The following is a 72,089-nucleotide window of genomic DNA, read 5'->3' as shown; positions in this document are numbered from 1 at the left end:
GGTCAAACCTAGCCGAGTCAATTATGTTGTCTGCATAATGACTCTTTAAGATAGCCTTGTCCAAAGTCCACTGGGTTTCCCCAAAACCCAAACGGACACTACCACGTTCTGTGCATTAATTTGGAGAACTAAATGTTTTTATGCCAATTGGTGATATTAAATAGTCGAGTCTGGTAGGGGGAAGGTCTTAACCCTTTTATTTTGCAGAAAATGAAGAACGAGGTCCCCAACTTCGGTATGGTTAGCATACCCTCACTCTTGATTAAACTGGTGGAGGAGTCTTCCATCAAATGACCAAATCAATGAGTGGAAAGAGAGGGCCGCCAAAGCTAGCGAAAAGTTTGAATATCTGGAATACAGTCTGCTGGAATTGGAAGGAAAAGTGAGGAAGAGAGTCACTGACTACCAGAACGCTGAAGGAAATGAAGGCGAACACATGGCAAAGGCATTTCTACTGGTGAACCTACGCGAACTGGAGGATTTGATCAACGAGAACATTCAACCTGAGGAAGGTCCTTCTGGGACCAAGTAGATAGGAGTTTGCCCTTTTCGCTTTATGGATGTAATAAGGCCAATAGCCATTAGTGACTTTTATTTCTTGTTTATTTAGTGTCATTTTGGGATTCGTCTATTTTTATCAATAAAATGTGGCATTTAGCATTCTAAGTTCTCCAAATCAATTTGTCGCTAGGTCTACCTCGGGCACAAAGAGGTTCCCAAATTAGGACACGCTTTACATTCCCGCACTATGTGTTTAAATATTGTAATACTTTTTATAATCCTTACTGACTTGATCACCTTTTTGTTTTTATTTTTGTTTTTGTTTTATTATTCCCCTCTCCAAAGGTTACTTCGTGCACTCTGGCAATATTATCTTATTCCACGAGATCCAGGGGCCCTCCACCCACTCCTCCTTTTAGTCCTGTTAAAAACAAGAACAAAGGGAAGATGGAAGATTTGAACAACGCCAAAAAGGAGAACTCAACTGAACAGGTAGAGGTCACTCATGGTCATGGTACTTTGGTTCCTAAAGAAAATGCATCACAGCTCAAACAAAAACTGCTAAAATTCCAAGAAGAACTTGATCAGGTTCGGAACCTGGCAAACCTATCATTTTCCCTCACCACTATCAATGTCAATTTCCCAAATGCTCAGAACCCCACACCTCCACAAAATATCCCAAAGCCATAGAACCATCCTGCTCCTCACCACCACTACAACACCTGCCATACTTCAAACAATACTTCGCTGCTCATCCTAGAACCCCAAAACTCCACAAATGACCACTTCCATACCCATTATAACACTTTCATCTACGTAGAGACTATGCCACACTCCACCCAACCCATTTCAAGTACACCTGAGTCTGATGATAAAGACTCGCTCATCAGGAATCTGGCTGAAGAACTTAAGAAATTGACTAGCCGGATTCAAGCCGTTAAAGGAAGTAAGGGAATTAAAGGGCTGAATTACGAAGATCGTTGCATACAACCCGATGTCGAACTGCCCGAGGGGTACAAACCTCCGAAGTTCGAAATGTTTGATGGTATAGGGGATCCGAGAGTCCATTTGAGAGCGTACTGTGACAAGCTGATTGGAGTAGGGAAAGACGAGAGAATCCGCATGAAGCTGTTCATGAGGAGTCTGAAAGGAGATGATCTATCTTGGTACATTAGCCAAGATCCGAAGAAATGGTCAAATTGGATAGGTATGGCATCCGACTTTATGGACAGGTTCAGGTTCAATACAGAGAATGTGCTGGATGTGTTCTACATTAAGAATCTAAAGAAGAAACCCACAGAAACATTTCCCGAGTATGCTACTCGCTGGAGGTCCGAAGCTGCTAAGGTCAGACCTACCTTAGAGGAAGAACAAATGAATAAATTCTTCGTCTGGGCTCAGGACCCGCAGTATTACGAGCAGCTAATGTTGATCGAGAGCCACAAATTTTTCGACATTATCAAGCTGGGTGAAAGGATTGAAGAGGGCATCAAAAGCGGTATGGTTACGAACTTTGAGGCCTTGCAAGCTACAATCAAGGCCTTACAGTCTGGTGGTGCGTCCAAGAAAAGGGACGTAGGGGCTGTAATGGTTGCACAGAGAACGAAATCTCCCATCAAATACCAAACCTATCCGATGCCTCCACTCACATATCAGCCTACACCAAATTACCAAGCACCCTCACCCTCTTACCAAACTCCATCACCCACTTATCAATCACCTCCGCCTCCCACATATCAACCCACTTCACCCAGATATTCCCAACTCGCACCTGTTTACCAAGACTACAATGCTCAAACATCCCACTATCAATCACCCCCTATACGCCAAAACTTCCCTAGACCTCGACCAAATTTTGACCGCAGACCTCCTAAACAGTATACAACCATTGCCGAACCCATTGACCAGTTATACGTGAGACTCAAAGTCGCTGGTTATGTCACCCCTATGCCTGCCATAACCCCTGAGAACCCTTCTCAATGGGTCAATCCAAACAAATCCTATGCATACCATTCCAGCATGAAGGGACACACCATCGACGAATGTCATTCTCTGAAAGACAAGATCCAGGCTCTGATTGACAACAAAATTATTGTGAAAAAGGAACCTGCTCCAAATGTCCGTCATAATCCTCTGCCAGAACATAAGGGTGGAGGCGTTGACATGATCGAAATAGATGATGATTGGGATCCCGAGGGGTCGATTGGGTTGATCACAGAAGGTGATGACCCAAAGAAACCAATAGTTACTTTTAATCCAATCATAGTATAGATTCAGCCATCTAGGGATGCTGAGGTAAACATGTCTGTGCCACTTGAGTTCGAAGCAACTGCAAAGACACCAACACCAATTGAGGTCGAATTCATGACTCCAGCAAATGCACCTCCACCATTTGAAGTTGCAATTTTACCTCCCAAAGCACATGTTCCGTTCGAAGTGAAGATGTCCACACCGATCCCAGTGGCGATGTCCACCATGACGCCATTCTATACCAAGGCTATACCATGGGACTATACAGCCGAGGCAAGAAGAAAAGGCAAGGTAGGACCGAGGAAACTGTTTCCGCACAGGGTATGACAAGAACTGGTAGAGTTTATACCCCTGAACATCTAGCCGAGTCAAGCAAGCAGGCTTCCAATCGGCCGCCCATCATTGAAACGCGTCCAGATGATCTTTGGAGAAAGATACAGGCCAAGGAATACTCGGTCATTGACCAGTTGAACAAAACACCAGCGCGGATATCCATACTTGCTTTGCTACAAAATTTGGGGCACACAAGAATGCTCTATTGAAGGGGTTAAGCGAAGCATACGTGCCAAACAACATTACTAGTAGGAAAATGGCCAACATGGTCGGACAGGTATTGGAAAGTCACAAAATTACTTTTCATGAGGATGAGCTACTGCTGGAAAGGTTAGGTCACAACAAAGCACTACACATCACTGTGCAATGTGAAGACTACTTTATCACCAGGATCCTGATTGATGAGGGTTCCAGCCTCAACATTTGTCCACTGGTAACACTCAAGAAATTGGGCAAAGGATTGCATGAGATAAAGGACGGATCTATCAACGTGAAAACCTTCAACGGCTCCCAAAGATCCACCATTGGGGAAATTATTCTGTGTTTGCAAATGGGGCCAACATGGTTCGATGTTGACTTCCAAGTGATAGACATACCAGCATCTTACAATCTGCTGCTGGGACAACCATGGATTCATGCTGCTGGGGTTGTGGCATCGACACTACATTAGGCGGTGAAATTCGAATGGAACCTTCAAGAGGTAATTATTCACGGCGACAGAAGCAATCCTATATACAGTCGCCAGACCATTCCATCAATGAAGGAAGAAGGAAGCTAGGAGGAGAAACTTACCATCACATCGAAAGGGTGAATGCTGTTGACAAAGACAAATGGTGGGATAACAAGATCGAGACTATACTGAATTGGTGTGGGTACGAACCTGGCAAAGGGCTCGGTAAAAACCTCCAAGGAATCGCTAAGCCCATAAAACTCAAAAAACATGGCACCACCTTCGGTCTGGGATATGAGTGTACCTGGGAGGAATTCAACAGCTGGTCGCCACCATGGCGCGGTCCTTATTATCTGCTGGAGCAGCCGATACCGCATTTGGAGCAGACTTTCCAACCGGCCGATGTTATCTACGGATCAGAAGAAGAGGAAGAACTGGCAGCTGTAAGGAACTTGTTCTTAGAGGACAATGACATGGATTGTTGTGTTGTTCTCGAGGAGGAGGGGAGGAAGGCCCTTCCATACAAGCCGTAAGTAGAGGGGCACGCCTCAATAACTGGACCATCAAGACAACCAGAGCCCGACGAGCCTCGAGGTAGCAAGGCTAATACAAAGCATCATGCAGTATTTTTATTTACTAAATGATTTCCCTTTAGCATTTTAATTCCCGCAATAAAATCTCTAATGTTCAAAATGATTATGCAATTTATCGAAGCATTTTTGACTTTCCTTATGAATCAACACTTATTACTATTAATTTCTCTCATTAATTTGATTATACAACATTACTATTGCTGATCTTGATGAACCGATAACTGTGACATGCAATGAGATAACGCAACAAACGGATACAGATTCAGAGGAAGATGAAATACTAGAAGAGGTTGTTAATAAAGTTGAGAATTTGGAGAATAGACCTAAGTCCAACCTAGACGAGACCGAGATTGTTAACCTAGGAGATGCAGAGAACATCAAAGAAACGAGAATCAATGTCCACTTATCGCCATCAGAAAAGAAGGAATACACAGAATTTCTAAGGGAATATGAGGACATATTCGCCTGGTCATAAGACGACATGAATGGTCTGAGTACATCTATTGTGGCTCACAAACTGCCAACCGATCCAACATGTCCACCAGTAAAGCGAAAGCTCAGAAATTTCAAGCCTGATATGAGTCTAAAAATCAAGGAAGAAGTCACTAAGCAGGTCAAAGCTAAAGTTCTCAGGGTAGTAGAATATCCAATATGGTTAACCAATATCGTGCCAATACCAAAGAAGGACAGGAAGGTCAGAGTCTGTGTCGACTACCAGGATCTTAACTGGGCCAGTTCGAAAGATAACTCCCCTTAGCTGAATATACACATCCTAATCGATAATTGCGCCAAACATGAGCTGCAGTCATTTGTAGATTGTTTTGCTAGGTATCATCAGATCTGGATGGATGAAGAAGATGCTGAGAAAACGACTTTCATTACACCGTGGAGAATGTACTGTTACAAGATGATGTTGTTCGTCCTGAAGAATGCAGGGGCCACCTACATGAGGTTCATGACTACCATCTTCTACGATATGATACACAAGGAGATAGAGGTGTACGTAGATGATGTTATTATCAAGTCCAAGAAAGCCACTGACCACATGGAAGATTTGAGGAAGTTCTTCAATAACTACTTGGGTTTATTGTGAGTCGTCGAGGAATAGAACTGGATCCATAAAAGGTCAAAGCTATTCAAGAATTGCCACCGCCAAAGAACAAGAAGGACGTGATGAGTTTCTTGGGGAGAGTTAACTACATCATTCGGTTCATAGCACAATCTACAGTTATCTGTGAGCCGATCTTTAAGATGCTGAAGAAGGATGCCGCTACCAAATGGGCTGATGATTGCCAAAGAGCTTTCGACAGAATCAAGGAATACCTGTCAACACCACTAGTCTTAGTTCCACCTGAGCCAGGTAGGCCCTTATTACTCTACCTTGCAGTATTGGAAGGAGCATTCGGTTGTGTTTTGGGGCAACATGATGAAACGGGAAGAAATGAGCATGCCATTTATTACCTCAGTAATATGTTCACCCTGTACGAGGGCCGGTATTCTCTGTTAGAGCGCACCTACTGTACTTTGACTTGGGTAGCTCAGAAGCTAAGTCACTACTTCTATGCCTATACTACATACCTCATATCGAGGATGGATCCTTTGAAGTACATCTTTTAGAAGACCATGCCCACTGGCAAGCAAGCCAAGTGGCAAATCTTGTTAAGTGAGTTCAACATTGTCTACGTGACTCAGAAAGCAATCAAGGGTCAGGCATTGGCAGATCACCTTGCTGAAAATCCCGTAGATAGAGAATATGAGCCCCTGATAACATATTTTCCTGATGAAGAGGTATCGTTCATAGGAGAGGACATTGCAGAATCCTATGATGGTTGGAGAATGTTTTTCAATGGAGCAGCAATTTTCAAAGGAGTTGGCATAGGAGCAGTCCTAGTGTTAGAAACTGGTCAACATTATCCGGTGTCTACCAAACTTAGGTTCCCGTGTACCAACAACATGGCCGAGTATGAAGCCTGCATCTTAGGGATCGAGATGGCCATTGACATGAACATTCAAGAGTTGCTAGTGATCGGAGATTCAGACCTACTTATACATCAGTTCTGAGAAGTATGGGCAATAAAAACTCCAAGATACTCCCGTATCTGCATCATGTACAGGAATTAAGAAAGAGGTTCACAAAGACAGAATTCCAACATGTTCCCAGAATCTAGAATGAGTTCGCCGATGCATTTGGCTACCCTATCTTCCATGATACAACATCTAGACAAGAACTTCATTGACCCCATTCCGGTAAAGATCCATGATCAGCCAGCTTATTGTGCTCATGTTGAGGAAGAAGTAGACAAAAAACCTTGGTTTCATGATATCATGGAATATTTGACAAAAGGAGAATACCTGAAGCTCGCAAATCCTACTCAGAAATGCACACTTCGGAGGTTATCCAACAATGTTTTTCACAACGGAGGAATCCTGTATATGAGGACTCCTGATTTGGGATTGCTAAGGTGTGTCGACGCAAAAGAAGCATCCAGGCTACTCGAGGAAATTCATGTTGGGACCTGTAGTCCACACATGAACGGTTTTGTCTTAGCAAAGAATATACTCCGTGCTGGTTACTTTTGGATGACTATGGAGACGAACTGCATCCAGTATGTCCAGAAATGCCACTGTTGCCAGATACATGTCGAGATGATAAAGGTACCTCCAAGCGAGCTTAATGCAACAAACTCACATGGTCGTTCACCGCTTGGGGAATGGATGTTATTGAACCAATCAAGCCCGCTGCCTCCAAAGGGCACATGTTTATCCTAGTAGCAATTGACTATTTCACCAAATGGGTTGAAGCAACATCTTATAGAGCAGTGACCAAGAAAGTCATGGCAAACTTTGTCCGCGACAACATTGTTTGTCGATTCGGGACTCCAGAATCAATCATTACCGATAACGGCTCCAACCTCAACAGTGACTTGATGAAAGCCATGTGTGACACTTTCAGAATCAGACACAAGAATTCTACAGCCTACAGACCCCAGATGAATGGAGCAGTAGAAGCTGCCAATAAGAATAGCAAGAAGATATTGAGGAAAATGATAGAGAAGCATAAACAGTGGCACAAGAAGTTATCATTTGCTCTTTTGGGGTACGCACATCAACTGGGGCAACCCCCTATATGCTGGTTTATGGTACAGAAGCAGTCCTTCCCGCGGAGGTAGAAATTCCCTCCTTAAGGATCATACAGGAAGTTGAGCTCGACAACGCAGAGTGGCTGAAAAATCGTTATGAGCAACTAGCCCTCATAGACGGAAAGAGGATGAATTCAGTTTGCCATGGTCAACTTTATCAGAACAGAATGTCCAGAGCCTTCAACAAAAGAGTCAATCTGAGACAGTTCACACCGGGGCAGCTGGTGTTAAAGAAAATATTTTCGCATCAAGATAAAGCCAAGGGGAAATTCTCTCCCACTAGCAGGGTCCGTACATGGTTCATCGGGTTCTAATGGGAGGAGCCCTTATACTTGCAGAAATGGACGGAGAAGTCTGGCCGAAGCCGATCAATTTAGATGCAGTCAAACGTTGCTATATGTAACCTTTATGCTTCCCTCATATGATGTAAATTGAACTACGCCTGACCTGATTCCTGTTTAAGAGGGGATACGTAGGCAGCCCTATAGGTTCGGTCACAATTCAATAAAATTTTCATTTCTCCCTACAATTGGAAACTGGGGCAGAATTTTGAGGAGGACCCTCAAAATTCCAAAGTCGATTTTAGCCAATTATCGCTAGCAGCAGTCAGAAGCAGCAACCCAGTAAACTGCGGCAGAATTTTGAGGAGGACCCTCAAAATTCTGTAACAAGGAAGGTTGCAATGTCTGGGACCACGTCGCGTTCGTCAGTTCATCTAAAGAAAACTATTCTTAATTATGTATTTATTGTTACATTTTCTTCACTAAATCATGCATGTTTATTTCTGAAATTGCTCTGTTTAGCAACGCTACCCCCAACAATACGTACAACGTCACCAGATCAAAGCTGAGCAGGTCAAGCAGAGCCAGCGGGGATACGAACTAACCTCCCCCCTTTTACAAAACTCACGATTTTTCTTTGGATGCAGGAACTTGAGTTGCAAAATCATCAAATGTACTATATACTCATGAGACTCACATTGCTCAGAAATACAACTCTCAGAACCGTTACACTTACTCACAGATGCTATCCGCACGCAGTGTCCTCAGCGGACACAGTATCCCCAGCAATCACAATATCACAATCCGCTATCAGCTAAGAAAATATTATTATCATTTTGCCCTTTTACTTCTTGCATAAGGCTACCATTCTACCTTCCAAGACTAAGCTCTATCTCCTTCTGCATTCTTGCATTGCATAAGGCTACCATTCTGCCTTTTGAGGTTAAACTTTACCTCCATATGCTTTCTTGCATTGAATAAGGCTACCATTCTTCCTTCCAAGACTAAGCTTTGTCTCTATATGCATTCTGCATTGCATAAGGCTACCATTCTGCCTTCCGAGGTTAAGCTTTACCTCTATCTGCATTCTTACATTGCATAAGGCTACTATTCTGCCTTCCGAGACTAAGCTTTGTCTCCATCTACATTCTGCATTGCATAAGGCTACCATTCTGCCTTCCGAGACTAAGCTCTGTCTCCATCTGCATTGTTGCATTGCATAAGGCTACCATTCTGCCTTCCGAGACTAAGCTCTGTCTCCATCTGCATTTTTCTGTATTGCATAAGGCTACTATTCTGCCTTCCGAGGTTAAGCTCTACCTCCACTTGCATGGCTGAAAGATCGCCACCTCATTTACACTTGCATGACTAAAAGATCGCCCCTTTATTGACACTGGCATGGCTGAAAGATCGCAGCTTTATTTCCACTTGCATGGATGAAAGATCACCGCTTTATTGACACTTGCATGGCTGAACGATCGCCGCTTTATTTCCACTTGCATGGCTGAAAAACCGCCTCTTTATTTACATTTGCACGGTTGAAGATCGCCACCTTATTTACATTAGCACGGTTGAAAGATCGCCACCTTCTGCATTTGCATAGGCTGAAAGATCACCGACACTACATCTCATGGGCTGAAAGATCGCCAGATTATCCAAAGGCGTCATTGTTCGGAGGCACCATTTTCATAGCCCGAGAACGCCATGCCATGGCCTGAAGACCCCTTTTATCTTTTGCATATCATTATTCAAAGGCATCATAGTTCGGAGGCATCATTCTCATAGCCCGAGAGCATCATTTCATGGCTTGCAAATCCTTTATTATGCGCTTCATGGCCCAAGACGTCATGGTCTAAGGACGTCATCCTAATCGTCCAAAGACTGCATTCATGGTCCGACGGGAACTTGCATCATGTTTAATTTTTACGCACAATATATGCTTGTATTGCTTATTTGCAGGTAGACCGACGAGCATTGACCATATCAACAGGAGCGATCCCGCTCCAGTTCCCACAGCCATATCAGATTTCAAGCATCCATCCCAACCTAAGAATTGCATCCGTTCTTGAGAAATCTCCATCGGCATATTCCGCCGACGGATCCCGAACTACATAAGACCTGATTCCTGTAGAAACAGGGATATGTAGGCAGCTCAGAATCTAGAGTACAACCTAAGTCTCCTCGAACCATTTCGTTCGGTCAAAATTGGCCTTCATATCTTTACCCGACAACTCTTTCATCCTTCCCGGGTAAAGAGGGGCAGCTGTTGATACCCAATTTTTCCATGTATATTTTTTATATGCAAAATACTTTAAAAATAGCATGTATATTCATATGTTAGTATGTCCCAAGGTTTTAATATTTTTCTCTTAATTATTTAAGGATTTTTAGATCAATTTATTGCCCTACTTTAGCAAGAAAAACCCAATAATTATTTCCAAAATTATCATTTTGGTGATTTATTTATTGAATTCTCATATTTATACTAAAATATATCTAACATAATTTTTATATATTTTTACAAATTTATTTTGGCATTTTTAAATCTAAATTACATATAATTGCAATATTGGCCTCTTTTAAGATTTAATTGTATTTATATTTATGAAATTAACTTCAGAATTTTTAATTTGATAATTATGTATTATTAATAATTTTAGTGCTTTTAATTTATTTCTAAAAATCATTTTACTATTTTTTATAAAATAAATAAGGGAAAATGGCTATTTAAATGATAGCCCATTTGTATTTCAATTTTGGCTAGATTTGAACCCCTAATTAAACCCAATCTCAAACCCAATTAGCTAGCCCAAATCCTAAATCTACCACCCGTTTGAATAACCCGCCCGGATCCCCATTTAATCCAAGTCGTTGATCAAAATGATCAACGACCACCATTTAACCTTTCCTAAATTAATCCCGACCTACCCCCAAACCCTAGTCATTTGCACCTGTAGCTGCCTTCAAACTCCATCCTCTCTCAGTTCTCTCTCAACTCCCGTCTTAAACCCTAGCCGTCTCCCTCCACTTCCACTCTAAAACCACCGGAATCCATGGCTTCCAAGGCCATTGAATCCCTATACCGGCATCCTATAACTCCTACACGCCTGGTCACTATAGTTTCAAGGCCTGACCATGAAGAAGCTTGGTCCAGACCTCGGATGTTTTCAGTGCTATGGCTATCTTCGGCCATTTTCGACCTTGTTCCGTCCAGCTATGGTTATTCGAGCTTGATCTCGACCTCTCCTGCTTAGATCGATGATTTCCAAGCCTTTCTCACCCTCTGGGTTTCTTCTGAAACCCTAACCTTCGAGGTTTTTCTGATTCTTCTAGATCCGTTGTAGATTTGTGCTTACCCTAAGCTTTCAAATGTTTTCTCAAAGATTCTTTCAAAACTCTGCTTTCAAAACTTTTATCTTTTCCGATCTAGGGTTTTGTTGAGTTATTTAGAAGTTTCTCTGATCTTTAGCATGTTCTATTGTGTTTCTTATGTTGGTTTTTCTACTGTGTTTCTTATGTTCTTCTAGGTTTCTTATACTGTGTTTCTTATGTTGATTCTTCTACCATGCTTCTTATGTTGCTTCTCTATTGTGTTTCTTATGTTCTTCTACTGGAATATGCATACTAAGAGTCTTAGTTCCCTTTTTGGGATTTCTGAACTTATTTCATTAGTATTGCTGCCTGATTTACTCGTCCTTTCATCTCTATGCTCGAGTGATGGTAAAACCCTAAAATTTAGGGATTCATTCGAGTTTTGAGACCATTGTCTGTGTGATTTGCTTGTTCTTCATCTCTGAACTTGTTCGATTTCAAAACCATAAACGTCTTTGGACCTAGTCGAGTTTTTGAAGTTGTTTCATCTATTGCTCATTTGAGCTTCGAATTCTTTGTTTCGACCTTTGTTTCTTTATATGATTCTGGTTCCCTGCTAAACTTTTCTAAGGTCTTTCTACTGGACCCTCTGCATGTTATTTGATACTCTCTCTCTCTTGCTGAGTTACTATGTGACTACCATGCTCTTATAGTTCACTGATTTTGCAATTGCATGACACCTTTCTTTGTCCTAAATTCAGCCTCGCATGTCTAATACTTGTGTACTCTTTATATGTACTAAACTTCCCCTCTAAAATAACTTTCAATTTTTGATTGATTTCGGACTTTCTTTTGTGGAAGTCTGATTGATTTCTTTCCTTATTTTGCTAATTTCCCTGATACTTGGTTTGAGTCGAAAACTTTCCTTAGCCTTTCTGACTTGGTTTATTCACGGACCAGTAATTTCAAATCTCTGACTCCTTGATTTACTTCTACCGATTGATTCTTAACTTATCTGTGTAACCGTGTATTTCAAAATTTCTTTCCTTAATTAAACTCCTATGTATTTACCCCTAATTGCCTACTTTACACAAAGATGATTACTTGATCTCTTTCCTTAAATAATTTTTGCTCATTACCGTTTAAGTTTGAACTGTTTAATTAAAGGAAGTCTACTACTGATTGATCTTAATTGGTACATGATTATTTTCTTACCTTATTTTCTGCCCGTTTTCACACTATAAATATCTGCTCTTTCATTGACAAAAGAGACGAACACTCATAGTCTTTCTGAATTTATACCCATACTCAAAAGTATTTTCTCTTGTTACTTGTATTGTGGCCTGTTTGCAAGTCCTGCTGCCTGCTCTTCTCTATTCGCTTCTTTGAAACTGGTATGTCCTGATTTAAGGTTTTCAGCACAACAACAATGTGTTTATTTACTACCTTTGTATGCATGTTTGCCTACTGCTTCTTTATAGTTCAACATTTACTCTAGCATGCTGAAATTTCTTTCTGCCTGTTCTGTTATGAATCCCAAACCCTTACCCTTATGTGTTCATGCTATGGTTTGAGACACGACAATACTGCAAATTATTGTCCATGAATCAAACTTGATCCCTTGGGATCCTAGCCTCTAATAATGTGTGTTCTAGCAGGCTTATAGGTATGCTAGCATTCTCCATTGCTGGGCATGCCTAAAGCCTGCCCCTGCCTAAGAAATATATTCTTTACAATTTCCATATTCCCATGGACCCCTTAGGGGTACTTATTTGTAGCTATTTCCCTGTCATTTCCCCCTTTTAGCATTCTGTTCTTCACTTGCACACTTTCTTAGTCTTTAAGTTCTGCCCCCCTTTTGTGAGCCTTGCCTTGGGACCCTTTGAGCTCCCTCTGAACTTGGATACTTGAGGCCTGGCACTTCCACACCGCACTTATCCCTGTCCTAATAATACATGTGGGTGTGAGCATTTCCCGGAGTCCCATTGAGTCTCTTAGGGAACTTTGACACACTCAAATGGGAGAAAGGCTTTGGATCATGATCTCTTGGAGTTGGTTTACCTCATAACTCAGTGAGAAAGTCAGAATCAGGCTTCCTCTAGTTGTACTTTTATTTATATTTTTTTGATGTATTCTTATTTTATTATGGGCTGTAATAATTTGTAATATACTATTGGGGATGGTTAGTGAAAAAGGGTGGGTGACTATGTATGCAAAGGGTAGATACCATGCATATAGGTATTTTGAATTCAGCATATTCAAATACATGTAGAAGTCATCCCTACAGGATTGTTCAATTCTGCGTATTCAATTACACCTAGATACCATGCGCATAGGCCTTAAGCAAAATTCTGCAAACCAGCACGGGCCCAACATTATTTAATTTTGTATGATTTCTAACTGCAAATCTAATGAAAAATAAATGGGCCCAACATTATTTAATGTTGTATGATTTTTAGTTGCAGGTCTAATGGAAATTGATGTTGTAAGTATGAAAGCAAGTAGACAATATTGCATGCTAATTGGTAGATGACTATTTACATACATTTTGATCAAAATATATATTTATATTCATGAGAGCATCATATGAAGGGATGCTTAAAGTGTCATAGTAGTTACAACAGGTATGCCATAACTATTTACATATTAGCAAAAAGAAATGCGTTGTGTATGCGATGTTTGGTCTTCTTTCTGGTCTTCTTTTTAGTAGTTCTTGACCAAAAATACCTGCAAAAAAATAAATATGTTATATTTCATAGTCAAAAGAAGCCAACATACGTTCAAGGCAAATAATGTGTTGCTAAGTTAGTAATAAATAGCCAATCCGTGAAGATAGGAAATTATATCAGAAAGACTATGGTAGTATCACAAATACATAGTAGAGTAGAGACTAAAAATAGATAAATCAAATATACAATCCCTTAGAAAAAATTTACTAAAGATATCTACGCCTTTCTTCTTATGTGAGTGCTTCACACACAAGCCCATACTTGGCGAGCTCTTCTGTCACGACCCAAATCGAAGGGCCGCGACGGGCACCCGGTGCCTTACTCAACCGAGTACCAACGTAACATATCTTTCTTATCATGTTATCATGAGTAAATGAGCCAGAAAACCCGTCATGAGATAACAAGAATAAAACATAAGGGAATACTCAACATATGAAGACCCAACATGATATACAAACTAATATATGTGACATACGGGCCTATAAGGCCGACATGACCATTAGTAAACTCGAAACATAGGCCGACAAGGCCATACAATTATCCATACACCTGACATCTGTCTACAAGCCTCTAAGAGTACATCAAATCATAAAGGTCGGGACAGGGTCCCGCCATACCAATCAATACATATCCAAAGTATACTGACCAAATAGGCAACTCCGGAGCAAGTGGAGTGCACCAACACCTTCGCTGAGCTGATAGCCTACTAGGAGGACTATCAACCTATCAATCGGGACCTGCGGGCATGAAAGGCAGCGTCCCCAGGCAAAAGGGACGTCAGTACGAATAAAGTACTGAGTATGTTAGGCAGGAAAGCATACATAAGAACAATAATGTAAAGAGAGAGATAGAGGAGATACAACCTGTAACATTTGAGTGCCTCTAGGGGCTATGATATGAATTGCATAATACATATATATACATAAAAAATTTAAAAACATTTGCCTCTGTGGGCATCATCATCATCATATCGTACCCGGCCTCAAAGAGGACTCGGTAAAAGTGTACCCGACCATCATAAGGTTCGGTAGAATCGTGCCCGGCCACGTGGAGCTCGGTAAACCCAACTGATCAGTGGTTGCACAATAGGTGCCATACCCGGCCGACTATAGCGCGGCTCGGTAGAGTAAAATAGATACATATACATAATGCATGTTCGACTCATGGAATCACATTCTAAACTTTTTGGAGTGACTTAAGAACATTATGGACATCCCTACCATCAATATGAACCTTAGTAGGATTTAAGTATCATACACACTTGTTTAGAATAATTTTATAAGGAAAGAACAACATGGACAACCTTAGTTGCTAGGAGTAGAGTCATTACGAAATAGCGTATCATTTATGTTCATTTCATTTTAGATCATGCCAAAAGAAAGAAGAAAGTACCTTAACATACCTTAAACCCATTGAGTCCTTAATCACTTCCAAGCAACTCTTCAAACAAGTCAACTCAATCTATCATAGTATAAGGAGATTCAAAATCAGTGCTTAGCAAAGGCTAAGTCTATAACTTAAGCTAGTAGCTCGTTTACGTAAATTTTGGCAGCATATCCCTTGTAACAAGGGCCTCCTCTAATACCATATACAAACAACAATGACCAGAGCAATCCATCAATACATAATTATCAATATCAAGACACCATATAACAACAACAAGTCACAACTACATTACGACGAGCGGCAAGCTCCGATTGGAATCCGTATACCCCTTATCAATCCTTATAGACTTCTTACTTCAACATAAAAGTATCATTAACTTGATAATGAAGTCACTAATCAATGATTCCAGCCTTATACCATATATTTATAACAACGAAAATAATCCACAACTTCAACTATCCCCAACTAGCAACTTCATTCACTAGTTCATGTCTAGCCCATCCATTTAACTTAATCAATATCAAGATAACCTTAGGAACAAGAAAGAACACAATATACATACCTCCTACAGTAACTTCAAGTCAAAATCCAAGTTATATTCATTTTACAATAACCCTTAATAGCAATACAACACCATAGAAGTGACTTAAGCTAATCCAAGTATTATCTTGTAGTTTATCATCCTAACAACTTAACCAACATACACGCAAGCTTAAGCACAATTAGTAGGCTGTTATACTCACCTTAGAAAGCAGCAACAACTTGGAATTTCATCCAAATACAGCCCACAACAATCCTCAATGACAACACAACCTTAAAGAGGTGTTGTTCTTCACTAGAACTAAGTTTTGATGTTGAAATATGGTGTAATCACTTTGGAATCACTTCAAGCCCTTGTGGTATATGTTTAGGAGAAGTTTAGAGACGAATATTAGTTGAAAAATGAGCAAAAACAGGCGTCCAAATCGTTTATAAATTGAAGTAGGTCAACCACCGCCTAAGTGGGTCCCATTGGGAGCTGCTTGCGCGGTCTCGCGAAAACACGAATATCTCTCTACTCCGATGTCGTATTGACGAACGGTTTAGTGAGTTAGAAACTAGACTCGTAGATATTCAATTTGGTAGGTAGAACACCCCATGATTCCAAGTATATTTGGAGAAATTCTCAGATATATTTGACCTAAAGTTCAGCAAATTTATGAATGTAACTTGTGATGACCTTTGCCAACTCTTGTTCCACGACTTGCTTTCCTTCAAAATGTAGAAAATGAATATCATACGACTAAAATAACTCATAGAATAACCTCCTTATCATGTTAAGAACCCTAGCATCACCCCAAAGTACATGTTATAACATTCCAAACTTATCGACTTTTGACGAAACTTATTTTCTTCAATTGGTTTAGCTTCTAAGATTTCCAACTCTCTTGGTACTCGTTATTCATGATCTTAAATATTTGTAACCTACAAGGTAACATGATTAACTTACTTTATTTTCTTCCAAATATAATCTCATTTCCGAGCTTACATCAATGACTTACGACGTACTCTCACGTCTGAAAACTTGGGGTGTAACATCTTAGAAGATTATTACGTGAGTAATTCACACATCACACGTCACAGGGATTTCAGTTTCAAAGTATTTGAAGTACACTATAAGAATCCTTTGTATCAATTCTATTCTATTCAGCTCATTTCACTTCATTTCCAAATCATGCTCAAATGCATATGACAATTCCAAAATCAACTTTAAAATGTCTTAAAACACTAATACAAAAAAATTTAAAAGCAAAAAATAAATAACGAACCAGTAGAGTAACCAGTTGTGCTTCAATTAATACAACAGAATACAGAAACTTTAAGCAGCTTAGTCAGTGTCCATGTGTTGGTAGTTTCTGTTAGTAGATTACTGAGAATATGGAATTGTACACAAGGCTTCTATACTCTTAGTTTTAATTAATTTTTGTTTCCATAACCAATTAGAAGAAATACATTGATGGTTCATTAAATTGTTGGTCTAAATTGAGAAGCCTATCTTAAGACAATAAGACAAAATCAAATCATCCTAGGACCTAACTGAGTTTGACAGCGTGGGAGTGTGATAGAGAGTAAATGTCGGATACACTTTCATTATTTTCTTCTGGACAACTTTGTGAATTTTTTTGGAAGTATTTGCTAATTTGTTCTGCACATGAGTAGGCATTTTATTTTATTTTTCATAATATACGGTTTTGCTTTTTGTAATTCAATAAACTACTTTGTGGCTACTTTCTTGAATTTTAGGAGTTGGCTAGGTCAAGTGATAATAGGTGAATTGGACTATAATTAGGCCCTAAAGAACCACCTTCTTGTATAGTTTTTATGGTAAAAAGTGATAACAAAATGTTTTGATTAGTGTTTTTCATGCTTTGCAGGTTATATACAATAAAAGAAGTCTATGGAGTACTTTTGGGATCAATTACGGAAAAGAGGCCAATCTTACAATATTCGCTAAGTGCACCACGCGAAGGCAGCAAAAACCAGAACTGGAAATGGACTGTCGCGGTCCCGGCGTAACCGCGGTCGGACCGCGGCAGAAGGCTGTTGCGGATTCTGAGAGGCTAGTTGGCCGCGGTCCTGGCGTAACCGCGGTAGAACCGCGGCAGGAAGCAGAAAATTGAGGGACTGAAGTGCAAAACACGGGATTTTTAGCCCCAAACCATATATTAAACAATAGAACTCGTCCAAGGGAGACATACAATGTTTTAGAAAGTACTTTGGCAAGAAAAACAAGTGTGAGAGATCACTCAAAACATCATATTTTCTTCTTCTTTTTATTTTTTCTTGCAATTTTGATCATGAATATTTTTATAGTTTATTTACCCATTGTCCTGAGTAGTTAAATCCTTTGTCTAGGGTTTTGATGGAACCTATTGAAGGATGAACTTCTTGATTATGTTAATATAGTTTGCCAGTTTAATCTCTATTTGTTCAACTACGTTTTTGTTGTAGTTAATTGACATGATCCTCAATTAGCTGTGCCTATTTAGTATGCATAACTTGGGAGAGAGTGCATATATAGGTAATTGTTGAACAACATCACTCCCAAAGTATAAGAGGGATCTATAACTGCGGGTTTAAAGGCGGGATTACGAAGTCTTGAGTGAAATCTAAAGTGAACTGTAATAAACAAAGCCAGCTAGCATATCTCGGGAGAGTGCGTCTAGTAAATTGTCGTGAGTGAGCACCTAAGTTTTGACAATATTTAATTTTTTTGTCACTTCTTCTATGTAAATATTTTAGGGGGTTTTAACATACAAATTTTTAGCTTTGTTATACTTTTTATTATAGGTTAAAAATACAAAATTTTAGAAGGTGAATTATTACTATTAATATTATTTTATTTTTATTCTTATTTTTAAATAATACTAAAAAATCCGAAAAATATTAATTTCTATTTTAAATTTTCGGGAGAGATTTAAAAAAATAAGAAAAAGGGAAGTATGGAATTAAAAAAAAAGAAGGTAAAAGTAGGTGGAATTCTCTTTTAAAAAAGTAAAAGAAAGTGAAACATTAAAAAAATAAAAGTAAAGTTTTGTGGAAATTTTTAAAAATAAAAAGTAAAAGAAAGTTGAAATTAAAAAATAATATAAAGGTAGCTGAAAATTTTAAAAAAATTTAAATTAAAATAAAGTAGAATTTTTTAAAGAAAAGTAAAAGAAAGTGGATTGTTTTTTTAAGAAAAGTAAAATAAGTGGAATTCTCTTTTAAAAAAGTAAAAAAAGTGGGATTTTAAATAAGATAAAAGTAATTAAAGTTGAAATTTAAAAAATAAAAGTAAAGAAAGGTGGTAATTCTTTTTATAAAAAAAGAAAAGCAAAATGTAAGTGGGATTCATTACCTTGTTTAAAAAAAAATACCTCAAAAACAGGAGCTAAATCACACCAAAAATCAAATCCAAAAACTTCAAACTCAATTTAAAAGATAGCCCAAAATACTAGCCTGATTGTGGTTCATTTGCACATTAAATTTGATGGTTGTTTGCTCCATATGTATTGAATAAGATCTTCATCTATAAAAGGTTCATTCTTTTCTTAACCAATGTTTCCATTATTTTTCTTTCACCGTATTTCCTTTTGATTTGTATATTATATTTTGGTTATCTACCAACTTGAAAGATATGAACAAAAAAATGAAGGAAGAAGCATCAAGAAATAGAATTCGTGAAAGACAAAATGAGTTTCTTCAATGAGATTGTAGTTCATAGGGAAAGATAGGAAAATGTATTCAAAATGGAGAGAGAACGATGTAATAGCTTGGATCCAAATTAAAGGATGTTAAGTCAATAGCAAATTTGATACCGACATGGGTGATTAGGTCCATAATAACTCAAATCATATATTTCTTCAATAATAATTCCATATTCATAAATCATGACCTTGCAATAATCTCAAAGTAGTTTTAGGAAGAAACATAATCATGAATATTTGTAGTTTGCTTTAAATTGAATACAATCCTTTTAGAATAATCGAGGCGCGCCATGCCAAATAAAATCTCAAAACTCATGGCCCTCATTTAATTAATTTTAATCCTTAGAAATCGAGGCGTGCCCTTTAGTTGAATTTTCCATGGCCCTCGCAAACTTGAAACTGCGTAGTTGCTTTAGGCGGGCTATTTTTTTTAAAAAAATATTAATTTCCTAAACTCGGGTGTGCATTTTATGTGACCCAAATCTAAATCTCAACAACGTTAGATAAAATGTGTCGTGGACCGCGGGTGCATTTCATGTGACGTGGTTCAATACGTGTTTTATATGACGTTGAATTTTTCCAAAAACAAATTTTAATTAAAAGCGGCTAATAAGTTAAAAAAATACCATAAGTTCAAACATGTTTTAAAAATCATATAATAGGCCAATTGTAATAGTTTAAGCGACCGTGCTAGAACCACGGAATCCGAGAATGCCTAACACCTTCTCCCGGGTTAACAGAATTCCCTACTCAAAATTTCTGGTTCGCAGACTTCAAAAGGAAAGTCGAAATTTCCTCGATTTGGGATTTAAAATAAATCGGTGATTTGGGACACCAAATAAACTATCCCAAGTGGCGACTCTGAATTGAATAATTAATCCCATTTCGAATAATGTCACTTAAATTGAAAAAACTCCCTTATATACCTTCGGGTGTGTAAAAAGGAGGTGTGACAGCTCTGACGACTCTGCTGGAGATCCAACCCAGAACTTTGGTTCAGGGTTCAAGAATTCGAGCTTAGAATAACTGTTATAGTTGGCTTGTTTTATCTGATTTTTTCATGTTGAGCCTAATGTGCTAAATGCCGCTTTTACCGCTTTGATATTGTTTAGACTGTATATAAATTGATACGAAACCCTCCTCTCTCTGAGTCTTCTAAATCATCTGGGAAGTGTGCATTTCGTGTGACTTCTTTTCTGTTAGAGTCTTATCCCAATTTTAGAACGAGGTTTGGACAAGTTGCAAATCCGGTGAAGCTTCTGTATTTCCGGTACGCTGCCCCCCCTCGGCTCGAGTTGTCCGCTCGGGTCCAGGTCTAGAACAATAAACCCAAGTTTTTAAACCTAGTATAACAAGCCTCATGCCGGATCCCTAGTAGGAACGTTTGTTTGCATCATGTGCATTTGACCTTGGAGACTCAACACAGGGGTTGGGTCTGTCTAGGACAGGTGTACCCAAATGAAAAAGACCATCCTGATGCATCTTACGTGCTACTTGCGCATCTGTTTGTTTCGGCTTGCATGTTGACCGGCTTCTAGAACAGAGGAAGAAAATAAAAAATCAAAAATCAAAAAATCAAAAAAAAAATAATATAGGAGTGAGAGGTAGGTATTTAGAAAATTCTGAAACTTTGCCGAAATTCTGGAAAAAAAAAAGTCATCTCCAAATGAGCCAAAGTTTTCAACTGCCATGTTCTATCAAAACTGGCGAACTACGCGGGTCTGATTCTCACCGGATGTGAGATACGTAGGCAAACCTCATCGGTTCCGGCCCATAATTTTCAAAAAAAAAATCCAAAAATATTTTCTTTTACTTCCTCTTTAGAAAAGTCTTTTTTTTAAACCCCAATTTTCAAAAAATCCAAAAAAAAAAATATTTTCCATTACTTTCTTCTTTAGAAACTAATTGTTTTTAAAAAAATATATATATATATACAAAAATATTTTCTTTTACTGCTTCTTTAGACCCTAATTGTTTTTAAAAATATATATATATACAAAAATATTTTCTTTTAATTTCTTCCAAAAATCCAAAAATATTTTCATTCTTCTTTCAAAATTGAAAAGAAAAATCAAAATTCAAAAATATTTCATTTTTTAGAAGCATTTATTTCATAAATTCAAAATAAAATTCCAAAAACATTTTTCTTTCTTCTTTAGAAGTTTTTTTTTCTACCAAAATTCCAAAAAAATAAATAAATTGAAATCAAAAATATTTTCTTTCTTCTTTATAAGTCTTTCTTGCGGAAATTAAAATATTCCAAAAAAAAAAAAGTTAGTTTATTTACTTTATTTTTGGTCTTCCCGAACTACGCTAGTTTGATTCTCACCGGATGTGGGATACGTAGGCAACCCCCATCGGGTCCAACTTCATTTTTGTAAAAATAGCCCAAAAAGAACAAAAACTTTTGTTTTGATTGTAAATAAGAAGGTGATGTCATTCTTGTCTAAAATAGTTAAATGTCCCCAAAAGGGCGCCAGAAGGCCGTTTTTGCAAGAACAACCACCTTTAGTAGTTTTTTTAAGGTTTTGGTCGTTTAGCAAACACAGCCTTAAAATCTTCTTCCCCGAAGTGCTGAAAGGCCGTATTTGCAAAGCCGGATTTTTTATGAAAATTTTAAAAAAAATAGTGATAACCTTTTCTTGAGTCAAAATGAGTCATAACCTTTTAAATTAAATCACCCTAATAAATGTGCAGGATGAGCACAGATGAAAACGAACCCTTCGCAGCTCTTGAAGAGATCCCCTTACAGCTCCACATGTGGTGGAATGACCTAGGAAAAGGTATCCGAGGAACTGTGATAAAAGTTTTGGGTGGTCTTGTCGGACTTTTTAACATCAAGCCAAGATTGGACGTGATTGAAGCCTTGATACCTTTTTGGGATCCGACTCGTAATGTGTTTTGCTTTTCTGATTTTGAGCTCACACCCACGCTAGAGGAAATTGCGGGTTACGCCGGCCTTAGCGGAAACCTTAGAAGTCGGTACCCGGTGTCACTGAGACCAGTATCTCCTCACAAGTTTCTGGATATGTTGAGTATTAACCGGGATATTCAGGATGGAAATTTATCTAGAGGGTTTTGCACTTTCCAGTTCCTGTACCAACGCTATGGCAATCCCCAAGGTTTCGAAGCACTGAATACTGGTTTGACCCATGCCGGAAATAAAAATAAATGGGAGGCAAGGCGGGGTTTGGTTTTTATAGTAGCATTCTGGGGTGTTATAATATGTCCGCGAAAAGACGGCAACATAGAATTGGGTCTCATGGGAATGGTTGATGTCGCAATCAAGAAAGCTAATGGCACATTAGTTCCCCAGATCTTATCTGAGATTTACTAAGCTTTGACCATCTGTCGAGAAGGGGAAAATTTTTTCCAAGGCTGCAACTTACTACTACAATTGTGGATACTGGAACATCTCTGCCACCGTGTCGGGTATATGAACTACGGCATGACCGGTTTGGATTGCATCGAAGAATTTGAAAGTCGAGTGGCGGGGGTTGAATTTCCAGAGGGTACCGAAGCTTGGTTTGCCCACTTGAGTTCTTTAACTTCGGATAAAATTGAGTGGACGTTCGGATGGCTCCCTGCCACCGAAGTCATATACATGTCAGCTAAAGTGTGCTACTTTCTCCTAATGGGCATCCGGAGCATCCAGCCATATACTCCTCACAGGGTTTTGTGCCAACTAGGAAGATTTCAAACCGTCCCCCATGACGAAGATTTGAGTGTACATGTCGTCGAATTGGGCCCAAAGGCTGTATTTCCAGAAGGAAGAGTTCGCCAAGTTTGGAATGAGTGCAGATTTCTCGAACCCAAAACTATGGTGCGGGATCTAGCTAGAGGTGAGGTGGACCCCAATTATATGGTTTGGTTTGGCAAAAGATTTCAAATTCCTCGAGAGCCCGAGAGACCTGCTAAGAGACCTCATGTCCAACAATTCACTAACGACTCGCAGGAGCAGTGGGGCTGGTTGGCAAAAGAAGAAAGCTATAGGGCTAAGATAAGTAAATTAGAGGGACAAATCAGGGACCTCAAATTTGACCACAGTATCCAAGCTGCCGCAGATGAAGGGGAAAAAAAAAGCTAACTCAGGAAAACGAAGCTCTCAAAGCTCAAATCCATAAAATGAGAATAGCTGCTAGAAACCCGGAAAGAAGCCGGGCAGATGAAAGGCTTACAGGCAGTCTGAGAAAGAAAGTACTTGAGTGTCAAGATGACCTAGAAAAATCTGAGGCTAGTCTAGCAAAAGTCCGAGCACAATTGGTAGAGAATGCAGAAGGGTGGGCAGCGTTTGTGCGACAAATGAAAAGAAAATATGAGGGGACAATCGCCAATTTAAAGAGAAAGCAAATCACCCTTGAAAATGAGGCGGACAAACAGGCCAGGAATTTTAAAGCCGATAGGGAACATTGTTATGCTTTGATGGCCCAAATGGACGAAGATATGCAACAATTGCGGAATCAAAATCATTATGACACTCAAGTGTTGGAAGCCCGGAATCAGCAAATCGGGCGTTTACTTCAGGAAAAGGGTATTGTCCGAGAGAGGGTTAGAGCCATTGCCGACTACATCGTCATGAAATGCCACGCATGTGAGGATATGACTCAGACCACTTTCTTCGCTGCTGTAATGACATTTGTCCGCCAGATAATGAGTGATTTGGAGCGGCTTCAAGGGGATCTCGCACGTAGGCCCGTGAGACAAAATGATGTCCCACGGGCCCCAAGAGTCGAAGCATTGATGTATTCATGATTTTTCACTTATTGAGTCTGTATTTTGGAAATTATTTTTAGTCTGTTGGTAGTTTTAAAATTCCAAGAAAATGAGTAGTTTGAAGTCTTTTGTAACAGAAAGTTTAGGAGTTTTATTAATGAAAATTTGAAAATTCCCAAAAAATTGTTTCTTTATTTTTCGCAGTTGTTTTTCTTGAACTACGTAATGATCTGATTCACGCAGCGTCGTGATACATAGGCAATACTCATCGGATTCGGTCATGATTTTTGTAAATAACTTAAATAAGAGAGGGATGTGAAAAAGAGAGCCAAAGAAAAACCAAAAGAAAAACGAAAAAAAAGTGCAAGGAAAGAGAGGAAAGAAAAGAGTGGAAAATGGGAATAAGAGGAGAAGTACAAAAGCCAAAAGTGGAAAGAAAAAGAAAATTGGGAAAATAAGAAGAGTCGGGATGAAACATGCAGCCGTTGCGAAACATGTAGAAACACATTTAACTGTATAGGTGCATCACACCCCAACATGCGATTTCCTATGTGTTAATTGCTTCAAACTAACTAGTTTGTTTTCTACTATTGTAAAGGTTCTATAGTAAGGTGGTTGGTTTTGTGGTAGTCTGGCTTCACATTCATACTTCATAAGGTCAAAAGGAAGCGTTGAAATGTCTTCGGAAATTCCTCTGCCAACAGTTCCTATTCCAGAGGATAGTCCGATCTCGGCCATCCCAACTTCTGAGTCAGCAACGGCTGAGGAAAATAGAATTTTGCGTCTCCACATGATGGAAATGTGGGACGCCTGGGCCAATGGAAAAGAACCGCCAAGTGCGATCCCTGGATTTCCTGAGCTTTTTCCAGGGCAAGTGGGACCTCCAACATCCCCATAAGTTATCCAAATACCCCACTGGGATATCCTACCATTTCAGCCCACTTTGCTAGAACACCTTCTGAGGCCCGACCCCCAGGTGTTAGCTTCAAGTGCGGCTTCAAACATATTCACCGCGCCACCTTGTTCAGCTACGACACAACATGCTTTACCCAGGCCTAACTTTGATTCATCTTCCTTCACATTTCAAGCACCATCTTTCCCAGTGGAACCTCCTCAGTTTCCTACTTATACTTACCCTCAACCACCCCAATTTGAGTTCACTGCGGGGCAAGAAAAGACCATCAAAACTCCTGATCAAGAATAGATTATGAGGAAGATGAGGAGTATGGAACAGAGTCTCAAAAGCATACAAGGCTTGAGTGGACAGAAAAGTGTATCCTATGCCGACTTATGCATGTTCCCTCATGTGCACCTACCATTGGGATTCAAAACCCCAAAATTTGAGAAGTACGATGGGCATGGTGATCCTATTGCTCATCTCAAGAGATATTGCAATCAGTTGCAAGGAGCCGGTGGAAAGGAAGAACTACTCATGGCCTATTTCGGAGAGAGTCTGGTTGGCATCGCATCTGAGTGGTACATGGACCAGGATATATCCCGCTGGTACATCTGGGATGATCTTGCTAGAGATTTCGTCAGGCAGTTCCAGTACAACATTGATATTGCTCCAGATAGGAACTCATTGACAAACTTGAAAAAGAAATCCTCAAAAAGCTTTCGAGAGTACGCAGTTAAATGGCGTGAGAAGGCATCCAGGGTAAAGCCTCCGATGGATGAGGTTGAAATGGTCACAGTTTTCCTTCAAGCTCAGGAAGCTGACTACTTCCAAAATATGATGTTCGCAATGGGTAAACCGTTCACTGAAGCTATCAAGATTGGCGAAATGGTTGAAAATGGGCTGAAAACGGGTCGAATTCTAAGCCAATCCGCTATCAGAGCTACCTCCCAAGCCATTCAGGGTGGGTCTAGAGGAATAGCAAAGGGAAAGAAAAAGGAAGAAACATCCATGGCAGTGTCGGGTGCAAGGAGAAACTGTACTCCCAGATCCCTTTTCTCATAAAGGACCCCACAACACTATTACCCTCACCAAGACTTGGACTATACTCCTCAGCCATACTCGGTCATGAATGCTCAGCCTTATGTCCGGCCACAACAACAAGCCAACAGAAATCAAGCTCCATTTCCTAGAAACCAACCTCCTTACCAAACCCACTAAAACCCCCGTCCTCCACAAAATAATTTCCACCCTCATGAACCGCCCAAGAGGCCAAATTTCACACCAATTGGCGAAACCTACTCCAACCTGTTACCAAAGCTTGTTCAAATGGGTCTGCTACAGCCTGTTCCTCAAACCAGGCAAAACCCAGTATCACCCGCTTACAGAGCCGGTACCCGATGCGCCTATCACTCAGGGGCAGAAGGGCATGACACGGATGATTGCTGCACTCTGAAGAGAACCGTGGAGAACTTGATAGAACAAAGGAAGATAGTGCTGAGGGATGAAGATGTTCCCAATGTGACCAACAACCCACTGCCAGCCCACAACAACGGGCCGGTAATTGGAATGATTTGTGAGGATAAGGAATTTGACCCAGCATTAAAGGCCATCATTGCCATTGCTGACGAAGAAAAGAAACCAAAAGCTGCCCCGAAGCAAGATAAAGGGGAGAAAAAGAAAGAAACCACCCCTCCAAAGTCAGAGAAGAAAATTGAAGTTGAGACTGGGGGAACGCCTCCCAAAGATGGTGTTCTCTACGTCCCTCAAGGCCGTAAAGAAAAGCAGATGACATTGAGTCCTCCCAGGAGATTCGAGCTGAACAAAACAACCCAGAAGTATGTGCCCAAGGGGGCTTATGTGATGCGGGGGCCAATTAAGCCATCGAAGCTGAATGAACCCGTGGTTATTGGACGCGCGCCACAGAAGCCCATGAAAGATCCTACTGCTGTTCCCTGGAACTACAACAAAACGGTGGTGACATATAAGGGAAAAGAAATCCTAGGAGAAGTTCAAGAAAATAACCCTGTTGAAAAGTATTCCAATTTGGAAGAGGTGAACAACGCTACTAGAAAGCGCTTCCCACTTAAGAAACTCGTGAGTGCCGAAGAAGCGGAGGCTTTCTTTCAAAACATGAAAATGGCAGATTATGAGGTGATTGACCAACTTCGAAAATTTCCCGAACAAGTCTCCTTGTTGGCTTTGTTGATGAACTCTGCTGAACATCAGAAAGTATTGATCAAGACCCTTAACGAAGCATATGTGCCTGTTGACACTTCTGTAGAGCAGTTGGAGAGAATGGCAGAAAGATTTTTCGCAATCAACCAGATCACTTTCAGCAAAAATGATTTGCCCTCAGAAGGGGCCGCACATAACAAAGCCCTGCACCTAACAGTCAAATGCAAAGGGCACTACGTGAAAAGGGTTATGTTGGACGGAGGCTCTGGAGTAGACATTTGCCCACTTTCAACTCTACAGCGCATGGAAATTGGGACCGAAATAATCCGACCCAACAATGTCTGCATACGTGCCTTCGATGGCATCAAAAGGGACACAATTGGAGAGATCGATCTAATTCTGACCATCGTCCCAGTAGACTTTGAAGTAACCTTCCAGGTTCTAGACATGGACACATCCTACAACTTTCTTTTGGGGAGGCCATGGATTCATGCAGCGGGGGCTGTACCCTCTACTCTTCATCAGATGGTGAAGTTCGAGCATGAGGATCAAGAGATCGTGGTCTACGGAGAAGATGAGCAATCAATTTATCGGGACCCATCAGTCCCAAATCTTGAAGCAAGAGAGGGGAGTGAGCACATAGTTTATCAGGCTTTTGGAATTGTGGTTGCAGACCAGTACAAAGAAGGAAACTCTTGTCCCCAAACCTTCCTTTCTAATGCATCAATCATGGTGGCCAAAGAAATGATCCGACATGGCTTCAAACTGGGGAAGGGACTTGGGAAATCATTGCAAGGGATAGTTGAACTTATCACCCTGCCCACCAGTGAAAAGTTCTTCGGGGTAGGCTTCCGACCCACTCCAGCTGATATAAGATGGGCAGATGATAGAAAGAATGATGGTTGGGTCTTGCCTCAGCCGGTTCCGCATCTGTACAGAACATTTGTCAAGCCAAAATACCAGAAGAAAGAAGAAGATGAGGCCTTTACTGCCGAAGAGATTGAAGAGATTTGTGGGGCAATGAGGAAGATACTATATGAAACCCATATGGTCCAGCCAGGGAGGGCTCAAGCACCGCTGAGGTGCTGTATATGGGACCCAATGCCAAGCTGCAGAATTGAAAGGCTACGCCATTCCCAATCAGGCGGGAGTCCCGGTAGACCTGTCCTGCCACTTTTTCTGCATCGCGAGTTATGTCAGGGTGTAACTCGAATGTTTTTCTTTAGTTTCTTGTCTTTTAATTTCCAATGTAAACCCTGTTATCTTCAAATTCAAAGAAATGAAATCATATTTCATCGTCCATCCTTCTTTATTCTTTCTGATTTTGTTATTTTTTCTCTTTTTTCTTTCAGCTCTAATAATGTGGCTTTAAATAACATGACATGCTTGCGGACTTCATGCCCAGATCCAAACACGCTGTCTAACTACGAAATAATGAACCAAGAACCGGAATATGATGAAGAAGAGGCTTTTAAGGAAATAAATCAAGAATTAGAACAATTTGAGAATAAACCTAAGCCAAACTTAAATGAAACCGAGCCGGTTAATTTGGGTAGCTCTGAAGAAGTCAAAGAAACCAAGATAAGCATTCATACAGATGAAAGAACCAGGGACGCATGGATCCAACTTTTGTTTGAATTCAAAGATATGTTTGCTTGGTCTTACGATGACATGCCAGGATTAAGTGTTGATTTAGTGGTCCATAAGTTGCCAACCTACCCCGATTATTCCCCTATCCAGCAAAAATAGAGGAAGTTCAAAATTGATATCAGTGACGAGATTAAAGAAGAGGTCACAAAACAGTTAAAGGCAGGAGTGATCTGAGTGGTCCGATACACCACATGGCTGGCTAATATAGTTCCTGTGCCAAAGAAAGATGGGAAAATCCAGGTGTGCGTTGACTACCGAGATCTGAACAAAGCAAGCCCCAAGGACAATTTCCCTATGCCAAACATCCACATCCTTGTTGATAACTGCACCAAACATGAAATACAGTCTTTTGTGGATTGTTATGCAGGATACCACTAGGTGTTGATGGATGAAGAAGATGCAGAGAAGACAGCTTTTACCACACCTTAGGGCACTTACTGTTATAGAGTCATGTCATTTGGTCTGAAAAATGTCGGGGCAACGTACATGAGGGCCATGACTGCCATTTTTCATGATATGATGCACCAAGAGATAGAGGTGTATGTGGACGATGTAATCATCAAATCCAAAACCTAGGATGACCACGTTCGGGACATGAGAAAATTCTTTGAGCGGCTACGCAAATATGATTTGAAGCTGAACCCAGCCAAATGTGCATTTGGGGTACCATCCGGCAAACTCTTGGGATTCATAGTCAGTCGGAGGGGCATCGAGTTAGATCCAACAAAGATAAAGTCTATTCGGGATTTGCCTCCTCCAAGAACCAAGAAAGATGTTATGAGTTTGTTGGGAAGATTGAATTACATAAGTCATTTCATTGCTCAGTTGACCTCCACGTGTCAAACCCATATTTAAGTTGTTAAAGAAAGATGCGGCAATCAAATGGACAGTTGAATGTCAAGAAGCTTTTGATAAAATCAAGGAATATCTATCAAATCCGCCAGTCTTGGTCCTACCTGAGCCAGGGAGGCCTCTGTTCTTGTACCTGACCGTCTTGGAAAATTCTTTTGGCTGTGTCCTCGGCAACATGACGTGACCGGAAAGAAGGAGCAGGCCATTTACTATCTGAGCAAGAAGTTTACTAGTTATGAAGCCAAGTACACTTTATTGGAAAGAACTTGTTGTGCTTTGACATGGGTCGCTCAGAAGCCGAGGCATTATTTGCAAGCTTACACCACCTACCTCATAACCAGGTTGGATCCTTTAAAGTACATATTTCAGAAACCAATGCCCACTGGGAGATTAGCAAAGTGGCAGATCTTGCTCACGGAGTTTGACATAGTCTATGTCACTCGCACGACAATGAAAGCCCAGGCATTAGCGGATCATTTGGCTGAGAACCCGATTGATGATGAGTACCAACCTTTAAGAACTTACTTCCCAGATGAAGAAGTAAATTCAGTTGAGGCAATATCTGAAGACACTCATGCTTGGAAAATGTTCTTTGATGGGGCGGTAAATGTAAAAGTTGTTGGAATTGGGGCAATTTTGATCTCACCCACTGGTCAGCACTATCCAGCCACAGCTCAACTTCGGTTCTTCTGTACAAACAACACCACCGAGTATGAAGCTTGCATTATGGGTATAAACATGGCAATCGACCAAAATGTCGAAGAGTTATTGATCATGGGAGACTCAGATCTGATTATCCGGCAAGCCCAAGGAGAATGGGAAACCCGAGATGTTAAGCTTATCCCTTACAAGAAGCATGTGGAAGACCTCAGCAAGCGATTCAAGTCAATAGAGTTCAAGTACATTCCTCGTTGTCACAACGAATTAGCCGACGCACTTGCTACTTTGGCCTCAATGCTGCCGTATCCAGGCAATGCTCACATAGATCCCTTGGAAATTCAAATTCGAGAAAGACATGGTTATTGTAATACAATTGAAGCAGCACCAAATACCCAACCATGGTACCATGACATCAAAAAGTTTCTGAAAACTCAAGAATACCCCGAGCAAGCCAGTGAAGACCAAAAGAGAACCATTAGATGGCACGCGAGTGGTTTCTTTTTGAGTGGGGATGTCTTGTACAAGAGAACTCCGGACCTCAATTTGTTAAGATGTGTTGACGCAGAAGAGGCTGGAGGAATCATGAATGAGGTACACGCAGGAGTATGCGGGCCCCACATGAATGGGTATGTTTTAGCAAAGAAAATCCTTCGAGCGGGTTATTACTGGATGACCATGGAAAAGGACTGTTTTAGTTTCGTTCGGAAGTGTCATCAGTGTCAGGTGCATGGTGATTTGATTCATGCACCTCCCACAAAACTGCATCCCATGTCTGTACCTTGGCCATTTGTTGCCTGGGGCATGGACGTCATTGGGCCAATCGAGCCAAAAGCCTCAAATAGACACAGATTCATACTAGTTGCCATTGACTACTTTACAAAATGGGTTGAAGCAATAACTCTCAAGTCTGTCACCAAGAAAGTTGTGGTAGATTTTGTGCACTCCAATCTTATCTGTTGTTTTGGCATTCCTGCAACTATTATCACAGACAATGCTGCAAACTTGAATAGTCATTTGATGGGGGAGATATGTGAGAAATTCAAGATAATGCACCGGGACTCTACTCCTTATTGGCCTAAAGGCAATGGTGCCGTTGAAGCAGCAAACAAAAACATCAAAAAGATTTTGAGAAAGATGATTCAAAGTTCCAGACAATGGCATGAAAAGTTGTCGTTTGCATTATTAGGATATCGCACTACTGTGCGCACATCAATTGGAGCCACCCTGTATCTTTTGGTTTATGGCACAGAAGCCGTAATACCCGCCGAGGTTGAAATCCCCTCTCTCCGAATCATTGTTGAAGCCGAAATTGAAGATAGTGAGTGGGTTAAAACCCGTCTGGAACAATTAACCTTGATCGATGAAAAGCGAATGGTTGCGGTCTGCCACGGGCAGTTGTACTAACAAAGAATGGCTCGTGCCTATAACAAGAAAGTGCGGCCTAGAAGTTTTAAAGTGGGGCAACTCGTTTTAAGGCGTATTCTTCCCCATCACCAGGAAGCAAAAGGAAAATTCGCTCCTAATTGGAAGGGCCCATACGCATCAGAAAGATATTGCCGAGAGGAGCATTGTATCTGGGCGATATCAAAGGAAATGATCCTGAAGCAGCTGTAAATGCGGATGCAGTCAAAAGGTACTATGTTTAGTCTTTCTATAACAACAACATTGTCCGATTGGGAGGACGAAGGCTTTTATTCTCGTTACCCAAACACTATCTACCCTTTGCAAACCCATTTGTGCCGGTTACTCTTCTTTGATTGCCCTCTTTGGAACTTGAAAGTGTTATTGAAAAAAAAAGAAATGAAAAAAAAGGAAGAAGATGTTTTCCTGAACTACGTTCGACTTGATTCCGAAAGGATATGTAGGCAGCCTCTCTATGGGGTTCAGTCACACCAAAATAAAAATCCAAATTACCTCAAAAGTGAAACTGGGGCAGATGTTGTAATAGTCCTGCGATAATCCCGCTTGAATGGTTCCAAAGTTGTAATTCGATCCAAATCATTTTTACCCAAATCCTTTCAAGTCCTTCCGATCAGTCGGTGAGAATGTTCAAGGATCAGAGAATACAGCTACTTGGATCCGATGCAATAAAAATGAGAGAAATAAAATGAGAGAGTCTTATTGGTGAAAACCCACACGGGCACCATAAGGCGACGGTGAGCAGAAAAATTGAAAATGAGAGATCCTGGTTAGTGAAAACTCGTAAAGAGTACTATCAGGCGACGGTGAGAAGAGAAATGAGAGAGGTTGATTGGCGAAAACCCGCAAAAGGTGTTGTCGATCGAAAAGAAGACACCCCCACCACTGAAAGAGTCCTGGCCAGGTTTCTCGATTTGGAGATGTGGTTCACAATGAGTTGGATAGTTGTGCATATCGGGTATCCAGTCCAAGAAGCATGTCATGTCTATTGAAGTCTGCATGCACCCCAGATAAGTCCTTCTTTCCCCCAAAAGGGACGCTTCTCCTTAAATTCATTTTTTCTTGTCCTTTCTTTACTTTTCCTTGAATCCCTTTCGATCTAACTCTGTTCCGAAACTAATACAAAGAAAAGGTGGCAAGATTGGTTTTACAGGGTTTTGTTTAATAAAAGCCAAGTCCAAAGAAAAGTACCCAGCCTCAGTGGGTGCATCAAGTCGATCCCAACTGGCCATGATAGCCGATGCTCTAAAATCAGAGTTATTGAAAATGAAAAGAAATCCAAAGTCAAAAGCCCTTAGAAGCAGATTAAAATGAAAGGGCCAAAGCCCTATACGGGTGAGCCGTCATGATAAATTTTGAAAAGTTGAGTTCCTCAGTTTTTGGAGAGAGACCAATCTTTAAGAAAAGCCAGCAAGCGGCAGAGGTTCTCGCCAAAAGAGTTGGGCCGAGATCAAGTGATCAAAAACAATGAAGGCCACAAAATCGACCACCGTTTAAAACAAACAATTGTTCTTTGTTTGAAAATTGAAACAGGTGCAATCCAAAGCAACAGTGCAAGAAGCAGGTGTAACCAAAATGAAAAAAAAATGTGCAAGCGCTAGAAATAGCTTAGCAACAATAATCAACCCAAAAGGGAAGTCTCCTCCAAATTCTTTCCTGCATTTTTTTTACTAAAAAATGAATTGAAACAAAATAGATAAGAAGAAAATAAAAAAAGGTAGTTTAGAAGCCCCAAAATCAATCTTTTACCCTTTTGCCAACATTAGGGCCTTCGTTCCCTAGTCGCATTTTGCCAACATTAGGGCTCCGATCCCTGAGTTGAGATTTTTAGACATAGGGCCTCCGTTCCCTAGTCGCATTTTGCCAACATTCGAGCTCCAATCCCTGAGTTGAGATTTTTAGACATAGGGCCTCCGTTCCCTAGTCGCATTTTGCCAACATTAGGGCTCCAATCCCTGAGTTGAGATTTTTAGACATAGGGCCTCCATTCCCTAGTCGTATTTATTGCCAGCATTAGGGCTCCAATCCCTGAGTTGAGATTTTTTAGACATAGGGCCTCCATTCCCTAGTCGCCTTTTGCCAACATTAGGACTCCAATCCCTAAGTTGAGATTTTTTAGACATAGGGCCTCCATCCCCTAGTCGCCTTTTGCCAACGTTAGGGCTCCAATCCCTAAGTTGAGATTTTAGACATAGGGCCTCCATTCCCTAGTCGTCTTTATTGCCAACATTAGGGCTCCAATCCCTGAGTTGAGATTTTTAGACATAGGACCTCCATTCCCTAGTCGTCTTTTACCAACATTAGGGCTCCAATCCCTGAGTTGAGATTTTTAGACATAGGGCCTCCATTCCCTAGTCGCATTTTTTGCCAAGATTAGGGCTCCAATCCCTAAGTTGAGATTTTTAGACATAGGGCCTCCATTCCCTAGTCGCCTTTTGTCAACATTAGGGCTCCAATCCCTGAGTTGAGATTTTTAGACATATGGCCTCCATTCCCTAGTCGCCTTTTGCCAACTTTAGGGCTCTAATCCCTATTTGAGATTTTAGACATAGGGCCTCCATTCCCTAGTCGCCTTTCTTTTCCAACATTAGGGCTCCAATCACTGAGTTGAGATTTTTAGACATAGAGCCTCCATTCCCTAGTCGCCTTTTTGCCAACATAGGGTATCCACTCCCTAGTCGAGGTTATTTTAGATATAGGGCTCCATTCCCTAATCTTTTCCTCCTAAATACACGCAATCCTTACTTTACCGCTTTCAAAACAAAACAAAAAAAAAGTTTAGATTTTAGTTACAAATAATTTACGAAATTTTCCTAGTGAAAACTGGGGCAGAAAAATTTCGTTCGTTTATTTGTTTTGGTGTCTGAGCAGGTTTGGCCTCGAGGCACATGGTCTGAGACAACCAAAAGAATGAGTCTCAATCCAAAATAAAGAAAAGAAGAAAAGGACCAAAAAGAAATGAACTCAAAGTGTTGATGTAGAGAAAGATGTGGACTGTTCAAGATATGATTGAAGTCACAAGCTTTGCATGTCCCGCCTTGATCCGAAAAGCTGAAGAAGAATGAACCAGCAGTTGCAGCTAACGAGCATCAAGATTCAGATCAGAGTCTGCCGGAAGAACCAGTCAAGATCAAGGACAAGTTTCACAAGACTCATAGATAGGAATCTTGTAACTCATAGCTGATAGGCTTGTTTAGTTTCTCTTTGATTTTTGATATAATAACAGGATCACGGACCCGAGCCTCGACGGAACCTCACTCGACTCCTCAACTCATCATTCCATCATTTTTCTTGAACTACACGCGACCTGATTCCCTTATAACCCGGGATATGTAGGCTGTCCAAAACCAAGACTCGGTTGCACCCTTTCTCTTTTCTCTTATCCTTATTTCTTATCTTTTGAATAAAGATATGTTAAAAAATTAGTCACATGGCTCACCTTATCTTTGCTTGAAAACTCTTCATGTTTCCAAGCAAAGAGGGGCAGCTGTGAGCACCTAATTTTTGACAATATTTAATTTTTTTTGTCACTTCTTCTATGTAAATATTTTAGGTGGTTTTAACATACAAATTTTTAGCTTTGTTATACTTTTTATTATATGTTAAAAATATAAAATTTTAGAAGGTGAATTATTACTATTACTATTATTTTATTTTTATTCTTATTTTTAAATAATAATAAAAAATCCAAAAAATATTAATTTTTTTTTAAATTTTCGGGAGAGATTTAAAAAAATAAGAAAAATGGAAGTATGGAATTTAAAAAAAAGATAAGGTAAAAGTTGGTGGAATTCTCTTTTAAAAAAGTAAAAGAAAGTGAAAAATTAAAAAAATAAACGTAAAGTTTTGTGGAAATTTTTAAAAATAAAAAGTAAAAGAAAGTTGAAATTAAAAAATAATATAAAGGTAGCTGAAAATTTTAAAAAAATTTAAATTAAAATAAAGTAGAATTGTTTAAAGAAAAGTAAAATAAAGTGGATTGTTTTTTTAAGAAAAGTAAAATAAGTGAAATTCTCTTTTAAAATTGTAAAAAAAAGTGGGATTTTAAATAAGATAAAAGTAATTAAAGTTGGAATTTAAAAAATAAAAGTAAAGAAAGGTGGTAATTCTTTTTATAAAAAAAGAAAAGCAAAATGTAAGTGGGATTTCTTTTAAATAAAAAAATAAAAAAATTAAAAAAAAATTTGAATTTTTTTGAAAATTCTCCTATAAATAGAAGAGAAATATTTTAAGAAAAGAATAGAAGAGAAGAGGGAAGAATATTGAGAGAAAACAAATTTTTTTCTTCTATGCTAAAGAGAATTTCTACTAGTTTTATTCTTTCTACCTATTTCTTTCAACAAAAAACAAACATATAGCCATTCATTACCTTATTTAAAAAAAATACCTCAAAAACAGGAGCTAAATCACACCAAAAATCAAATCCAAAAGCTTCAAACTCAATTTAAAAGATAGCCCAAAATACTAGCCCGAAGAGGTCGAAGTCGAGTTCGGTTCGAAAGGTTTCCGCTCGTTGCCTCTGATTGTGGTTCATTTGCACATTAAATTTGATGGTTGTTTGCTCCATATGTATTGAATAAGATCTTCATCTATAAAAGGTTCATTCTTTTCTTAACCAATGTTTCCATTATTTTTCTTTCACCATATTTCCTTTTGATTTGTATATTATATTTTGGTTATCTACCAACTTGAAAGATATGAACAAAAAAAATGAAGGAAGAGCATCAAGAAATAGAATTCGTGAAAGACAGAATGAGTTTCTTCAATGAGATTGTAGTTCATAGGGAAAGATAGGAAAATGTATTCAAAATGGAGAGAGAACGATGTAATAGCTTGGATCCAAATTAAAGGATGTTAAGTCAATATCAAATTTGATACCGACATGGGTGATTAGGTCCATAATAACTCAAATCATATATTTCTTCAATAATAATTCCATATTCATAAATCATGACCTTGCAATAATCTCAAAGTAGTTTTAGGAAGAAACATAATCATGAATATTTGTAGTTTGCTTTAAATTGAATACAATCCTTTTAGAATAATCGAGGCGCGCCATGCCAAATAAAATCTCAAAACTCATGGCCCTCATTTAATTAATTTATTCCTTAGAAATCGAGGCGTGCCATTTAGTTGAATTTTCCATGGCCCTCGCAAACTTGAAAGTGTGCAGTTGCTTTAGGCGCGCTATTTTTTTAAAAAAATATTAATTTCCTAAACTCGGGTTGCATTTTATGTGACCCAAATCCAAATCTCAACAACGTTAGATAAAATGTGTCGTGGACCGCGGGTGCATTTCATGTGACGTGGTTCAATACGTGTTTTATATGACGTTGAATTTTTCCAAAAAAAATTTAATTAAAAGCGGCTAATAAGTTAAAAATATACCATAGGTTGAAACATGTTTTAAAAATCAGATAATAGGCCAATTGTAATAGTTTAAGCGACCGTGCTAGAACCACAAAATCCGGGAATGCCTAACACCTTCTCCCGGGTTAACAAAATTCCCTACTTAGAATTTCTGGTTCGCAGACTTCAAAAGGAAAGTCGAAATTTCCTCGATTTGGGATTTAAAATAAATCGGTGACTTGGGACACCAAATAAACTATCCCAAGTGGCGACTCTGAATTGAATAATTAATCCCATTTCGAATAATGTCACTTAAATTGGAAAAACTCCCTTATATACCTTCGGGTGTGTAAAAAGGAGGTGTGACAGTGATTACTCGGGAGAGATTCATGATAATTTGAGTGTTCATGGTTGATAGAGATATGTTGGTAAATCGATATGAAACATAAACAGAAGGGATTCCATCAATAGGGGAAATCACCACCTTAGAACCTTCTCATTATTGTTCACAACTTAAGCATATTTAGTTTACAACTGTTTATTGACTTTCAATCTTAGTTATTAAATATACCATCAACTGTTATTCACAACGTTTGGGGAATTTGATTCTAAAGAATTTAGTAAGTCCAACAAAAATAATTGATAGGTTAATTCTCTGTGGATTTGACTGTGGGCATAAATACTCAGGTTATATTTGCAACGTCCGCATTGTCCTTTTGTACGACATAGTTGGGCGTGATCAAATTTTGGCACTGTTGCCGGGGAATTAATGGTGTTATCAATTACAATTGAAAGAAGTACAAAAATTCTTATTGTAGTCATTTTTTCTCTATACCCAATTTTTACATTGAAATTTTAATGTTTGTTGACTTGGTTGCATATGTGCATGCCTAGAAACTCATCGAAATCTGGTGAAGTATTTGAAGCATTATCATATCCCGAGAAAGTTTTCAAGACCTTGAATCGGGCTAATCAGAAAAACAAACAACAACCAACAACTGCACAATTCGAAACAGTCATGGAGGATCACGAGGAAAACCCAGCGGTACCAATAGTGCCAGAGGCTGCTCTCTATGACTGGGCACAACCCATAGCTGAAAAGCTGTCCACAGTCATTGTAGTTCCGCAGATACAGGCTGAGTCATTCCAAATTACGAATAACATGCTGCACTTGTTGCAGAACAAGGGACTATTTTTGGGGTCGCAAGTCGAAGATCCTCAGCAGCACTTGAAGAACTTCCTCTCTATCTGCAAAACCCAAAGGCAGCCCAATGTAACTCCTGAAGCAGTCAAGCTGTTACTGTTTCCATTCTCAGTGACGGGAGCTGCCCAGACTTGGCTAAACTCACTTCCCATAAATTCTATAACAACTTGGGATGAGTTAGTCAGGCAATTCCATAACAAGTTCCACCCACCCAATAAGACTGCTCAACAAATTGATGAAATTTTGAGTTTTAAACAGAGATCAATGGAGACACTACATGAAACATGGGAGCGCTTTAAAGGGATGCTAGTTATATGCCTGCACCATGGTATTCCAGATCTGATGTTGGGGCAGCGATTTTACACGGGATTGTCAGATAGCGTGAAGAACATTGTTGATGCTTCAGCTGGTGGAGCATTTTTGAGCAAAACATGGAGAGAAGTCCAGCGTCTGCTTGACAAGATGGCACAAAATTTGGGATGGACAACCAGGAATGCACCTATCACTCCAGTGATTCACTCAGTGCCCTTAGATCCATCCAATTCTATGGCTGAAAATATGGCCACCTTATTGACACAGATGAGTATACTCACCAAAAAGGTGGAAGAGTCAGGGCAGAAGTAGCAGGTACATATCGTAGATACTACCAATGGGGGCTTGTGCGCATCTTGCATTAGTCAGCCAATCAGTAACCAATGGAATGCAGAACATGATCATCACCACTACCCTGAAGACATGAATTATGTGTCTAATTATGGAGGCCAGGGACAGGGTGGTCAGAATTGGGCGAGCAAAATCAGCAATATAGGCCAGTCCATCCACAGTTCAACAATGGAAACATGGGAGGTATGATACCCCCTAACAATATGGTACCTTACCCAAGGCCACAGGGATATAATAATCAGAATCAGTAGCAGGGGTATCACCCTCCTCAGCAGCAGTATGGTGGAAGGCAAAAAGATGGGTTTGCTAGACTTGAGGCAATGATGTAACAGGTTATTGGGTCTAATGCAAAGATTAATGAGAGAGTGGATGCACATGATGCATCAATCAAGAATTTTGAAGTGCAGGTGGGCCAAATTTCTATGTCTCTGAACAATCATCCTCATGGGACACTACCTACAAACACCTAGATAAATCCAAAAGATCAAGGCCCAAAACAGCTGATGGCAGTAAGTCTACGTAATGGCAGAGATCTGGATGTAGAGGAAGAGAGGGCTCGAGAAACTAGACAAGCTGAGACACTTATACCAGTGCCCATTGAGCTGGATGAGTCAACGAAACTGACGGAGGTGCCAGTCCAGCCTGCCCAGGAAGAAAATAGCATCCAGAATGCGACCAAGAAAGAAGCTGAGACAATCCAGGAACTAGTAGTTGAGATAGCAGCTGATAAGGATTAATCCCAGTTGATTGGGAAGAAGAGACCTCCTGTACCTTTCCCTCAGAGGCTGGCTAAGTATCAAAATGAGGAACAATATAAGAAGTTCTTCGAAATGCTGAAAGAAATCCAGGTAAACATACCATTGATTGAATCTTTGAAGGAGATGCCTGGGTATGCAAAAATGATGAAGGACTTGATGTCCCGAAAGTTTGATTTCCAAGACTTGGCCACAATTACTCTTACTCAGACATGTAGTGCAGTGGTGACTAGACCAATTGCAAAAAAGCTGTCTGACCCAGGGAGCTTTACAACTCCATACACTATTGGTAATTTTGCTTTTGCTAAAGCACTGTGTGATCTAAGTTCCAGCATCAATCTTATGCCCCTGGCGATTTATAAGAGGCTGGGCATTGGAAGAGCTAGACCCACCTCTATGTTGTTGCAGCTGGCTGACAGGACAGTGAAACGACCCTCTGGTATACTGGATGATGTGCTAGTTCAGGTAGGGAAATTTGTATTCCCTGCAGATTTTGTGATCTTAGACTGCAGAGTGGATGAAGAGATTCCCATAATTTTGGGAAGACCATTCTTGGCCACATGGAGAGCGCTCATCGATTGTGAAACCGGGGAGCTCAAGATGAGATTGAACGATGAGGAGATAACATTCAATGTGCAGAAATCTATGAGGCGACCAAGTGAATTAGCCAATTGTTCTCTTATTGATGCCGTGGATGTAATCGTGGAGACTGATGATGAGGTGCTAACCATTGAGGACCCCCTTGCTACATGTTTAATGAATTTGGATGAGGTGAATGGAGAGGAACTGGCGGAATAGGTATTGGCATTAGAGGGTAGAGGGTTCTGGGATAGAACTCTAGAATTTGAGCCCTTACACTTGGAAAATCGAGAGACTCCTCTAGCCAAGCCATCTATCGAAGAACCACCAAAGCTGGAGTTAAAGCCATTGCCCAACCATCTCAGGTATGAATTCCTTGGACCTAACTCCACATTACCTGTTATTATCTCATCTAGTTTGTTAGATGTGCAGGCGCAACAACTCTTGCAAGTACTTAAGGAGTGCAAGACTGCCACTAGGTGGACCATGGCAGACATAAAGGGGATCAGCCCTACCTACTGTATGCACAAAATTCTACTGGAAGAGGGACACAAACCTTCCAGGGAACACCAAAGAAGGTTGAACCCCAACATGAAGGAAGTGGTGAACAAGGAAGTAATAAAGTGGTTAGACGCGGGAATTATCTTCCCAATCTCTGACAGCAGCTGGGTTAGCCCAGTTCAATGTGTACCTAAAAAGGGTGCTATGACGGTAGTTAAGAATGATAACAATGAATTGATCTCTATAAGAACAGTCACGGGCTGGAGAATTTGCATGGATTATAAAAAGCTAAATCTAGCCACCCGGAAAGACCACTTCCCACTTCCCTTCATTGATCAGATGTTAGACAGACTGGCAGGGAGGTCACACTTCTATTTTCTGGACGGTTACTCAGGATATAACCAGATTTCCATTGCACCGGAGGACAGAGAGAAGACCTCTTTCACTTGTCCTTATAGCATTTATGCCTTTCGGAGGATGCCCTTTGGCCTATGCAACGCACCCGCCACATTCCAATGGTGCATGATGGCCATATTTAATGACATGGTAGAGGACATAATGGAAGTGTTCATGGATGACTTCTCAGTGGTGGGGAATTCATTTGATGAGTGCCTGATAAATCTGACGTGTATGCTGAAACGGTGTATCGAGACTAACCTGGTTCTGAACTGGGAGAAGTGCCACTTCATGGTACAAGAAGGAATAGTCTTGGGACACCGGGTGTCAAGCAAAGGAATTGAGGTGGATCGTGCTAAAGTGGATATAATAGCAAAGTTACCTCCTCTAACTTCAGTCAAAGCAATCAGAAGCTTCCTTGGGCATGCCGGTTTCTACCGGAGATTCATAAAAGACTTCTCAAAAATTGCCAACCCTCTCTATAAGTTGTTAGAAAAAGATCACCCTTTCTTGTTTTCTGATGATTGCAGGGTAGCATTCGAGGAGCTGAAAAAGAGACTGGTCACAACACCTATCATTGTTGCCCCCAACTGGGAGCAGCCATTCGAACTCATGTGTGATGCTAGTGACTACATAGTGGGGGAAGTGCTGGGACAGCGGAAGGACAAGCTGATGCATCCAATCTACTATGCAAGTAGAACGCTGAGTGGAGCCCAGCTGAACTATACGGTGACTGGGAAGGAGATGTTGGCTGTGGTGTTTACTTTCGACAAGTTCAGATCATATCTGATTGGTTCTAAGGTAATTGTATACATTGATCATGCAGCTCTCAGGTACTTGATTGAGAAGAAGGAGTCTAAGCCATGCCTGATGCGTTGGGTGTTGCTGCTGCAAGAATTCGACCTTGAAATTCGTGACCGTAAGGGCATAGAGAACCAAGTCTCTGATCATCTATCAAGACTTGAGGGAGCTGAAAATGCAGTTGAGGTTGAAGATATTCTGGAAACCTTTCCAGACGAGCAGCTGCTCGCTACTAATCTTGAGAAAGTGCCATGGTATGCAGATTTTGCAAATTACCTGGCCTGCGGTATAGTTCCCTATGACCTTTCATCTGTACAAAAGAAAAAGTTTTATCGTGACTGCCGCATGTATTATTGGGATGAGCCTTACCTGTTTAGAATTTGTGTCGACAATATGATCCGGAGGTGTGTCCCCGAGATAGAACAATCTTCTGTTTTGCAGGCTTGTCACGCATCGGCTTATGGAGGACATTTTGGAGGGGTCAGGACAACTGCGAAAGTGCTTGAGGCCGGATTCTTTTGGCCAACAGTGTTTAAAGATGCGCACCAATGGGTGAAGGGATGCAATGAATGTCAGCGGACCGGGAACATATCCCGTCTCCATGAGATGCCCATGAACCCAATTCAAGAGGTTGAAGTGTTTGATGTCTAGGGGATTGACTTCATGGGTCCCTTCGTCAGCTCCTATGGCAATAAGTACATACTTGTTGATATGGATTACGTGTCCAAATGGGTAGAAGCTGCAGCGTTGCCCACTAATGATGCAAGAGTGGTGGTAGGGTTTTTGAAGAAGAACATATTCACCAGATTTGGGACACCAAGAGCGATTATCAGTGACGGAGGCACTCACTTCTGTAATAGAGCTTTCGAGAAGTTGCTTGCAAAGTATGATGTACGCCACAAGGTGGCTACCCCTTATCACCCGCAAACTAGTGGGCAGGTTGAAGTGTCCAACAGAGAGATAAAGAGTGTGCTAACCAAGACTGTGAATGTCACAAGAACTGATTGGGAGAAAAAGTTAGATGATGCACTCTGGGCCTATAGAACTGCTTTTAAAACACCGATTGGTATGTAACCATATAAGTTGGTGTTCGAGAAGGCCTGTCATTTGTCAGTGGAACTTGAACATAGAGCATGGTAGGCACTGAAATAGCTGAATCTTGACATCGAGGCTGCGGGCACAACGAGGATCACAGAATTGCATGAGCTCGACGAGTTCAGACATCTTGCTTTTGAGAGCACAAAGTTGTACAAGGAAAGAATGAAGAGGTTGCACGACAAGAACATTGTGGAGCGAAATTTCAATCCTGGAGATATGGTGTTGCTTTATAACTCACGATTAAGGCTATTTCTGGGTAAACTCAGGTCACGATGGTCTGGACCATTTAGAGTGGTCGAGGTTTTCCCTTCAGGTGTTGTCGAGATTGCCACAGAGAAAAACTCTCGTACATTTAGAGTCAATGGGCAGAGATTGAAACTATATGTAGGCATGAGCGAACCAAAGGAAGTGTCTAAGCTACACCTGACTGAACCACAGAGGTCGAGCAAGCCTTAAATGTGCTCATCTGCGTCGTGCCACGACGTTAAATCAGGAGCTGCGTGGGAGGCAACCCACGAATGTGTTGTAAGTGTAATGCATAACTTCATAAAAAATAGTAGCAGGTACACGCCCAGAGCGCGATCCCAGCGTAACAACGGAAGGACCGCGGTCAAATACCCCCTCTGAAAGAGGTCTACCGCGGTCCCAGCATAACCGCGGTAGGACCGCGACAGACCAGCGCGGGCCAGGTAAGTGCAGAATTTTTTTTTCTCTTTTTCCTTTCCCCCCCCCCTTTTAATAAACCTAACCCCCCACTATTCCCCCATCCCCTTCTTTCTTCTCTTCTCTCTTTCACACTCTCTTATCCCTCAAACCCCCATTGTTGCCCCTCCTTTCTTCTCCATCTCTCTCTCTCCACCACCTATCCCTTCCATTCATCCTCAAGGTAAGCTTCTCTATTCTTTTCTCTTTCTTTTATATAACTTAGTGTAGTGTTTAGTGTAATTTTTTTTTACTTTCTTTCTTTTCTTTCCTTTTCTCCATTATTTGCTTCTTTTGGCCATGCTTGATGTTTAAATGGTTGGGTTTTCATTGTGCTTAATTTGGGGGCAATTTTTAGAAGGTTTGGAGGCCTAAACAATTTTTTTAGGGTGAAGCTTGGTGGAGGGGTCTAAATGGCCGAAAATTGGGGGTGTGTTGTAAATTTTTGGAGCGCTTTGTGCCCTTCTTAGTTTGTGGTGGTGGTAGCATTTGACATGATTCACTTGTGGGAGATTGTGTGGGGTATTATATGGCGGAATTGTAGAATTAATAGTGCTGTGAGGGCAATAGTGGAGGTTGTCAACTTTGGGCACCTTCCTAATTGGGTATACTGGTATTGTTTGACAAAAGGAAACTGTTTGGTGCCATCGGGTGGCGAAGTCTGAGTACCCATCCGACTGGCACATATTAGGATGCATCTGATTGTTACCCTGAATTGTCTACAGGTAATATGGCCCAAAAAAGGCGAAAGAGCTCGGCAAGCACTTCCCAAATGCCCACATATGATGCCACCAGGTTCCAGTAACAAGAGGCCGAGGACGCGTTTCATGCTAAGGCCACCAAAAGCTTTATCCCTGAGATTCCTGTTGACAGGGCTTCCCTCCGTATGGAAAAAGCAGACATGTATGAGGAAATCAGACGGAGGGAGATGGAGTTCTTGTTTGATGAACCTGAGACGACAAACCCGATGATAGTCCAGGAGTTCTACGCGAACTGCCCGGAAAATTTGTGTCGGTTTGTGATTGTGTGGGGCAGGGTGGTGGATGCCTCAATTTTGAAGATTCGCCAGGTCTTGCAGCTGCCCCAGTTCACTGGCGACATTGATCATTACTACGACGCCCAAGGGGTCACTTGGGACACTATGATTGAGACAATCTACGCAGGGGGTTGACCAATCTGGATAAAGGAAAACATTACCCTTCACTCCAAGTCGTTCACACATGAGGCTAAGTGCTGGTTTACCATTATTTGCAGCCGGTTATTGCCCACGGACAACAAAAAAGATGTGAACCACCTACGGGATCTATTGGTGTGGTGCTTCGTCACCAAGAAAGACTTTGATGTGGCGAGAATTATTGGAGATGAAATAATCCTTCGGTCACCTCTGCTATCTAAGGGGTTTTACTTCCCCTCACTTGTGACGAGGTTGTGTCTGCTGGATGGTGTTCCCACCAATCCTACAGATGGAGCTTTGCCCGTAAAAGCAGCATTCAGAGCTTCAAAGATCACAGTGGGCAGAGATGCACCCACAACCATTGAGCTTGATGATGAGGATGACGCCCCAGCACCCATGGCACCATCCAGGAGATCCTATGATGGAGCCGGATCCTCTCAACAACCTCATACTGGGGCAGGGTTCTCTAGATCACAGTCCATCCGACCCATGTTGCATTCTTTGGAGGAAGAGGTGGCAGATCTTCGCTCCTCGGTGGATGGCCTGCATGTGCATATGGATGCCATGTCTCAGCGGCATACCAGGTCTGAGAGTCGGATGCTAGCTTGGTTCCGTGCTTTGGGAAGGGCTTGTCATGTGTATCCCAGAACCGTCTCCGACTCCGAGTGACGCTCAGGGAAGTCTTCTTACCCTTCTGCACTTTATTTGTGTTATGACATGGGGGCATGCCATATTCTTTTTGTGTGGGGTAGGAGACTTGCTTTAGTAGTGTATTGTTAGTGTACATATACATTGGTTGTAAAATAAATAAATGTAGGAGACTCTTCCTAAGGACGGACCACTTGGACAGTACTCTTGAGGGAAGTAGTCCATTTAGATTTTTTTTTATTTTTCTTTTTAGGTGGTGTATTAATTCCTCCTTGGTTTTTCTTTTGACCACGGTTCTTTTCCAAGGGCTTTTATTGAACCGGGTTAGGTAGATTTTTCTTTAATATTTTTAGGACCCTTAGGACTCTATTGGACCAAGAAGGGTGAAGGCAAGAATGCAACCCGTAATGTACACACCTGCAAATAACTAAAACGAACTTGAGGGTGCGACGTCTAGGATCGTTTGTAGACTCGTAATTTTATGCCTTAATTCTGCACACCTTGTCTTTCTTGAACGCTCACGTGAGTGTGTTGACAAACTAATTCGGAATAAGTTCCATGCCAAGTGTGTGTGAGATAATACTTGTATTCTGTGCTTGCATGCGATACCTAGAACTTGCCCTGTGTGTTTGTAAAGCGAAATAGAAGTTGTTTGGCCTTAGAGATGATTGAGGAATTTCCTTGTGTAGCTTGTATAATTATGAATCCACCTGTACATATTGCCATAGTTAACCCCTTCGAGCCTGAAGCATGTTCTTTGAGAACCTTACAACAACCTACATCCCTGTGTTTGAATAGTTTGACTGTTTGAACCTGTACCTCCTAGAAGCACTTGAATCGTTAAAGAGCATATAAAAGTCAAAGTGTGGGGTAGTAATGAAGTGGGAAAAGAAAATCAGGAAAATACTTGAATGGTGCAATGGATGTTAAAAAAAAAAAGAGGTCAGTTGCACCTAAAGAAAAGTGGGGGTAGCCTATGAAACAAGCGTGGAAGAATGATTGGGTTGAACATGGAAATTGGAATAAAGGGAACGATTGCATTAAAAGTGCTTAGGGAGGTTAGTCACTATATCCAAATATATCCTACCCGTCCCTTAACCTACATTATAACCAAATAAAGACCTCTTGATCTTGGACTGAACAACTCGATTAGTAGAGTATTACACTAAGGGTAAGCTTATGGTGTATCTGTGTGGCATGTGAATGTTCTTTGCTGAGAGTGAGTGGATTCGTTCTATCTATAGTTCCTTGTTGCTTGATTTTATATGTGTGGAACTTCTCTCAGAAATATGATGTGAGGGCATGTGACTCAGGAAGAAAAAACGAGTTTTCACCTCTGTTTAGAGTAACTAGAGTAAGCACGAGTGTGACATGGCATTAGAGTCTTCATCTGAGGTGTGGTTGTTGCACTGCTTAGGTTATTCTTTCATAATGGCGGGTGTGACATAAACTGGGTAATGCATCGAACGATTAGGCCTACAAGTCTGGTTCAACTTGCTCGAGGACGAGCAAAGATTTAAGTGTGGGGTGTTGATAATAGGTGAATTGGACTATAATTAGGCCCTAAAGAACCACCTTCTTGTATAGTTTTTATGGTAAAAAGTGATAACAAACTGCTCTGATTAGTGCTTTTCATGCTTTGAAGGCTATATACAATAAAAGAAGTCTATGGAGTACTTTTGGGATCAATTACGGAGAAAAAGAGGCCAATCTTACAGTATCCGCTAAGTGCACCACGCGAAGGCAGCAAAAACCAGAACTGGAGATGGACTGCCACGGTCCCGGCGCAACCACGGTCGGACCGCGATAGAAGGCTGTTGCGGATTCTGAGAGGCTAGTTGGCCGCGGTCCTGGCGTAACCGCGGTAGAACCGCAGCAGGAAGTAGAAAATTGAGGGACTGAAGTGCAAAACACGGGATTTTTAGCCCCAAACCCTATATTAAACAATAGAACTCGTCCAAGGGAGGCATGCAATGTTTTAGAAAGTACTTTGACAAGAAAAATAAGTGTGAGAGATCACCCAAAACATCATATTTTCTTCTTCTTTTTATTTTTCTTGCAATTTTGATCATGAATATTTTCATAGTTTATTTACCCATTGTCATGAATAGCTAAATCCTTTGTCTAGGGTTTTGATGGAACCTATTGAAGGATGAAATTCTTGATTATGTTAATATAGTTTGCCAGTTTAATCTCTATTTGTTCAACTACGTGTTTGTTGTAGTTAATTGACAGGATCCTCAATTAGCTGTGTCTATTTAGTATGCATAACTCGGGAGAGAGTGCATATGTAGGTAATTGTTGAACAACATCACTCCCAAAGTATAAGAGGGATCTATAACTGTGGGTTTAAAGGCGGGATTAGGGATAACGAAGTCTTGGATGCAATCTAAAGTGAACTGTAATAAACAAAGCCAGCTAGCGTATCTCGGGAGAGTGCGTCTAGTAAATTATCGTGATTACTCGGGAGAGATTCACGATAATTTGAGTGTTCATGGTTGATAGAGATATGTTGGTAAATAGATATGAAACATAAACATAAGGGATTCCATCAATAGGGGAAATCACTACCTTAGAACCTTCTCATTATTGTTCACAACTTAAGCATATTTAGTTTACAACTGTTTATTGACTTTCAATCTCAGTTATTAAATATACCATCAACTGTTATTCACAACGTTTGGTGAAGTTGATTCTAAAAAATTTAGTAAGTCCAACGAAAGTAATTGATAGGTTAATTCTCTGTGGATTCGACTCTGGGCATAAATACTCAGGTTATATTTGCAACGTTCGCATTGTCCTTTTGTAAGGCATAGTTGAGTGTGATCATCAAGCTTATGTAAAAATGACTGTTAATGAAAGAAAAATTCTTCAATGAATCAGATCTTCTATTCGATTTATATTATTGTCTTTGGATTTAATTTCTTGCATATGATAATTTTGACTTTGGGCAATTTTGATTTTGGGTAAACAGTGCACAAAACAGTGATAGATTTTAGGGTCCTTGTGTGTGGTCTCTGTAATTTGATCTGCTTCTTCAAGTTTTCTACAGTGTTGATTTGGCTATTTGGCTTTAATAGGTTTTAGCAGAGTTTGGTTCGTATCATATCGATTTCATCCTTTTTGGTTTTCCAGTGTGTTTGATTTTGTTATTAAGAATTGGTTAAGTGTTTCTTTTGTTCTGTGGGTTTTATGTTTGGAGTAGAGAAATTAAGCTAAGGAGTACAGATATCGTATTTGCTTCGTCTGGCACTAGAAAACTGGGATTTCAACACTATTGATTTCTGATAAATATGTTTCACGTTAAAAGTACGAGATTTGTCTCAACTATAACTATCATTTGAACGTCTTTTATTATCGTTCGCTAGTTTCTTTTGAATTTGGATAAAATGAAGGCTAAGCTCCAGATTGCAGAAGCTAAATATGAATGCTGCATCAAAAACACAAAAAGTTCTTTTTTAACACGTTGAACGGTCACATATAGGTTGCTTCTAATGCTAAGAATTCTCCTTTACTCCTTTAGATAAATACATCTATGGGCCAGCACATACGATTAGTTATGGAAGTGTTATTGATTAATGATTCGTCGACTATGTACTAAAGACCCCTGCGTAAATTTACTGGGTACTTTACTAAGAAATTCTTCTTCCATATTTCTCCAGATTTACTATAGGCAGAAAAGTCAATAAATTAAAACTGAGGACAGATTGGACTTCCCAACCGTTATATGTGCCTTCCTCCTTCGACTGAACAGCTACATAGCATAATCAATAGTTTCTTCGGTTCCATAGCTTTTCTTTCAACTTCCATTCTATAGCCTTCTAGCGTGTTCTTCTGATGAAATTTTCCGTTCAGCTTGATCTATCCGATTAAATGCAATTTCTTGATGCACTCCTCTGTGCACTGTCCAAAATACCGTGTCCAATCCCTAAAAAAGTCAATTTCTTTTGAGGGAACTCAAATCTGTGCAATGCACTAAGAACGAACAGTATAGCAACAATCCACCATAATTAAGCTGTACCACCAACAAAACAAATAGAACTCAGGTAATAATCTCTTTTTGAAGCTGAATTTGGGTTTGATTTTGCTCGATTATTCCTAATGTTTCTACTTTTCCACTTAGTTTCTTCTGTCTCTCTAGAAATTAGCTTCTATTTCTTTTCTACATATGTCCATTTTCTCTTTGATTTTGGGGTTTGTTGTACCTGTGAGTTGTGTTGCGTTTCTTGGTGGCGGAATTTCGGAGGTATATGGTTTTTGCAATTTCCCTCTTTGTGTTTTAGGCTATGTTGTACGTGTGCTTTGGCTGATTTTTTTCTTTTCTCTTTGTTCCTTTATTTGATTTATCCATTTCTGTTATTTTGTGCCTTTCTCCAACTTTTTTTATTTCTGGGGCTGTTGCTATTTTATTTTTAATTTATCTTCTTTATTTCAATTTTTTCTCTGAGTTGTGGTAGTTGTCTCCTCTACATCATCTCGTAAGCATTATACTTCTGTTAGCTTTTATTTTTTTTCTTATCTTCTTGGTAAATTATTTAAGTATAAGTGTTATCTGTTTATTTGAGTTATACTTTTTGTTTGTGATATACGCCAGTTGACACAACGGGACTACTGCAACTTCCGAAAATCCATTCTGACCCCTATATCAAAATCTCACATATCAACCGGAAAATGGCAAAACCTCAATTTCACCAATTCAAGCCTAAATCTTCCACGGACTTCCAAAATGCATTCTGATCACGCTCCTATGTCCCAAATCACCCAACGGATCTAACCAACTCATAAAAATTCCGATCCGAGATCATATACAAACAAGTCAAATCTTGGTCAAACCTTTCAAATTTCAAGCTTCAACTGAGGACTGTTTCTTCCATCATCACACGGGTCAAGTCATGCTCGAGAACTGACAAGCAAAGTTCAAAAGCTTAAAACGACCGGCCGGGTCATTACAATTGCTCTTTTGACAAAGTTTCTCCAAACTTTTTCAACAAAACCGACTCGATCTCATCATCATTTAAGTCGTTTCCTTTAATCGTACATGTGTATGAAGTGATGTGTTCATTAGGATCACCCATCCCGTTGTATTTAGGTATCTGCCATACGGAACTTCCTAGGAATGGGCTTCGGAGCCGCATTATGAGAAAATGGCTTTTGCACGAACTTTTTGGCATCCAAACTTTTTAAGATTGGGGGTGCCCCCGGTATTTGATCAACATGATAGTTGTATGTCTCCACTTTCTTGTCATTATCTTCGGTTTTCTTCTCTCCTGACTCGATTCTTTTGGTGAGCTCCTCGAGCATCTTCATGATTGCAGGATCAGTCCCTGTTCTATTACCGCTTGATCTTTCTGGCACCGGCTCAGTACGACGAGTGATTTCTGGTTCGACCACACTTGGAGTTTTATGCTCACTTTGAAGCTGAGTGATAGCAACCTGTTGAGATTGTAGTATCTCAAATATTACTTGGAGGCTAACTCCCCCATCTCCGATTATCGAACCAGTCGATGTTAGTTCATACATCGCTTTGAATGTGAATTTAGGCACAGATCCAGAGGAAGTGTGTGCAGGGAAGTCCGATATAGTGACCAAGGAACACAAGGTATAAGAGATGGGGGAGTTAGCCTCCAAGTAATATTTGAGATACTACAAGCTCAACAGGTTGCTATCGCTCAGCTTCAAAGTGAGCATAAAACTCCAAGTGTGGTCGAGCTAGAAATCACTCGCCGTACTGAGCCGGTGCTAGAAAAATCAAGCGGTAACAGAACAGGGACTGATCTTGCAATCATGAAGATGCTCGAGGAGCTCACCAAAAGAATCGAGTCGGGAGAGAAGAAAACCGAAGATAATGACAAGAAACTGGAGACATACAACTCTCATGTTGATCAAATACCGGGGGCACCCTCGATCTAAAAAGGTTTGGATGCCAAAAAGTTTGTGCAAAAGCCATTTCCTCAGAGTGCGGTTCCGAAGACCATTCCTAGGAAGTTCCGTATGGCAGATATACCTAAATACAATGGGACAAGCGATCCTAATGAACACATCACTTTATACACATGCAGGATTAAAGGAAACAACTTAAATGATGATGAGATTGAGTCGGTTTTGTTGAAAAAGTTTGAAGAAACTTTGTCAAAAGGAGCAATTGTAACGACCCGATCGATCGTTTTAAGCTTTTGCACTTTGCTCATCAGTTCTCGAGCGTGACCTACCCCATGTGATGTATTATGACTTATGTAAATCGTTAGTTTTGGTTTTCAGGGTAATCGGAATGAATTGGGAAGAAACAGTCCTCAGTTGAAGCTTGAAATTTGAAAGGTTTGACCAAGATTTGACTTGTTTGTATATGATCTCGGATTGGAATTTTTATGAGTTGGTTAGCTCCGTTGGGTGATTTGGGACTTAGAAGCATGATCGGAATGCATTTTGGAAGTCCGTGGAAGGTTTAGGCTTGAATTGGCGAAATTGAGGTTTTGGCGTTTTCCGGTTGATAGGTGAGATTTTGATATAGGGGTCGAAATGGATTTCTGGAAGTTGCAGTAGTTCTGTTGTGTCATTTGGGATGTGTGTGCAAAATTTCAGGTCATTCGGACGTGATTTGGTTGGGTTTTTTATCGAAAGCATAATTTAGAAGGTTTTGGAATTCTTAGGCTTGAATCCGATGCGAATTTGGTGTTTTATTGTTGTTTTGAGCATTCCGAAGGTTGGAATAAGTTTGAATGAGGTTATGGGATATGTTGGCATGTTTGGTTGAGGTCCCGAGGGCCTCAGGTGAGTTTCGGGTGGTCAATCAGACCATTTCATGTTTTGCAAAGTTGCAGATATTTTCTGTTCAGTGTTGCAGGCATTTGGCCTTCGCGTTCACGAAGGGTTAGCTGGTGAGGTGGAGATTTTAGGCTCCGCGTTCGCGAAGGGCTAGGTCCGTTGTGCATCGCGTTCGCGAGGGAGGCTCCACGTTCATGTAGGGGAAGTGAGCAGCTGGGTTTGAGGATTTATTTGTTCTTCGCGTTCGCGGAAAGGGAGTCGCGTTCGCATTGGGTTAGGGAGCCAAGTATTCGCGTTCGTGAGTGGTACGACGCGTTCACGGTGAAGGAAATTTGGTCAAAGTAATTTTGTGCTTTGTGAATGCGAGGCTTTGGCCGCGTTCGCGAAGAAGGATTTTATGCCGGGGCAGAATGATTTAAAAGGGCTATTCCGCGATTTTGAGGCTAAATCCTCCATTATTGGGTGATTTTGAAGCTTGGGAGAGCTAATTGAAGAGGGAATTCAACAAGATTTCAGGAAGGTAAGATTTTTGGACCCTAAACTTGTTTCTATGATGAATTCTATCATTGTAAGCTTGAAATTCATGGAAAAATCAGTAGCAAAAAAGGGTAACTAGGGTTTGAGATTAAGAGACTTTTGAGTGTGGATTTGAGGGGCCATTTGAGGTTCGATTTTGATGTTCTTGATATGTATAGACTCGTAGAAGAATGAGGATTCCAATGATGTTAATTTTATCGGATTCCAAGATGTGGGCCCAGGGGGCCGAGTTTGAGCAATTTCGGGATTTTGATGTAAAATTGGATATTTTCGAGTGAGCTTCGTTCCCTTTGCATATTTTAATGATTATGTACTGATTGTGGCTAGATTTGAAGTATCTGGAGGTCGATTCGTGTGGGCAAGGCATCGCGGGCTAGAGTTTGGACCGGATCGAGGTGAGTAATGATTGTAAATGATGTTCTGAGGGTTTGAAACCCCGGATTGCACATCGTAGTGCTATATTGAGGTGAGGCACACGCTTGATGACGAGCGTGGGGTCGTGAACTATTGGAGATTGTGACCTGGTCCGTCCCGATTGATGATTTTACCACATATTTAATTGAAAACTATTTGCTATCACCATTATTTGGCTGAATGCCATATTTGGGCCTAGTGTCAGCTATGTGAACCCTTCGGGGATTTTTGTTGATATTGCCTTATTGTTTTGACTTTATACTTGAACTCAGTCATGTTATTTCCACTGTTTTTCAAAACTCAGCCATGTTCACTCAGTTTTAATACTCAAATGATATTTAAATGATGATTTGGGCAGAGAAACATTGTTTTACTGTTGCCCGAGAGCCTTATGTGATTTTTCACTGACTAAGGCCGAGGGCCTGAGATTGTACGCCACGAGGTGACATGATATTGATATGAGGCTGAGAGCCTGTTTATGATACCACGAGGTGACTTGATATTGCGCTTGGGCCATAAGGGGCCCCTCCAAGAGTCTGCATACCCCCAGTGAGCGCATGTACCCATTGTGATGTGAGATATAGCCTGAGGGGCTGGTATTGTTCTGAGATATTGCCCGAGGGGTGGGCTTGTTGACATTGTGCCCGAGGGGCGAACCTTATGTGCTTATCTTTCTTATTTGCTTGTCATGTACCTGTTTAATAGTATATTTGTGCCCGAGGGGCGTGCTTATCTGCACTAATTGTTTGCATTCATTTGCGCAACTATTGAGAAAGTCATTTTCAAAGAAGTTTAAACTAAGCTATGATATTTTAAGAGATTTTACAGCTTCATTGCTTTCTTACTGGTTTTTTAACTGTTTCTATACATCATGTTGATGCACTTTTCATGATTTCTTACCATTCAGACTTTAGTTATGATTATTACTCATTGAGTTGGACTACTCACATTACTCCCTGCACCTTGTGTGCAGATTCAGGTATTTCTGAACCCAGTAGTGGGTATTGGCTGATCGGAGGCAGAGTCATCGGAGGTTATCAAGGTAGCTGCCAGCGTTCGCAGCACTGCTTTTCTCCCTCTTTATTTCATTAGTCCATATTTTGTACATTTCAGACTTTTCATTAGTCCGTATTTTGTACATTTCAGAAATGTTGATCACCAGTGTTGGGAGAGACCTGAAGATATGGATACACCTCGAACACTATACAAGATCACTTCCAATTCTCAAGGATCAGAGGTTGCAGCTGAAGTAGCAGCTGCTTTTGCCTCAGCATCAATTGTTTTCAAGAAAATAGATTCCAACTATTCTACCAAATTATTACGACGATCAAGTAGTAACCCAAATAGCCGCCCACCCAAACAATTAAACTAAAAATAGCTGGCGAAAGTATAATATATGCATAATTTATGTATTATATATGTATAATTGTGTATAATTATTGTAAAATCTATATATATGGCTAAAAAAATAAATAATGAATATGACAGACTATTTGTGTAAAGATCCCTTTTCGTTATAAGTGTCAAATTTGGCCCATAAAAATATAAGTTGCACATACTTGGGCGGTATGTATTTGGCATATGTTCATGAGAAAATGTTGTATAGCTGAGTTTAAAATAATAGTCAAAAAAGTATTTTTTGTGTGTGTACATATATATATGTTATATACAAAATATATATATATATATATATACAAAATATACAAATTTTTTATATTTTTTGTAGCTATCAGATGTAAATAGTTTCGGCCGCGATCTAAAAGTGATCTTTGCTCTATATTTATTGGAGGGTCACTTTGGGCATATAACTCAAGCTAGCCCATTTAAAAGTTTGTGTCAATTTGGGTTGAATATGTAGCCTAAATTGATTAGTTTGATATAGTTATAATATGTAAAAGAAAAGGCTTTTATCAATTTAAGTTTAAAATAAATTATAAAAAAACAAATAAATAAATAATAACAATGAGCTGGACGAGTTGGGTTGTGATCCATTTTTGTAGCCTGACTCACTCATCCATGACCCAAGCAAACTTTGGACTGATTATAACACAATCAGTTATTAACTCAACATGCCTAAATGTAGGGGTGTATAGAGTAAAACGACAAACCGCATCAGTCACATAATCTTAATCAAATCGAAAACAAATTCGACTATGGTTTTGTTTGATTTGATCTTTAGATTTAATAACCCGACACAATTAATTTGGTTTGATTATTGAAAAATACGAACCAACCCGACCTATGTACATCCCTACCTAAATGTAGCTTAACACACCCATTTGACTCTCAAAATTTTCGTTTCCTCTTTCTGTGCGCAGCTATTTGCGTTTGCTGACAAGTATAGAGGATCTTACCAAGCTTCTTGCCCTTTCTACTGTTCTTACTCAGGTTATCAGGTAATTAATTTCAATAATTTAGGCATAATTAGTTCTTTTTTCCAATCATAAGTTTAATTAGTGTTTTCCATAATTTTCAAAGGATGAATTGCTGTGGGCTGCTGCTTGGCTATACAAAGCTGGTGGAGGAAACAACTATTTAAACTATGCTTCAAGCAATCAAGGCAGGAGTCAGGTTGCCTCTGAATTCAGTTGGGATAACAAATTTGCTGGAGCTCAAACTGTACTAGCTAAGGTCAATCCTTTATATTACTATACTATATCGCGCTCAAGATCAATAATGTATTTGTCAATTGTCGGGGGAGCATTTTGAGCCCAAACTTATTTAAGTTGTCCAATCCGTTCAAGGTTGGGCCTGTTATTGACCCGCCCATTTAAACTTAATCCATATTGATCCAACTCATTTTAACCCATTTAAAGTTGAACTAATTTTTGGCCAAAATTGATTCATGAGTAACTTTGCTAAAAAACTTTAAAATAATTTTTTTTCTTTGATATATTATATGTGACCATAACGACAAGATTGGGTTGCTCTAGTGGTGAGCACCCTCCACTTCCAACCAAGAGGTTGTGAGATCGAGTCACCTCAAGAGCAAGGTGAGGAGTTCTTAGGGAGAGAGATACCGAGGGTCTATCGGAAACAGCCTCTCTACCCCAGGGTAGGGGTAAGGTCTGCGTACACATTACCCTCCCCAAACTCCACTAATGGAATTATACTGGGGTATTGTTGTAGTGTATATTATATGTGACCATAACAAAAGAAAAAAAAAAGCTTTTTGATAATAAAACAATTCATAAAAAAAATAACACACATTAATTAAAGCTTGATAAGAGTAGGACGGGTTGGGTTATGACCCAAATTTTAGCCCATCTTGATCCAATCTATCTCTACCCAAGTAACTTTTGGGCGGGTCAATTTATTGGCTCAATCCATTTTGACCCGCCCAAAATCAGTCCAACCCACACATTTGACACTCCTAGTATTTGTTAATAGTTTAATTAGTTTAATGCACTAATAGTGAAAAAAGTATTTACTCGATCAAATCACTCATAAAGTAATTAGAAGGACTAAATCTGTATGTAAACATAAATTAGTAACCTGGTAAAATGGTAACTAATTCGTTATCACAAGTTAAACGGCACGTACAGATGTGTACAAATATATTTTCACTATGTACGCTATCAGTCACCGAGTACATATTTAACATTCTTGATTATCATCAGGAGTTCCTCAATGGGAAAAGCAATCTTGAAAAGATCAAGAATGATGCTGATTCATTTATTTGTGCATTGATGCCAAGAAGTAGCTCTATACAGATTAAGACAACCCCTGGTAATTCTAAGTTTAAAATCATACTTTTTTTCTTCAATAAACTTTTGTAGCTGCTATGACTTCCGACAAAAGAATTCTCAGTCTTGCTAAGATCCATCAGTTTGTCAGGGAATAAAAGATTACAATCTGGCTTGCCTTTACTGTTGTTCAAGGAACCTAAATTCCAGTTTGTGCTCTCAGTTTTGGCATGTAGCAGTGATGAGACAACAGGGGTAGATAACTGAAACGATTTCTGTTTCTTCGATGGCCTGGAAGAAAAAGACTTTACTCGACAAGATGATCGAGCCATCCAAGATATAAACGGCTCTGAGTCCAGACTGTTACCTGGGCGGCTGTCATCATCTTGAGACTGCTCTACCTCCCTGATAGCTCCCTTTCCATCTTTTTATCACGGGAAAAGTCCGTCCATGCCACAAAGAAACTTGATTAGCTACGAAGTATATAATCACTTTGTAGGTGAACATTGTCACGGATCACTGCAATAGCACATTTTTTTGATGACTTCAGTAACTATATATGCCTTGTATGTTTTCTATATAAGAAGCAACCCCGACAAAACCAGGTTCTTAGATATCGCGAAACAAAATAAACTTATGTTAATGTAGCTTCTCTTCTATTGATATGTTGTAGTTCACGGCATATAAAGTTATTGAGGTGAGATAAGCTTTTCCTATTTATAAGTCATAGTTCAAGAAAGTAGGAAATATTATGCATAATTTCGCATCTCCCAAAAAGTAAAATGAGTATATTTCATCTAGAAACTTGCCAGCTAACTAAGAAGAACCAAGAAGAGGAGAAAGCCTGAGAGTCCTGGACATCATTTATCAAATTACCTTATTTGAATGAAGACAATTCTGCTTGGCAACAAACAAATGTGAAGTAATTAAGAACGCATAGAGGAATAATTTTGCTTTCTTTCCGTTTGTTTTAGATATCATTTTCTCAAAGAGGCGAACTTATGCATATAAAAGAAGAATAATTCTACCGGAACTAAACACTCAAATTGGAAGGTTCACACAAAAACAATGTAGGAGTCAACTAATCTTTAAAAAATAAGATATGAAAATGTAACAGAATGCCATCTCTTCTCTGCCACTTTCTTGATTCAAAATGAATTTCTAAAGTTCCAATGCGCTTGAGCAAGAAATATAATGATACAATTGTGCAATTTCAGGCAATCAATATATATTACACATAGCAATGAACCCATCATCTACTTAATTTTTGTTTCCATAACCAATTAGAGGAAATACATTGATGGTTCATTAAATTGTTGGTCTAAATTGAGAAGCCTATCTTAAGACAATGAGACAAAATCAAATCATCCTAGGACCTAACTGAGTTTGACAGCCTCGCTCCTCAAGTACACCGTACCCTTACCTATATTGTTTATTGCCAATCATATGAACTTTACTTTCCAAGTGATCATTCAAGTTCATAGGTTTTTTTTAGTGATGCATCTTGTGCATATGAATGCACTATCTTTACATTAAGAAAAAGGGTATATATTTTGTCACCTAAACATGAAAGATAAAAATGAATAATAGACAGCTCAAAAGCTTACATCAAGTTTTGTGAAGAGATTAATTTAACAAGCTTATAAATAATTACACCATCTAAGGCCCTCTTGCAAAAAAAAATTTCTCAGTCGATTTTGCATAAATGGATAACGTACAATCTAATGCTTTCTCGTGCAGCATTTTATATGCAGAACATACACCAGATTCAGAACATATAGAATCAGCCTTTATCAATCACGACTATTGAATTCGAGTTATAAAGAGCTGCCATATTTACTTATCAAAAAAGAAAAACAGAAAAGGAAGCTAACACTTCCACTTCTAATTTTCTGCAGTAAAACATATGACATAAAAAGATCTAGCATATCTTACTGAATTGAAAAGCTTGATCAAAGGATAAGTTGTGATTTGCTTTTACTGAATAGATAAGAACACCAAGGCAACGACAGTCAAATGGTGGAAAATAGAAACAAGCTGAATGTATGGATATTTGAAAAAACAATGCAATCAAGATTCACATATGTTATCATCTGGGAAGAAAAGCGCACACTGAGATTTTCTAAAAGTATAGAAACTAAAAATAAAACATTTCCAAATGTGACACAAAAGAAAATAAAAATAGGCCTCTTGGATTTTAAACAGGCATAGCCTAGAATGTAAAGGCCGCGAGAAATAGGTAGAGAAGTCCCTAAATCGAGAATTTAAAAAAAACAAATAGATTGAACTCACCGCAAGCTAGAAACAAAGAGCCCTAATCCCCATCATCGGTTGCCAACCCAGCACACTGCCAATTGAACAGAAAAATCAATATTAACCAATCCAAGCGCAACGGAAGAGCACAAGAGGAAGATGATGAAATTATTTTGCCTATTTTTCATCCTCTTAGTGGTTGCGTCGTCTAGACTCTAGATGATGCACACAAGTAGGAAAGAGAGATGGCGAAGGGAAGGGGGATACAGAGAGAGAGAGAGCCAGAAGGAGCATCGAGATGATAAGACTCAAAAACGTGGCAAATCAGGAGAACAACGCTCAGGAAAAGGATGGAAAACACGATGGAGAAGATATTGGGACTGAATATAGGAAAAGGATGCGGTGCCTGAGAAAGAAACCAAAAACCTACGCGTAGTATTTGCGGAAGGGAAAAAAAGTCACGTATAGAGCTATGCTAAATGACTGAATTATCCTCAAGCTTTTTTGAAAAGACACTAAGCAAACACGTCGAAAAACGTTCGTTAAGGCGTGGCTTATCAAAAAGAGATGGGAGTACAAATAGTCGCTGAAGTATCCACGGGCAATTCGGTTCAGTTTTTGATACAGAAAACAATGATGCAAACATCCAATTCTCCGGCGTCTTCCTTCAGACATACAATTATGCCTTCACTGCCCCAATTGCTTTCGGGTCGGATACTCCATTTTGCAAAGCTCTCTGCAACTTCTTCTTATGAGTCCCATTCCACTGAAAAGGTCAAATTTCCAAAGAAAATCAGCCGAAAACCAGGTAAGTAGCATCTTCATTTCCAGCACTAACAGTTCGATAGTTGACTGAAAAACTGGCAAAACTGTATAAGTAGGAAAACAAAAAGAAAATGCTTTCATTTGCCCAATTGATATGTCAGTAAAAAATATAAAGAACTTCTAGCACTTTTTTTTTAAAAAAAATAAATCTTTATTCTAGTATATAATATTGGCATGGGATGAGTTTAAATGAAGTCACATGATCAGTGAGGATTCATATAGCCAACCCCAGCTTTTGGAATTGAGGCATAGTTGTTGTTCTTGTTGTAGTGTGTCTATCTAAGTTAATTCCTTAAGGCTAACTTCAAATCCTGCCCTTTTCTGGATTTCCTCGGGAATTTTTATGTCAAGATTCAGGCAGTCCTCCAAGGAAAACACAGAAGCTGAATTTGGAAGTTTCTCCTCATAGAGCTGGTAAGCCACTGTAAAATCAACTTTTTAATTTGCGTTTAATTGACATTTTCTTACTAGTGTTAAGAAATTTGTTCAGTTGCTGTTTATTTGTTCTTATCTTCATGTCACGTGTCTATTTTACAGTGTCTGCGGTAAGATTGATGCGCATAGAGCTGGGCGGTGCATTTGCTGATCTTCTGAATGAGCCAAGGAAAGGGTTCAGGGGATAATGAAATGGGATATGTTGAAAGAACTCTTGGATTTCGCACTCGTCACTTAGAAGACAGAGATTTAAGACTGGTTTGTTTCTCTCTTGGCCATTTCTTCACTACCATATCATTGACCGTCTTCTAATTCACTTACGATTTTCATATTTTTTTTCAAGAGATTCTCTTTTCCATCACAATATCAGAGCACTTGTCCTTATGGTTTTCTTGAAATATTTATGTTGTAGGTCACGGAGATTGTTGGAGGTACCATTCGCTGGAGAAGATATCTTGATCACTTGATTCTTTCGTTATGCCACGATGAGAGTACATTCAGAAGCATGGAACCTCTTCTATTACAGGTATATTTGCTACTGTTTTTGGGTTCTTTTCTTTTAGAGCATCCAATAGAATATATTTTGTTGCCATGGTTTAAGTATTGGAGAACCTCTCAAATAGCATCTATTTGAATTTAATTATTAAGTACCAAAAATAAAGGAGCAGTCATAAATTTCTTTTTCAAACAAAGTTATTTCATCGATGGTTTAATTATTGGAGAATCCTCTAAAATAGCATCCATGTGAAATTAATTATTAAAACTAAAAGAGGAAAAGAGGAGCACTATGGAGTTCCTTTATGAAACAAGGTTATCTTGGCAAATATGCCTTTTAAGAAATTTATGAGTTGTATCAACCACCTAGAACCAAAATTAATGTGAATGAATGATGATGATAGAATTCAATCTTGGACTTACAATAGGCCTTCTTAATCTTAACAATGGTTGGTATACATGTTGGCTGATGAGGTTTTGTCAAGCATAATGTACCTGCGAGATTTAGAATGTCATTATGCCTGAATGATTTATTTCATGTGGCATTGGTAGGTCATAGTCAACATGGCTATCACTCCAATGGAGTATACATTACTGGTGCATTTATTTTCTATTTAGAAATACATAGTGATACGCTTTAAAATTTAAATAACATCTGAGGCAAATAGGTGTATGCTCAATGCTAAAGAAAGCACATCTCAGAGGCTGAAATGCTAATGCAATTTGGTGGTTTATCCTATTAATTGGTGAACATTGTTTGAGTTAAGCACTTCGTCTGTATGTGCATAGCAGAGCTTGACATTGATAGGACTACTTGGGGAATTAAATATGTTGGACCTGAGTTCCCTCTTTTCTTCCCTTCTGTGTTCTGTCTTTATAACCTTTGAATTTTGCAAGGTCATTTATAATCCCTCTCAACTGACTTTTGCTTTGAAAATGTTGTTAGATTCTTCGAATTGGTTTCTATGAGATCACCAAGTTAGATATGCCACCATATGCTGTTGTAGACGAGGTACGTTTAGTTCATTATTTTGGTCTACAATGGCTGTTCTATTTTGATTTAGTTATTCTGATGAAGCTCATTTGTCGTCTGTCAAGAAAGATGGACGTGAATTTATATTCTGGGGAACCTAGGCAGCTGATGGTATAACTACTTACCACCTTTGAGCTTGCATGGAGCCTTGTCGCAATTTTGGAGGAAGTGAGGGAAAAGAAAAGGAAAAAAAGATGCTTGGTGATTGGTGAGGTTGTTCTAGTGGCAAGAGCACTCCACTTTCAATCAAGAGGTTGGAAGTTTGAGTCGCAAGAGGAGCAAATTGGAAAAAGACCACCATTGATCCCTGGGCTGGGGGGTGGTGGGGTTTCCGTGGGATGGGGGTCTACCATGAAAAAAGGAAATAATATGATGGTTGATATTTAGTTGTCTTGCCTAAATCTATGCTAGAGACAAACTACTATGCAGCTTAGACCTGCATTTTTGTATTTAAATTGAATATCGGGTGCTACATTAGGAGATGACTCATGAGTAAAGTTCACATTTCAGTAGCATCCATTTGACATCCTAGAATGGAATAGGATAAATACAGAGCATAGCATGTTCACTTCATATCTTTTGAAAATAAACATTATCTCTTTTTGTTTCATTTGATAAGTGAGATGAACATTATTTGTGCAAAGTAATGTAAGCATACTTCTTTTTTCGGATGTTAAAATCTAACTGCAGAATGTAAGGCTCGCTAAGGTTGCTCTTAGACCAGGTGCCGGTAACTTGGTTAATGGGATTCTCAGGAAACTAATTGTCCTTAAGGTATGTATTATTCCATCAGCACATAGGATCTAACAATATCTACTGGTTCCCTGACATTTATTTTTTCATGTCTGCAGGAAAGTGATTCCCTTCCAGCAGTAAAAGTGGACGGTGATGATCGTCAGCAAGCACGTGGTCTTGCCACTCTTTACTCTCATCCAGTTGTACGTTTGAACTGTTACTTTTTTAATCTTTTGTCTTAGAAGATCCAAGTCTGATATTTTAGCAAAATGTCCTGTACATCCATGGTTGTGTCAAATAAATTTTCTAAATTCATGTTTGGAAGTTTCAGTGTTTCAATGATGTATATTTCTTCATCCATGCGGTGAGTTCTGTCATTGATTCATAACTCTGGTTGGAGATAAAATTATGCTTGGGTTTAATCATATGGATTTGGTTTAAGTTCTAGCGAGTTTGTTTAAGAACTTACCAAAATGGCCCTCATTTTGTTGCATGGTTTGGAAAATTTTCATGATGCTCCAATTATATGGTCCTCTTATCACAAATCTTTTTCCTCTATGCTTTAGAACATCACAGATTATAGTATTACAAGCATATTCATATGACTATCTTTTCACATCTCTTAATCTTTCTTCTATACATTCCTTTACCATGTTTCCTAGTGGATGGTAAGAAGATGGACAAAGTATTTTGGATGGGACGAAGCTATTAAGCTTATGACATGGAATAACAGCTCTCCCAGTTTCAGTCTACGGTATATGATGAAGCTTTCTTTCCTCTTTTACCCTTTCTCTGGATGATAGTGTGACACTTTTTGTGTTCGTATCGTTTAACAAAACTAGGGCAAATACTGGGAAAGGTTTGACAGGGGCTGATCTGGTCTCAAGGCTTAAAATGTTGAAGGTAATATTTAGAGGCATTTCATTCCATACTGATAACAAAACGATCACTTCTGGACTCTCTGTCTCTCTATCTTTGGTAATATACCTTATTCAGAACTCTAAGATTTTGAATGTCTAGTTGACCAAAGAGAGGTCAAGAGATATCATTCATTAGTAGTTAAAAATTTTAGAACTCTGAATAGAAGTCCATCATACCAGAGTCTTCTTCTGCCCTTTTTTTTTTTGATATAACAAAATAGGATGAGTGTCCTAGACACTACTTGAGACCATCATATTTTCTGAATTATTCTGCAAGATTCTGCATTTGTTTCGTGTATTACAATGACTCATTCATTTCCTTTCTTGAACTTTAGGTTCCACATGAGCCTTCTCTATACTTGGATGATTTTGTTCGTATTAAAACTGGAATGCAGGTATGACTTCAAAAAGGTTCTTAAGATCCTCAAACAGTATTTACTATAAGGCCATCTTTATGCCATTGGTGTAGATTTTTTCTATTTTGATAGGTCACTTCAGTAGTGATTGATAATTAGTTAGTTATAAAGAAGAAACCAGAATGCTTGTTTCTTTACTTTTTAGCTCTCAAAATTACCGCAGAGACTTGATTTAAAGGTAGTGTCAACTGTTGAAATGCGAGGATAGGGCCCTTCATCTCTAACAAAGAGGTTGGGGTTTGAGCCACCAGAAGAGCAAATTGTGAAAAGGGCCACCATTGACTCCTGAATAGAGGGGTTTATCGAGTGGGGTTTACCATATCAAAGAAATAGAAAAGGTAGTCTTAACTGTTTCAGCTATGGTGCGATTCTGGTTATGGACAAATTCAGCTGGAAGAAATGGAGAGATGAAGTCACATACTTAATGTAGAATTTTAGATGACACCAAATAATGTCGATTGGAAGTGTTGTCATATATTTTATGTCATTTAAAAGTTTGACTTGGTCTTTAATTCTTAGTTTCATATGTGCATTTGATGTATTTTGCAGCTCAATTGACTTTTTAAGGTCTCTTCTTTCAGAATGTTATACAGGCTGGGTTACTAAAAGAAGGCTTCTGTGCAGTCCAGGATGAAAGTGCAGGTAATCACCTCACAGAACTCAAAATGTGGAGTATGTGAACTTGTAGTAAATGTGTAGTTGAGTATGTTACAAAAGATTCCTTCTTTCATTTTCAGTTATCCTTTGAACCTTGGCTTGATATACAACTATTCCTTCAGCGGGCAGGGGGAGTAGTTCCAATTTAAGAAAGCTTTGACAACACAGAGTTGTTTTCATATGCTCTCCTAGGCAACACGATTAAGGAAGGAGAGTTCAGCTTCTTTTGGATAACTTGGACCATTCACATATCTATGTTCCAAGGATCATAATCGAGAAATTTAGTTATCACTCACAGGGATGTTCAATGAACTGTATCACATATCATCGCGAAGAAAAAGAAAATTCCATCTTTACTTTCCATTTGTTCATAATTTGCTACGATGATTTGCTTAATTTGATCCACACTCCTTGTCAGAGTGTCTCCCCTTCCTTTTACAAGTTATATACTGTGGAAAATAGTGTCCAGTTACTTGAAAAATGGATTGGTATTTTGTTGGTCATTGACTTGTATCTCATAGTCCAAATTCGATGGCCTCATTGTGATAATGCATTTGTTTATACTCGAGTTTGAAACTTGTACAAATATCTTAAATAGTGAAAAAGGATGTGTATCATTCTCCTAATAACCCTAATTACTGCAGGATTAGTAGTCTCTATTGTTGATCCTCAACCTGGTGAGAACATTATTGATTGTTGTGCTGCTCCAGGAGGGAAAACCTTGTTCATGGCTTCCTGCTTGAATGGCCAAGGTAACCTTCATACAAACCTTGCTCATCATAGCTGACAGATGATAGCTTTTAGAGCTGAAATTACATGGAAAAATATTGTCCTATTACATATTTTGGGAGCTAGCTAAAGGCAAGATCCTCTAACAGGAGCATAGCACATGCAGAATTTAAATTTGTGTTTTCAGTAATGAAATAAAACGTAGGTGAGGATGCCTGTCCTGGAAATGTAGACAATCATGGTATCCGCTATACAAACACCATATTCCCTTGTCCATCACTAATTACATTTATTAATTGTTGGTGCCGAAAAGTAACTTCTGCTGGCAATGCTTTTCTTTTCTTCAGTATTTCCATCTTAGCTTTTTTTTACTCTTGTATTTTTCAAACCTGTTTTGAAAACACTTTTCTTGAGCCGATGGTCTATCGGAAACAACCTCTTTACCTCACACAAGGAAGGGGTAAGGTTTGAGTACATCCCACCCTCCCCAGACCCCACTTGTGGGATCGCATTTGGGTATGATGTTGTTGCTGTTGCCTAAAAGTAACTCAATCAAAAGCTACCAGGTTCGTTGCTTTGTAATATCTGTTTTTCTATTTCGAGAGTTTCAGAATCAAGATGGCTCGTCAATGTTTTGTTTTACAACTGGATAAAGCCTTTTTTTTTTACAACTATTGATCATTGGTGACTTAGCCTTGTTAAAGCATTGCATATTTTCAGCATTTTCAACTGTGGATTATGTAAATAGTTATATGCATAGTGTTGCCAGCAATTCTGGTCATTAACCTTTTCTTGTGTATGAAAGTTATGTTTGTTGACTGTTTAACGCTACACTCCAGTGCTTGACTTGTTTGTCAGGTACATTATTTGCCGTTGACATAAATGAAGGTCGGTTGCGGATACTCAAAGAGACAGCCAAATTGCACCAAGTTATTGATGTCATCAGTACTATCCATGCTGATCTTCGAACTTTTTCTGTAAGAACTTGCAAGTTGTAAAAGAAAACATGGTATATTAGTTTCCAACTGCTAATCCCTGGTTTAACTTTTGGCAGACCGATAAGGTTGTAGAATGGGATAAAGTCTTGCTGGATGCACCTTGTTCAGGGCTGGGTGTTCTTTCTAAGGTATTTTCATTCTAGAGATGTGTGCAATTTCTATTGTTCGATAAAAGCTTTCATGGGTGCTAAAAGTTTTGGTCCTTTATTCCTCTTCTTCTTATGTCACATTCGTTATTCTTGCTTCTGTGGTTTCATCTTTCTTTAAACCATAGGTAGTAGTAGCTGGGACATTTGAAATGTATATTTCCTCTTTGTTTGCGAAAGCGAGCAGATTTGCGTTGGAATAGGAAACAGGAAGATATGGAGCAACTTAAACATTTACAGGATGAGCTTCTCGATTCAGCTTCCAGGTAAAACCATAGTTCTTAATTCATAAACTAAGTGCAACCTTCACCTTAATTGCTGCTGCCAATCACCACTGACGGATTTTGCCTTTTAGAAATATATTGAGTAGCTTTTTCCTAGTAATGTTGGTGACTGGTGAGGATAATGCAAGTTCAGAAGCGGATCAAAATACGGCGCATATCTTTATAAACATTTCTCCTACTGAGTACAAGAGAGTTGGAAAATGAGATATACAAGCTTGGTTGATGATAATTATAACTCAATTTGCCTGTTTTATTAAGTCAAAGCTGGTTAAGTTTTTTACTGCAACTACATGTACTTACAATCTGAAATGCCTCTTGGTTATATGCATTATAATTGAGTGACTAGCTTTACACATTAACATATGAGGTTATGTTTTTGTATCCTTTTCCTTTATGCTTTTGTTCTGCATCTGCAGGTTGGTGAAGCCAGGTGGAGTTCTAATATACAGCACATGTTCCATTGACCCTGAAGAAAATGAGGAAAGAATTGAAGATTTTCTTCTAAGTCATCCAGTAAGAATTTTGACTGGAAATTGCTTTATCTCTTATCTTTAAAGTTGGTTCTTTCATAAAAATCAGATGTAGCACATATATTATGCTCAAACCCATTTCAGGCATTAAGGAGTGAGGATTTTGCTTCCTATTGAGGCTGTGCTAAATGAGACTATATACTTTATATAGAAAGCACAGGCCTATTATTGTCAAAAAATTCTCACCCAATAGAAGACGGATGAAATTCCAAAATTTAAAAAAAAAAAATGAGAGAAAAAACTGGAGTGTCAGAAATCATTTTTTGAGAGATTGCTGGTATAAACCCTCTCATCTTGTCTTCATATATCTTCTTTGTCATAATTTGGGCAGCTTATTCTGGCATTCTCATGCCTAAATTGATTGTCCCACGTGTTCTTTACTGATAAATTGGTCTTCTTCTCGAGGGGGCAGATTGCTCACCCTTGTCATGACAATAATAGAGCGACATGTACTTATCGAAGAAACAAATAGAACCAAATATGTGTTTAAAAGTTCAACTAGCAGGGCTAACTTTGATACTTCTGTCTATTATTTTATTTGTCAACATCATTCCTGACCTTGCAGGGCTAAAGTTGATAGTGTATATTATTGTAATTGAAAGCATTATTCCATCTTCTTCTGTTTGAGGGTGGGGGAGGGGGCAGGTGTTCTAGATGCTATTCCTGTAAGGGCAAAGTTGAATGTCCTGCAAATTGCTCTAACTGTCACCATCTTTTTCCTTGCAGGAATTCGACATTGATCCTGTGAACAGATATGTACCGGAGGATTTTGTCACTACACGAGGTTTCTATATGTCTAATCCTGTGAAGCATGAACTTGATGGAGCTTTTGCAGCTCGTCTGGTTAGATCTCAATAAATCCAGAATGAGTGGAGCATGTTTCAGTTTTCACAAACTCTTAGTATGTCATCTAAAACCATCTTCGGGAGCTGCATACAATCAAAGTGCCGCTTTTATGCCTTTCCTTCTCTGATCATAACTTTTGGGCTCTTTCAGCATAAGAGTTCAGAGCATCACTCGTCATATATTTCTCAGGTAGCACTGGCCATCAGTTTGATATTTATGAACTCCTGCTTGACTTAGTTCTTTTGTAAAACATGCTCGTGTCAAATAAATCACATTGTTGAATTGTATGATCAGCTAATCTAGAAGCTTAAGCTGCTAGAAAGAGCATACTTTTATTTACTTAATTATGTCAGTTGTATTTTTTCCTTCAATAATTTCAGGCTGGTGACTCAAAGCCTTAGATGCGAGATTTTAATCCAGTCTCAGGGTTTGAGATCTCAAAGGTCATCATGTGGTACAGCAATCATAGAAGTTAAAAGCACACTGTGGCAAGATGAAATATCATTTTGTATGGCATTACAGTGGCCGGTTGCTGAAAGATGGCATGCAGAGGTGGCACGCTCTATTGCTCTCATCCACAAGAATCTGAGGTGCGGAAACTTCTTGAATGACTGCTAGGTGAATTCTGAGGCTTTTTCTTTGTCCCTTTGCAAAAACCTCGCCCGTGTATGGTGTCTCTCTTCCGCCAAGGGGAAGACTCACAAAGGAGACTAATGTGGTCCCTCAATTACTAAATGTGAACAGGCGGGGTTGTCCAAGTAGTAAAGATTTGGGTGCTGAAATATTGAATTTGGGAATCAGACACTGTAGGTTGAACTGTATTTTGCGTCAGGTAATCTTTATCCGTCCAATTACATAATGTGAAGGTTCCCACTTCCCACTTTGACGAGACATTTCTGAATCAGATATTTCTAATGATAATGATTGATGTGTATGAAGTATGAACCAAATCTCTTTTCTGTTTATTTAGTGTCATTAAGATTTCAGATTACAATAGTATTCCTCCAATATTGTATATATATATGCTTCTTCATGAAGTATGAACCAAATCTTTTCTGTTTATTTAGTGTCATTAAGATTTCAGATTTCAATAGTATTCCTCCAATATTGTATATATATGCTTCTTCCCCCCTTTTTTCCAACCTTTTTAATATGGGTCTCTGGGATACATACTGGCCTCTAGTGATGCACAAAGGAGCTTGTAAAACAACTCACATGCCAGCTAGGAGGCCATGTCATAAGCAGTAAGAGATATTTGCTGATCAAAACTTAAGAGGAAAATTTAGTTATGTTAGTTGAAGAGTGAGGTGCTGTGCGGTGCAATGTCGTTCAAGTTAGTACCGGTTAGAAGAACAGTTGTAAACAAATACTTGTGGGTGTACACTTGATAAGCCATAGTCCTATAAATACACTAGTTGAGTAAATGGCTTAATCTTGAGTTTGATGACATTGAGACTTTATATCAATATTAAGTCGTATTAACTATAATTTCTAGTAATTCTGTCTCTAATTCAAGCGTTAATGAGGCTAGGGGCATACAGACCCCCACAATGATGGAAAGGTACATGAGTATATATTTTACATGTTGGAAGAGGCTCAGGATAGTAGAAGTGGGCAAAAGGACGAAAATTGAACAAGAAAATTAGTTGGATAGGCATTGGTGTCTGCAGAGGCGGATCCAGGATTTGAGACTTATGGGTTCTTATCGTAATTTTATAGTAATATGCAATAATAACTGGGTTTACAAATATTTAGTGAATTTCTTAATATAGATACAGATCTACACAAAAGTTACTGGGTTCCTGGGAACCCGTATTCTATGCTCTAGGTCCGCCCCTAGGTGCCTGCGTAGACGCTAGGCGTGCAAAAGCCAGGAGCGCAAATGGGAAGCAGTTTAGCGGAAACGAATTGTCAGAGGAGACACCCTAAGAAATTTTCGCAGGGTTCGCAGGCCTAGGCGGACGAGAAGCCTCCGCCATTTGGTTTGCTCATAATTTTTGCATGTTTCTCCTTTCGAAGGATGTTGCATGGGCAATTGATGGAACGTGAAAAGGATCGCATGATTTCTCTCGTCGACCCACGTATTATTTAGATTTCCAATGCTCATCTGCTTGATGAGGAAAAGAGCTTCTGAAATCTTTTGTCATGATAATGATGAAAGAGCTTGAAAACGAGCTAAAAATAGTCAGTCTATCTGAAATCTTAAACAAAATAGTAAGTATACATTATTATAAATTCTACATATCTATATTTAGTATATTTATGCTGAAATTTTTTTGCTTCGTACACAGTTCAAAAAGGTATAATGGAGTTGATCATCTAGAGACAAGTCTAAGAATGAATATGCAGAACATTTTATAGACTCCCCTTGTTTTAGGACATTGGCAAAATTTTACTACGGTAATATAGAATAACATAACGTTAAGTAGTGTGTATATATATAAAAATAGGAATGTTTGATACATAAAGACTATTCATGTATACATATATAGTTACATAAAGTTAAACTGTCATGTTTATATAAAAAGGTTCATGATTTGCAGCTCTTTATTTTTTATCAAGAAATATAGATAGGAGCTATTTTGTGTTTTCTTTCACTGTAGTGTTGATTAATATTACATGGAGATTCAACAGAGATCTCTCTTTTTTTTTTGGTAATTAAGTATATTATTTACTAAGGGGGAAAGAATGTATGAGTATAATTGAACACTGTCTTGGACAGAAAGCCCCAGCCTCAGTTCAAGACCAATCTGTAATCAATACTAAACTTCTACCCTTTTACGCTTAGTCAGAATACAACTATGGGTAGTAATTAAGTTGTATATATCTAGCTAGCTGTGACCTCAAGCTCCCTCTACAATGTAGGCGAAGCTAGGAATTTTTCCAAGGGTATTCAAATTTGAAAGAAGTGAAAAAAAATTCTCAATAAAGGGTGTTCAACATGTGTTATATACCTCTAAAATGTAATATTTTACTTATATGTACAGTGCATTTTCTCGACGAAGGCCTTGTGACCATGTGGCTTCGCCACTGTTGCACGATCAGTCTGGTACATCTTCAATGACATTTTAATCTGCTGAAACACTCTACAGTTCTTTTCCTGCCATATGTGGTAGATAGTTCTAGCGAGTATCAACCTGTGTACCTCAGATTGCAAGCGCCTCTCGGTTGCATGTGATATGGTCCATTCAATTTCATCTCTATATCCTTTTACAGTTCTATTGATGCCCTGCCATACCAACAGCTTCCTTTATATGTTTTCTGAATAGTTGCATTAAAAGAACATGTGTTAGTGGTCCTCCCTTACGTCTTCACATAGTGGGCAAGCTGTACTACATTGCTGCCCCATTTACTTAGCATGTCTTTGTTGTAGAGTCTTTTCTAGATAGCAAAATACATTATAAATATCCATTTGGGACTTCCTTGATTATTGCATAACAGTACCTTCCAGGTTACCTTTGAGAACTCTCCTTTTAGCTTATCGTACATGCCTCTAATTGAGTAGTTTTTTTGTATTCAGAACCTCTTATGTTCTTATGCTAGCTTCAATCAAGTATTTGACGCCCGTATAATCTTCAAAATCACCCATGATGCTTGCTTGGCAATCACATTCCACACTTCTCTATTCTTTCATATCCACTTCCAACCAAGAGAGTGTGAGTTCGAGGCTCCCCAAGAGCAAGGTGGAAAGTTCTTGGAGGGAAGGATGCCGGAGGTCTATTTGGAA

The 72,089-nt window shown here is 39.4% G+C and overlaps 3 protein-coding genes, 3 long non-coding RNA genes and 1 other non-coding gene across 7 annotated transcripts in view; 5 read left to right on the top strand and 2 right to left on the bottom strand.

Moving 5' to 3' along the window:
- The first annotated feature begins 25,806 nt into the window (after positions 1-25,806).
- Positions 25,807-29,252, top strand: LOC142163373 (uncharacterized). The gene is made up of 4 exons (XM_075220651.1): positions 25,807-25,923; positions 26,377-27,648; positions 27,736-28,142; positions 29,228-29,252. Exons 1-4 carry the CDS (start codon positions 25,807-25,809, stop codon positions 29,250-29,252), a joined length of 1,821 nt encoding a protein of 606 aa, XP_075076752.1.
- A 1,198-nt stretch (positions 29,253-30,450) lies between these two features.
- LOC107762996 (uncharacterized) lies at positions 30,451-34,705 on the top strand. Its single transcript, XM_075220650.1, has 2 exons — positions 30,451-30,773; positions 34,663-34,705. The coding sequence occupies exons 1-2, from the start codon at positions 30,451-30,453 to the stop codon at positions 34,703-34,705; spliced, it is 366 nt and encodes a 121-aa protein (XP_075076751.1).
- Positions 34,706-38,569: 3,864 nt separating this feature from the next.
- On the bottom strand, positions 38,570-38,676 carry LOC142163637 (small nucleolar RNA R71). Its single transcript, XR_012694583.1, has one exon. It is a non-coding gene; the product is annotated as a small nucleolar RNA R71 (small nucleolar RNA).
- A 10,897-nt stretch (positions 38,677-49,573) lies between these two features.
- On the top strand, positions 49,574-54,635 carry LOC142162846 (uncharacterized). Its single transcript, XR_012694306.1, has 3 exons — positions 49,574-49,707; positions 54,348-54,416; positions 54,521-54,635. It is a non-coding gene; the product is annotated as an uncharacterized LOC142162846 (long non-coding RNA).
- Positions 54,636-57,213: 2,578 nt separating this feature from the next.
- On the bottom strand, positions 57,214-59,741 carry LOC107810641 (uncharacterized). Its single transcript, XR_001653706.2, has 3 exons — positions 59,353-59,741; positions 57,428-57,579; positions 57,214-57,351 (listed from the first exon to the last, which is right to left on the bottom strand). It is a non-coding gene; the product is annotated as an uncharacterized LOC107810641 (long non-coding RNA).
- A 117-nt stretch (positions 59,742-59,858) lies between these two features.
- On the top strand, positions 59,859-69,453 carry LOC107766162 (uncharacterized). The gene is given in 19 exon segments (XM_075219823.1): positions 59,859-60,121; positions 60,490-60,552; positions 60,676-60,737; positions 60,739-60,831; positions 60,986-61,099; positions 62,015-62,080; positions 62,792-62,875; positions 62,953-63,039; positions 63,499-63,590; positions 63,679-63,739; positions 64,092-64,151; positions 64,754-64,814; positions 65,474-65,581; positions 66,417-66,535; positions 66,613-66,684; positions 66,883-66,968; positions 67,403-67,499; positions 68,243-68,417; positions 68,716-69,453. Coding segments are annotated over 18 exon segments (1,698 nt in total). The 5' UTR covers positions 59,859-59,880; the 3' UTR covers positions 68,375-68,417; positions 68,716-69,453.
- A 2,341-nt stretch (positions 69,454-71,794) lies between these two features.
- The window catches only part of LOC142162583 (uncharacterized), a 1,408-nt gene continuing 1,113 nt past the window's right edge, over positions 71,795-72,089 (top strand). Inside the window, exon 1 of the long non-coding RNA XR_012693815.1 lies at positions 71,795-72,089. This exon is cut by the window's right edge and continues 693 nt beyond it. This is a non-coding gene — a long non-coding RNA (uncharacterized LOC142162583).

The sequence above is a fragment of the Nicotiana tabacum genome, chromosome 8 (assembly GCF_000715075.1).
Source record: "Nicotiana tabacum cultivar K326 chromosome 8, ASM71507v2, whole genome shotgun sequence".
In the NCBI taxonomy this organism is placed as follows: domain Eukaryota; kingdom Viridiplantae; phylum Streptophyta; class Magnoliopsida; order Solanales; family Solanaceae; genus Nicotiana; species Nicotiana tabacum.
This window is presented reverse-complemented; position numbering and strand designations above follow the sequence as displayed.

What these genes read in the sequence shown, in the direction of transcription:
- LOC107762996 (XM_075220650.1), top strand. Translation starts at nt 30,451, where the DNA reads ATGGCAATCGACCAAAATGTCGAAGAGTTATTGATCATGGGAGACTCA. An exon ending in GCACCAAATACCCAACCATG is followed by an intron (nt 30,774 to 34,662) that starts GTACCATGACAT and finishes GTGTCTGAGCAG; the next exon opens with GTTTGGCCTCGAGGCACATG.
- LOC142163373 (XM_075220651.1), top strand. Translation starts at nt 25,807, where the DNA reads ATGGATGAGGTTGAAATGGTCACAGTTTTCCTTCAAGCTCAGGAAGCT. An exon ending in CTATCAAGATTGGCGAAATG is followed by an intron (nt 25,924 to 26,376) that starts GTTGAAAATGGG and finishes GGTCTGCTACAG; the next exon opens with CCTGTTCCTCAAACCAGGCA. An exon ending in ACTTTGAAGTAACCTTCCAG is followed by an intron (nt 27,649 to 27,735) that starts GTTCTAGACATG and finishes ACTCTTCATCAG; the next exon opens with ATGGTGAAGTTCGAGCATGA.